Consider the following 72,089-nt stretch of genomic DNA (forward strand, 5'->3'; position numbering starts at 1 on the left):
GCTGTCATCGCTGAATTAAAGAAAGCAAGGAAGACATTCCAGCACTCCAAATGGGATAACCTCACTAAGGAACAGAGACATGCCCTAAAAATCTTAGAATCTGATTCCACAATTGTAATCAAGCCCTCTGACAAGGGGGGCAATGTTGTGGTAATGGATGCTAACAAGTATAAATCGGAAGCCATGCGACAACTCACGGATGAAACATGTTATGAACTCATTGACTGGGTCCAATACAAGAAAACCATTGTGGACTATCACAAACTCCTGACTGATTGGTACTTTCAGGGACTGATCGATACGGATGAGTATACTTTCTTAAGAACGGATAAACCATGTATACCATGTATATACTTTTTGCCCAAAATCCATAAAAACGCCACTTCTCCACCAGGGCGTCCGATAGTTTCGTCAAATGGAGGGCTACTTGAGAACACATCAATATTTCTGGACTTATTTTTGTCTAAATATGTTCTTAATCTAATGTCATACTGCAAGGACAGCTCTGATTTTTTACGTAGACTCCATGACATACAGTGGGAGGATGAATACCTAATGATCAGTCTAGATGTATGCTCGCTCTACACATGTATTGATCAACGTCAAGGAGTAGCGGCATGCATGTACTTTCTCAAAAGCAGACATGTAGGTTTGTGGGAACACAACAAAATGCTAGAGACTATGATGCTGTTTTGCCTTCAAAATAACATCTTTCTTTTCGAAAAGTCAGTGTACCGTCAGCGGTCAGGGACCGCGATGGGTACTTGTTTCGCCCCCAGCCTAGCGAACCTTTTCCTAGGTTGGTGGGAGGAACAAATAGTATGGACACATCAACTTCAGGAGTATACCGACCACGTATTGGTGTGGATTAGGTATATAGATGACCTATTCCTGATTTGGAATGGATCTCAAAACCTAGCCCAGGAATTCATCAATAAGCTAGGAACCAATAATCTAAATCTGCAATTCACCCACAAGATTAGTCCAGTTTATTGTGAATTCCTAGACATAGCGGTAGAAATACAAGAGGGAGAGATTACAACACGACTTTTTCGTAAACAAACCGCCGGTAACACTCTGTTACATGCGGCAAGTCATCATCCCGTCCCTTTGAAACAAAGCATACCCTATGGGGAATTGCTAGGAGCCCGCCGTGCGTGCAGCACGGACTGTAATTTCAAAAATGAACAACAGACCATGCTCACACGTTTCAGGACAAGGGGGTATAAAGAGGAAACTCTAACCGTGGCTTTGAACAAAGTCAAGGATTTACATCAACATGACATACTCTCTAAGCCCTCTATCAGTACCATCAAGAAAAGGAATGAAAACAATGACATGCCCACAGCACCAAGAATGATAACCCAGTACAGTAGGGGAGCATGGGCTTTAAATAAAATCATGAAGAAAAACTGGAATTTGTTAACAGCAGATCCTATCATTGGCCAATGTATAGGCACAAGACCACAAATAACATATCAAAAGGCAAGATCCTTGAAAGACAAATTGGTCCATAGCTACCGTGGGGACGATGCTAAACCGCAATGGTTACAAATGCCCAATGGCTTCACCACATGCGGAATGTGTAAAGCAGACCGCAATGGCAAGAACTGTAGGGAATACATCACAAGTACCCAACAAAAACGCCCAATAAAACATATAATCAACTGCAACAGTGATTTTACTGTCTACGTACTTGAGTGCCCTTGTGGCCTCAGGTATGTAGGCAGTACCAAACTACCATTGAAATTGAGAATTCTACAGCATATACGTGCTATCACTAACTGTGACCATAATTATCCGGTAGCACGTCATTACTCAGAGGCTCATCAAGGCAACAGCAGTAGTTTAAGGTTCTTTGGAGTTGAAAGAGTTCCCAGGCACATACGAGGAGGGGACAGGGAGAAACGTTTAAGAGTACTTGAGTCCAGATTCATTATAGATCTGGACAGCAAGACACCTAAAGGACTCAACAGTGGGGAGGAACTTGCAACTCATATAGGCATATAGCTCCCTATAATCCTTTCTACAGTACAAAAGTATTCATTCCTAACCTTGATTAGGATTTTAATGTTCTATATATATACTTTTTCAAAATCACTTTTAATAGGATAGGGACATAGGGCCATACTGGATGAAAGATTTTTCCCAATTGGGATATCATGGTAGGATTTTCCTCATTAACGGAAACACCCATTGGAATCATGGGTGCTTCCGTACATCATCCCATGTATTCTCCTATACCCTTCTTTTCTCAGTGAATGAATTAATTCTAGTCTTTATTCCTTCACACACAGCACTTTCCCCTCACTCCCATTTAAACCTAGCACTTGATAAGGAATACTACCTGCAAACACTATATTATTTGAGGGACACTGTATGAATAATCTTTTGAGATATATCCAGGTAGATGATTGTAATAGTCACCTAGTTGATTCATCAGTCATATATTAATACAATGATTTCTCATGAAATACATAATGTCGACCATTTAAGTTTATATTAATTGGAATTTATTCGTAATTCATGACTGTATAGAATGCTGTGTAATTATTTGGCTATTTCAGCCACAATAGAATCGAGAATTTTGCTATCGATGTTATTATTCAATGAAGCTGATCATGTTGTTGTATCATTTTTCTAATGAAGGTTAACTCTGATGCAGCCTAAACCTTGCAATGGTGCTGGGATTTGCAGTTATAATGGATATACCTACTGCGCAGGGTTCACTGGCTATTTTAGCCCTGATATATGACATACAAAGTTTATTATAATCCTGCGCGATTGTTATCTATGAGGACTATTAATGTTACCCCTCTATATATCGCTGCAGCACCGCATGCGTAGTATGGCTGTGAACACCAGTGAGATTGAATACTGACACATAGTGACATATCATGCAATCGCGATTACAACCAATGCTGCACTCATAACAGACACGGCATATTCTCAGTATGCAATTTATATTTTGCCGATTTATATATTTTTTTATCTGTTTATTTCAAACTTTATTGTTCCCTCTTGGAATTTGCCAACAAGGTCCGAGTGTTCGAGTAATGATATGCACCTGAATCCACCATTTCCTTTAATACAATTGCAAGTAATATTGTGCATTTAGATGCTTTCCACATGTAATATATATAAATTTTTCTATATTCACAGCAATTCATTGTAAGTGATTCGGGTCATATCTATGAAATTTATTGTCAAATGGTCAAAGTATTTTGTTTATGTCCATGAACCTCGGGAAGGTATTTCTATGTTTCGTAGGCTTGCAGGAAGTAACTTGACAAAGGCATAACGCCGAAACGCGTCGTCCTTTAACTGCTAGCGCACAATAAAGTCTTTGTGCCGTTTCCTGGTGTGCCGTCTCCTTATTGTGGAAGCTTCTACCCGGAATAAGAATTGTGAAATATATATATATATAAAACACTGCCAATAAAGCATATAAACCAATGTAATCGGTAAGGATAATAAAACCAGTCACATAAGCATATAGGTATAAAGTAAGAATATTTTTTATACAAAAAACTGGAGGGAGATAGAGAAATTACAGGAGGAAAGAGAAAAGGGAAAAGAAGGATATAAAAAAAAGTTAAAGGGAGGAGTAGAGGAGATCTAAGTTACAGGAGAGTGAGAGGATAAATGTATAGTAAAGGGTAACCAATATAAATCTTATTTGTTCTTCTGATGAACTGATAATGAAGACACATTGGCTATTCTATGCTCATCACAAACAAAAATCCACAATTTTATTACAGATAACGTAGAAGTATCCTTCCAACAGGAAAGTGTAACTTTAAAACTCAAGTGCAATAAAAAGATCAAATAGCATAGGTTTAGGTGAAAGATGTTTAAAGTCAAGTGCCATAGATCCACGGAAAACATTTTGAATTGATAATTGAATATTTCACTGAAAAATTCTTAAACATTTAGGAGATATGATTTTCCAGAAACTAAATACATGAGGGCAAGAATAAAGTAAATGAGTAGATCTGGAACACGACCAGCATAATGGAGAGGAAGTTGAGGCAAATTCAGAAACATATTCAGGGGTAATGCCAGCTCTTTTATAAACAAAAAATAAGGATTGTGTGATACATGCAGCCTATGAGGTCCTGAATATTTTAACCTAAATTTTGTCCCAAAGATGAACAGGGAATGATATAGAAAGATCAGTTTCCATTAGTAATTCAGTGGGGTTTTTCAATCATACAGTAGAAGGGGATAGTAAAATGTTATATATATAAGAAGCTTTGGGAATAGAATTAGTAGCAATACAATGTAATGGTGTCAAGGATGAGGCTGGTACAATGTCAGGAGGAAAATTATTGGTCAATAAAAAAGAGTGAAGAGCAGATGATAGTGGGTTGAATTCCTATAAAAAAAAAGAGCCTGGTAGATTATATTGTGTTTGAAGTTGTGGGAAAGGTATATCAGAGTTATGCTTTACAAGGTGATGAACAAACGTAATGCCCTTCTCCTTTCAACATTTGAAATAAAATGATTTACGTCGAAATTTGAAAAACATATTGTACCATATAGCGGGTTTTTGGAGATAAAAACTACATCAGTAAATGAAAAAATGAAGATATTTTCAATAATGAGCGTTCAAACACAATTCATCATGGCATGGTAGAATCCTTTAGGTAAAGCATAAAATTGTCAAATTAAAAAAGCAGAATGTTATAACTTGCAATCAGGAAAACGAACAGCTCCTTCATTCTTCAGACGTTTAAGTTTAGACAAGGCAATACGTGAGTGTTTATTATTCCAGAAGAATTTGGTATAAATAGAATTAATCTGAGAAAAATAATAAATGGGTATTTTAAAAGGTAACATAGAAAATATAAAAAGGACTGAGTTCCAATCATCATCTGGTTGGTATCTAATCTACCCCACAATAAAAGGTGAAGGGGAGACAATAATGAAACGAATGTCTGAGGTTTGAGTTTTAAAGTTAAAATTATGGCCAATAATGCAGGAAATAGTAGTGAAAAACCAAACACCTAATTATTTAATTTTGGATGGATACCACATAAAATTAGCATCAGCAAACATATATTGATTACATAAGGAATTTAGGTGCCGATTCGGATCCTGGAGAAACCGGGTACGAACCGTCGGACGGAGCGTTTTCTCCGTCCGACTCGTACCCGGGAAAAAAACATTACAAACATGCAAGTACGATTCGCACGGAAACACCATTTCCGTACGAATCGTAAAAAACACCGACCGACGAAAATATACATACAAATGTGATCCGGGAAAGCGCCGACGTGACGTCGGGACGCATGCAGGCTGCGTTTGACGAACCAGGAAGTACGATCCGCACCGACGTCACCCCGCACGGATAAAATTCTCCGCCTGCCAAAAACTGCCGGGAAATCAGGACGACGCACGCAAGGAGCACCTGTACGCGACGGACAGCCATGGACCCGAACCTACGTGCCATCCCAGCCCTCATAGCAGTCCACCTGCTCTACAGGAACCGATGCAGACGCCGCAGAAGGTCAGAACAACACCCAGGGGCAAAGGGGGGGGCAGGGGCAGGACACAAAACCCCCACACAAGTCACAAATCATACATGCCCTGGACATACCTGACCTTCAGGGCCTGGTCACTTCGAGGGGGTGGGGGCGTGTCCAGCAACGGAAGTGGATGTAGACGCGAACCGGCAACACAACAAGTCCGGTACATACCGTACCCACGCCTTAAGAGCGTGGGTACGAGTCGTACCACGCCCACCCCTACGTCACCCCAATAATGGCGGTACGGCCCGTACCCACGTTCCAAAGGCCTGGGCACGGGCCGTACCCCCACCCGTGTATGTACGGCGTGTACCAACACCCCACCCGTGGATGTACGGACCGTACCCACACCCGCGTACGTATGGAGCGTACCCCCACCCCAACAGTGTATGTATGGAGCGTACCCCCACCCCAACAGTGTATGTACGGAACGTACCCCCACCCCAACAGTGTATGTATGGAGCGTACCCCCACCCCACCCGTGGATGTATGGACCGTACCCACACCCGTGTACGTATGGAGCGTACCCCCACCCCAACAGTGTATGTATGGAGCGTACCCCCACCCCAACAGTGTATGTACGGACCGTACCCACACCCACGTACATATGGAGCGTACCCCCACCCCAACAGTGTATGTATGGAGCGTACCCCCACCCCAACAGTGTATGTACGAACCGTACCCCCACCCGTGCATGCATGAGCATACCCAGACCCGCGTATGTTCGGAGCGTACCCCCACCCGTGTATGTACGGACCGTACCCACACCCGCAGCATACGTATGGAGCGTACCCCCACCCCAACAGTGTATGTATGGAGCGTACCCCCACCCCAACAGTGTATGTATGGAGCGTACCCCCACCCCAACAGTGTATGTATAGAGCGTACCCCCACCCCAACAGTATATGTACGGACCGTACCCCCACCCGTATATGTATGGAGCGTACATGGCCAGACACAGGAGGGCTGGGTGCAGAGTCCCCCCAGCAGTGCCCAGACACAGGAGGGGTGGGTGCCTATCACTCCCAGCAGTGCCCAGACACAGGAGGGGTGGGTGTAGAGGGCCCCCAGCAGTGCCCAGACACAGGAGGGGTGGGTGCCTATCACTCCCAGCAGTGCCCAGACACAGGAGGGGTGGGTGCAGAGTCCTCCCAGCAGTGCCCAGACACAGGAGGGGTGTGTGCAGAGTCCCCCCAGCAGTGCCCAGACACAGGAGGGGTGGGTGCCTATCACTCCCAGCAGTGCCCAGACACAGGAGGGGTGGGTGCCTATCACTCCCAGCAGTGCCCAGACACAGGAGGGGTGGGTGCCTATCACTCCCAGCAGTGCCCAGATGCAGGAGGAGTGGGTGCAGAGTCCTCCCATCAGTGCCCAGACACAGGAGGGGTGTGTGCAGAGTCCTCCCAGCAGTGCCCAGACACAGGAGGGGTGTGTGCAGAGTCCTCCCAGCAGTGCCCAGACGCAGGAGGGGTGGGTGCAGAGTCCTCCCAGCAGTGCCCATACGCAGGAGGGGTGGGTGCAGAGTCCTCCCAGCAGTGCCCAGACGCAGGAGGGGTGGGTGCAGAGTCCTCCCAGCAGTGCCCAGACACAGGAGGGGTGTGTGCAGAGTCCTCCCAGCAGTGCCCAGACACAGGAGGGGTGGGTGTAGAGTCCCCCCAGCAGTGCCCAGACACAGGAGGGGTGGGTGCCTATCACTCCCAGCAGTGCCCAGACACAGGAGGGGTGGGTGCCTATCACTCCCAGCAGTGCCCAGACGCAGGAGGGGTGGGTGCAGAGTCCTCCCAGCAGTGCCCAGACACAGGAGGTGTGGGTGTAGAGTCCCCCCCAGCAGTGCCCAGACACAGGAGGGGTGGGTGCCTATCACTCCCAGCAGTGCCCAGACACAGGAGGGGTGGGTGCCTATCACTCCCAACAGTTCCCAGACACAGGAGGGGTGGGCGCCTATCACTCCCAGCAGTGCCCAGACGCAGGAGGGGTGTGTGCAGAGTCCTCCCAGCAGTGCCCAGACACAGGAGGGGTGGGTGTAGAGTCCCCCCAGCAGTGCCCAGACACAGGAGGGGTGGGTGCCTATCACTCCCAGCAGTGCCCAGACACAGGAGGGGTGGGTGCCTATCACTCCCAGCAGTGCCCAGACACAGGAGGGGTGGGTACCTATCACTCCCAGCAGTGCCCAGACGCAGGAGGGATGGGTGCAGAGTCCTCCCAGCAGTGCCCAGACACAGGAGGGGTGGGTGCAGAGTCGTCCTAGCAGTGCCCAGACACAGGAGGGGTGGGTGTAGAGTCCCCCCAGTAGTGCCCAGACACAGGAGGGGTGTGTGCAGAGTCCTCCCAGCAGTGCCCAGACACAGGAGGGGTGGGTGTAGAGTCCCCCCAGCAGTGCCCAGACACAGGAGGGGTGTGTGCAGAGTCTTCCCAGCAGTGCCCAGACACAGGAGGGGTGGGTGTAAAGTCCCCCCAGCAGTGCCCAGACACAGGAGGGGTGTGTGCAGAGTCCTCCCAGCAGTGCCAAGACACAGGAGGGGTGGGTGAAGAGTCCCCCCAGCAGTGCCCAGACACAGGAGGGGTGTGTGCAGAGTCCTCCCAGCAGTGCCCAGACACAGGAGGGGTGGGTGTAGAGTCCCCCCAGCAGTGCCCAGACACAGGAGGGGTGTGTGCAGAGTCCTCCCAGCAGTGCCCAGACACAGGAGGGGTGTGTGCAGAGTCCTCCCAGCAGTGCCCAGACGCAGGAGGGGTGGGTGCAGAGGCCCCCAGCAGTGCCCATGGAAAGAAAAAGGGTGGAGTACCCACAGATCCAATGGCCACAATTGTCAGTCAGGTGCACAAAGACCCTGCAGTACATGTAACACATGTGTGCGAGGCTGGGAGTACACACATGCATACTGCCTAAAAGGGAACATGTCCACATGAAGTCATGTCAACAGACTACATACACAAGTACAGTGATCACCAAGGATGCCACGAATGATGCCGGTGAAGACATCGCTCTGCATGCATGGCCAAAGTTGAAGGGGTCCGTCACACACCCAGCTAATGTAGACACAGCTCAGCACAACATATTGGAAACACCCTGCAGGGAAGATGTCAGGGAACACAGAGGAAGGAACACACCTTGGGACAATTTCACCATGCAGTAACTGCTTACATGAACAAAGAAACTTAGCTACCACCTTGTGATGGCACACAGATACCAGGGTCCCCCCTATGACCAGCACACTACTACATTTCCCACACACCCAACACATGATCACCACCCAAAATTATGTAGCAGCCCCACCAACAGCAATACCAGAAAAGCAGTAGTGTTCTAAGGAGAGAAAAAAATGGCTTTATTCAGCACGATCAAAAAATGTTTGTGTGGATAAAGTTCAATATTTACAAAGCCCATAGGGCAGTCCATAAGTCACAGCTGGATGGGGGACACAGTGGGACACGTGTCCCCTAGCTTGCCTGCACAGTTCAGACCACCCTGTCTTCCACAGGGGGGGGCATCATGTGGGGGGGAAGGACCAGGCACCGCAGGGACAGGAGGGACAAGGGCAGGCGTTGTGGGTGCAGGGACGGAGGACTCCAACACAGGGGGTGGGGCAGCGCCAAGGGAGGTGGTGAGGATGGCGCTACACACGTCAGCAAGGTCTCCCAGCGTATCCCCTGCACCTGAAGGAACCACAGGCCCCAAGGACGGGGGGGCGGAGGAATGGGTCGCAGCGCCACTCGGGGAGGGTGTGGACAGGGGGGGGCGCTCAACTACCCTGACCGGCGACTCCTTTGCCCGCTTGCGGGGTGGTGTCACTGTTGGGCTCAGGGACAGAGCGGCCATGAAGGAATCTTTGCTGGATTCGTGGCCAGGAGAGCTGAGGGGAGTGGATTTGGAGGGAGTGGATTTTGCGGAATGTGGACTCCCACTCTGGCTGCGTGACTTACGTTTGCCCCCCGACCCAGTGGGTGTGCCTACCTCACCCTGTGTGTGCGTGCCAGTAGGTGTGCGCTTGCCCTGCCCTGCTGGTGTGGTGCCTGTGTCTGGTGGGGTGCGTGCATGCTGACGTCTGGGTGTACGTGGGACAGGCATGGGAGTGGGAAGTGTGGATGGGGCAGGGGTAGGGGGTGGGACGTAGCGCTGCAGGAGACCCACTGCTGCAGTCAGTGTCGAGTCTATGGACCTCAGCAAGTTGCGTTGGTCAGACTGCGCGGCTGAAATGCCCTCCAAGTATGCCTCCATCTGGTTGAGCACTTGGCTGTGGCCATGGAGGACATTAAGCATCGCAGTCTGACCAACCCGCAACTGCTGCAGGATGTCCACAGACTCGGCATTGGTGGCAGCAGTGGAGACAGGGGCAGGGGGTGCGGTGCCTGGCAAGAAGGAGGCACGTGCTGACTGAGCACGGCGGGAAGGGACACGAGCAAGTGGGAGGCCGGTGATCGGAATGGAGGGGGCGGGTAGTGATGGAGTGCTGGTGTCAGCTGTGGGACCAGCCACCGCCCCCTCGGAGTGCTCAGCCTCGGACCCGTCATAGTCGGTGGTGGTTTGACTGGACAGGTCCTCCGCTGCACTCCCGTCGGCCTCCGTGCCACTCGATGTGCCAGACAACTCTGCACTGCTGGCACTGGTGCTCGCTCCCTCCTCACGGTCCATGCCAGTGTCTCCCTCGGTGTCCCCCGACGATGCTGTGGGCAAGGTGAAGAGACAGGAAATAATCAGACACCTGTATACATATGTCACATGAGTCAAATCCACATAGGTCACAGTGCATAGCCTGAAAAGCAACATGAGTAACATCTACAATACACGGTACATATGTAGGCCCTGCAACACACAGTTGGTTGACCCACCATGCCACTGACCAACTATGGAGAGCATGACACAAAAGCAAATAACATGATATGGATTTGGACAGAGGAGCCAGGCACTGGGGACAATCCAGCACAGCATCTGCAGCACACAGCGTTGGCGTAAAAAGGGATGAGCAGGAACCATTGTCTATTAACTATAGGCACATGCTGCAAAGGCAATACTTAAAAAAATGCCCAACATTAATGGGTCACTGCACCTTGAGTGTATGTCCAGACAAACATCACACACTGGCCAGACCTAGCAAGGAGACTTCAGGTTTAGACATGTAGGCCTTGCCCGCACCAACCACCCCCTACATGAGACAACTTTTTGAGACACAGGAAGCACTTACATCTCTTAGTCTGGAATAAAAACACATGGCCTGCAAGAAATCCTGATTGGACACAAAATACCCCTGGTGCGCCGGTACAAATACATCATCTACAAATGGCCATCATCAGATCATTTTACCAAGACACACAGGCACTGGCCCCCGTGAGTATGAACAAGGGACATTTGGTCAGCCTGTACAGTGGACACATGTAGCAGAGTTTACCTAAACACAAATGGTGCCAGGGTACAATGGCACAGAGCACAATCTATGCTGTAGACACAGAGATTGTCGACATTTTTGGATTACACACATGATACCTAGGAAAAGATGCCCCAGGGGACAGTAGTGGCCACACTACTCCATGGTCCTGAATGGTAATGACTGCAACACAAGCCACCATCCCTGCACTCTGCATATCTCACACTCATGCACATCATGTCACAGGCCACAAAATAGGACATGCATGCTGTACAGCAATACACTTTAGAGACACACTCCTATGTCTGGACTCAGCATCAGTGACAACCGACATGGACCCCACAAGTACTGAACTGGACAGGGCACAGGCAAGGTCCCAAAACCTGTTACACACCACCCCCACACATGAAGCTGCAAGCATTGGGCACATCGATCGACTGGCAGCCTAGATAACCTTGTGCAAGTGTGACTACACACAGACCAGGGAACACATGGCAAGGAGGGGAAGGGAGGAAGGACAGAACCGCTACACTTTGGGGACCAGGAACTGCACTGCACATGTAAACCCTGGCAGTGTATCCATGCAACTGTGCACTTACAAATGCTGGTGACACACAACAAACACACATGTACCTACCCCCTTCCTGCTGCTGCTTTTCCCGTAAGCGCCTGTCCATGTCAGGGAAGACGACCGCCAGCACACGCTTGTGGATGTGGGTCAGACGGCGGCGCCCATGGTTCTTTTGGCTCACAGGTGAGTCCCCCAGCAGGACCCGTGCGATCCTCCGCGTCCAGCACCGGATATCCTGCCAGCGTTTCCTCACCTGGGCTAGGCGCCGCTTCCGACCATCCGTCTTCCTCACGGCACTGACGGCGTCCTTCCAGATCTGCTCCTTGGCACAGGCGCCTACCTGTGAGGATGAAAAAGTGAGACAACATCAATACACCTGCGACATGTCACAGAGACACACCTTAGAACAATTTGGCTGGTTTTAACAGGGCATAGAATGCATCAAACGCATTACACCTGTGTCATAGGGACACTTTCCTCTGTGGAAGGCAAAATGCACTAGGTGGCATTGTAGAGTACACAGGTGGCATGAGGGGTACGACACAATCAATCATCCAGGCTCACACTGTGCATCACAAGCGACACCAGGATTATGTGCAGCACCTCAAAGCAGTCATATGCCACAGGCCACTGAGGCGCCCTCAGCAGAGTACACAGACACACACAGCCACAGGACAATCACCTGCCATTGCCAACTGCAGCTACACACCTCACTCTGCACATGTGCCACTAGACTGGGGGGTGTCACAGGTGTGGGGCTGGCCCATCACCGCAGACACACAGCACTGCTCCCTGCTCACATCAGATGGGCAGGGTATATCCATCCCTCATGCAGCTGGGGTGCTACACTCCACATATGCACTCACCCACATGACAGGGGACTTACACACACACACCAATGTCCAGGGGACAAACACATCATTTGTACACTCTCAGCACATGTACATTAAACAAACACACATCTGTGGGTACTGCCACCTGTCACACTGGGGGAACCACAGATTCACATAAGGACTGTAGTAACAACATTCCCAGGAGGATTAGACAGGCAGAATGTGTAATGCCACCTGCAGTGATTGTCACAGTACACACAATGCAAGTGAGGAGAGCAGACATGCACCACAGCATGCTCTGGCTGGGAGACATTAGGCATTCCCCCATCCGGGACCCACCCTACAGTACATTGCATGTATGTTACACCTGGACACAATGGCAGAAGTCACAGTCACAAAAAAGGGGCACAGTCTTTGCTAGTGGACTCAGCACTCACCTGAACCCCTGGTCGACCATACAGCATGGGGTACTGTGGGAGGATCACATCCAGCAGGGCTTGGTTCTCCTCCTGGGTGAAAGGCTGGGCCCTCTCCACAGACCTGGACATGGTGCCAGAGGATTCACGAGCAGCAGCAGTGTTGTTGAATCAAAGGATGTGCAGGCAAGTGCTCTCTCATGGGACCTGGCTGCCTTATATCTGCTTTGCTGCCCTGTTTCATTCACAGGAGTACAGAGTGATTGGTCACTCACATTTGCATCCTATGTTTCCTCCAATCCCTTTAAACCTACCACAGTCAGTGGCTTTGCTTTTTTTTTAATTGAGCATGATGTCAACTCAACAACCACTTTGCAACAAAGTAAATTCTGTCAAACCGACTTTAGCTGGGCACCTGATGAAAAAAATTCAAACTTTAAACTCGGTCTCCATGACAACCAGCATGCATGTAGGGATTTATACTTGTCCCTCATGTGTCCCCTATGTAATTTGGACATTCACATACAGGTACGGTGAGTTCCAGGGCCCTAGGGCACCCCAAATGCATAGAAACGGCCCGTACATGCGCGTGTACGGGGCGTATCACTATGGGTACGCATACGCGAGCAAAGCCATAGTGAAATGGCCCGTACACGCGTGTGTACGGGGCGTATCACTGTGGGTACGCATACGCGAGCAAACCCATAGTGAAACGGCCCGTACACGCGTGTGTACGGGGCGTATCACTGTGGGTATGCATAAGCGAGCAAAGCCATAGTGAAACGGCCCGTACACGCGTGTGTACGGGGCGTATCACTGTGAGTACGCATACGCGAGCAAACCCATAGTGAAACGGCCCATACACGCGCGTGTATGGGCCGTTTCACTATGGCTTTGCTCGCGTATCCGTACCCATAGTGATACGCCCCGTACACACGCGTGTACGCTCCTTATCACTATGGCTTTGCTCGTGTATGCGTACCCATAGTGATACGCCCCGTACACACGCGTGTACGCTCCGTATCACTATGGATAGGCCTACGGCAGCACTCCCATAGTGATGGGGAACGTACACACGCCCTCAGAGTGCATGTACGGTGCATTTCACACCTGACAGTGGTGATAGGCAGCACACAGAAAGTAATAGATCTGACATACTTGTCCAAGGCTGGACATCAAGGCATTGTCTGTGCAGTACTACATATGTGGGGCACAGGTGTGTCAGGCTGTAATGTGGCACATTACTCCTGAGTTGTGAAGGCAATAGATGTATGATGAGATGTGTACAGATGTCATGTGTGATGGTGGACTATGTGCCAGGCATCCCCTTCACTCCTTTGACATGTGTGCATGTAGTACAGAACACTTGTGTAAAGCGTCACTGCCATGGCACAGTCAACAACACATACAACTGTCCCCTGATGCCAGCTACAGGGGTTTTCAAACCTGACATGTGACTACCCGCGTTGCACGATGTGACTATGTCATGTATGTGGCATGTGTTCCCATTAGCTTGCTGTAGGTGTTTGGTCAAATGCATCTGCAGTTGCTGCAACCAACATGTGTCTGTGTGTAGATGGCCATGGCACAGTGTTACGCATACCAGGCCACATGTGGAATCCGACGGAAGGTGTGTATGTATGCATCGACACGGAGTTTCAAAACAAGGACATATCTGCATACTCTCAATGTATGTGTCATCATTCTTGAAATGTAATCCTTCATGGCAAGGTGTGTGGTCTGTCCTTTTTCTATTACATGTGACCTGTGCCTCTAGTGTTCCGCAACCTGTCTGTACAATGAACATCCTTCCTCTGCACATATTTGGTTGTCTGTAACTCCTGCAATGCGTCTGCCTGCTCACTTACACTGGCCCACAGCTAGTTTCATGGCATGGCATAATGAGGTTGAGAATAAACGTTTGGAGCTGTCTCTTGGTAGGAGTGTCACATGGCTGGCATACGTGTCCATGGCATATTGCACAGACCTGACTCTGTATGTAGCATATGTGTATTGCCTGTTGACCCTGTGCTCAGTACATTGACATTGGTGGTGTACTGTACTCACTCTTCGTTGTCCCTTCTAATTCACTGCAGGGCTCCGCCTCTCCCTCGAGCAATTCCGGACTTGGCTGACATGCGGGAAAATGACTGTATACGCCGCTACCGCTTCCCCAACGTTTGATTGTGGACTTGACGACACGGCTGGCAGCACACCTCCAACCGCTACACAGGTATCCTGGTGCACTGACACCCAAGATGAAGGTGATGGCAGCCCTACATTTCTTGGCCATGGGTACCTTTCAACATACCATTGCCCATGTGGGTGGGATGTTCCAAACCATGTTCAGCCGTGTACTGCATGATTTTCTAGAGGCCATGTTGGAGCACCTTGATGAGTTCATTAAATTCCCAACTCCTGAGCAGTTGACAGCTGTCAAGCGTGAGTTCTATGCCCTGGGAGGGATGCCCCATGTCATTGGGTCCATAGATGGAACACATGTGGCTTTGGTACCACCACAGGCACAGGAGGTAGCCTTCCGTAACCGCAAGCATTACCACTCCATTAATGCCCTTGCGGTGTGTCTTGCCAACATGGTGATTTCACATGTCTGTGCTCGTTTTCTAGGATCAACACACGATGCGTACATCATGAGGTGTAGCAGGGTGCCTGAAATGATGCTGCAGCTGTGCAACGAACGAGCATGTATTGTTGGTGGGTATACTCTGGCAGTCCTGTATTTAACGTCATCTTCCTGTCTTACTGCTTCTCCTGACCCACTCTTGTCCATGATGTTTCCATGTAGGGGACGCTGGCTATCCCAACATGCCATGGCTGATCACGCCTCTCCGCAACCCCAGCACGGCTGCCGATCACCGCTACAACAACGCCCATGGGCGGACCAGGCGAGTGATAGAGAGGACGTTTGGCCTCCTGAAGAGCCGATTCCGTTGCCTCCACAAGACCGGTGGCGCACTCCCATATGCACCTGTGAAGGTCTGCAAGATATTCCTCGTGTGCTGCATGCTGCACAACATGGCAGTGGAGAAAGCTGTGCCACTCATCCTGGATCCAGATGAGCAGGACCATCCACCCGTGGAGGATGAAGGGCTTGGGCACGAGGCAAGTGATGTGGAGGAGGAGGAGGAGGTGGTAGAGGACATGCGGAGTCGGCTCATACGCGACTTCTTTGCTTAGTGGTGAGTTCCAGTGTCTGAGTGTGCACGCATTTGGCTGTGTGTGGCATGTGTTGCAATGTGTGTGTCCATCTGCATGTCTTCCAAGTGAGTCTGAGGTGTTTGGATGTGTCACTCGAGTGATGGTGCAATAGAATAATGTTGTTCCAGAGTCATCATTGTCACCTCGCATGTTGACAACCTAATACGTGTCGAGTACATGCACATGCATGCGGATGTGCTTCTTTTGGCTGACTTCTGGTGTGTCTCCCATCCAAAGGTACTTGCGCATGCTGTCTGCTGGTGGCATTGTTGTGCTCCTGCTATTCCTCATGAACACAGCAACATGTGCTGAATCAGCGTGACATGCACGGACAAGTTCGAAAATCTCCTTCGGGTAAGGGATGCAGCACGGCTTTTTGGGAGTGGTATTTGTTTTGAATGTGTGTGCACTGCTCCTGTTCATGTTTGGATACTTCATATACATGTAGATTCACCATGGGGCACATGACCTGGAGCAGAATTCACCTGAATTGATGGTCAGACTTGGTGACAGTCATCTGTAATGGGATTGTGATGGAGCCATCAATGTGTGTAACACTGGCCTCGGAAACATACGGGTTGCACCGGGTTGACATGGTGTGTGAATTCCCCATTAGGGGCTCAATGGTGTATAGCAGGCTCTCCGTGGGCAGCAGGGGGTGTTTAGCTGTAACCCGTCACTTGTGTGCCAGTGCCATGGATTTCCAGCATCTGTGGTGGTAAGGGGGTGCCAGTGTTGGTCCCATGTGTTCATCCACATGACCTGTGTATGTGTTAACAGAGTTGCATTAGCATTCCGACACATGAGTAATAAAGGTGTCCCTCTGCCTCCAAGGTGCCTCATCTCTGTCAATGGTGGTCTGTTGCCACTGTGCATGCGGCATGTTTGGCATTGTTCTCAGAGATGGGGCATATGAGTCTATGTGTAGAGTAGCAAGATGCAAGCTGTTTGTCAGGGATTAGATTCTGTATTGTGCATGACGTCCATGGCTGTGTAGGTTTTGTGGCATGTCAGTCTCCACGACGGCCACTGTGCCGCATGTGAATCCATTGTGTGTGTGTGTGCCATGTTGAACCAGACATTCCTTCATTGACATACACCTTTTGCATGGTTCCTTCCTGAGATCCTTGTCTTTGTGTGCTACTTGTGGCATTGTTTCCTTGACATGGCGCATGCTGCTGCAGGCCCTGCTGCAAGGGCACCCAGTGTCCACGCAAACGAGCTGGTGTTCATCATGGATTGCTTGCTGACATGTGCTATGCTGAGCAGCAGCATCTGTGCCTCATGCGGCAGCACACTCTGCATTATGCACAAAATCCCCAGTTCCATCCACCTCAAGGCAAGAGGGAGACCATCCCCCAGGTCAACTATGACATCCGTGTCTACTCCTACCCTGCACTCTACGGACATGTGTGTAAGAAATCCCATGATACTTGTCCACATCCAGGGTGCATCTGCACAGCTCTGCTACTACATCCGGCGACCAGGCCACATCAACGTCCAACAGAGATGGGGGGAGTGGATCACTGCCAGCTGCAGGATGACCTTCTCAATCCACGCACACCCTCAGGATGCAGCCCACACCCACAACACAACCTTGTGGCACTGTGATCCAACACCCAATTGTGCCATCTCCATGCATCCAACCTTAGCTGGCCCACCATTCTCCACATCCACCTGACTCAAGCATGCAGGACATGGTTCTGCCACATGTCTACACATACCTGGGACTCCCACCCCAGGACACTCTACATGATCCCTGACCTCTGTGCATGACTGTTGCTCTTCTAAATAGGTCTGTGGGCACAGTTGTGCGGGCACCCCCTCAGCTGGTTGGGCCCATCACGGGTGAGTATGGTGCTCCATGTCTGTCTTGGATGGTACGTTGTGACCCATGTGTGTCCTGTGCCAGACTCAGACACCAGGGTATGGATGTTTGGAGTTAATTCAGTAATCAGGCATTGTTTGACTTTACAACACAGACATGTAGTGGAATAATGCAAAATGACGGCATCATCTTGTGATTGTGATGATTTTTATTACTGCTGGGGTACGTGTTTGGGGGGGTGACAAGAGGTGCTTGGCGGGAGTGTAGAATCCAAAGTTCACAGGGGGAGTTGGTGTCCTTGCCATTGACAGTCATCAGAGTCTGTGCCACAGTCTTTGTCAACATTGGTCAGACAGTGACCAGCAAGGCCATGTGGCAGAGAATGTCCTTTGCTGCTGTGCTGCTGTTGGGCCAGAGGGCCAGGTGCCAGGCCAGGTGACCTGGGAGATGGTGATGTTCCGCTGGCTCTCACGGTCTTTTTCGTGGACGACCCACCTTCCTGCGGGGACCCTCAGACGCCTGCCTTGACGATGCAAGGGACGCTCCATCAGATGTATCCTCCTCCTCCTCCCTCCCTGTGTCTGGTGGTGGTCTACGCCTGGTGGCACAGGGAGGGTTTGCCAGGCTCTGGGCGATCTGATGGAGGGATTGGCTCACGTCCCTGTGCACCGCCAAGAGCTCTGCAAGTCTTGCCTCCATCCTGGCATGAGGCTCAACCTGCAGGGCCTTCATCTCATTGAGGGTCCCCACTACCTGGGCGATGCTTCTGAAGTCACGCCGGTATGCGTCCAGGATGGTTCTGACGTGTGCCATAGCCGGGTCCTGAGCCAACTGGTCAGGTTCACGCCTCCGCCGTCCTCCACTCCCACCACCCCTGCCCACTTGCGCCTGGCCTGCCGTTGTGGGCACATCGGGTCTCCGGGACCCCTGAGGGATGGCATTTGCGGTGTCGCCTGCCTCCTCCTGGGTGCCCGGAGAACCTTGTCCCTCCTGGACAGACTGGCTGCGTTGTTGTGTGCGGGCAGGGCTCCTGGGTGTCTCCTGGGATGTGGCAGGAATGGGGGTGGTGGTTGGCACAGTTGTACCTGACGCAGGTGCTGCAGGTAGATGGACACCAGAGGGGCCAGGTTGGTCTGGGTCATCCACGGAGTGGTGAGAGTCGTCGCTGCCGGTGGGGTCCTCTTCACGCAGAGCCTGGTCCTGTGAGTCTTCCCCCCCAGTGTTGGGGGGAGATCGATGACGTTGACCTGTGTGTGAGAGAGACAGTGTTAATTGTGTTACATGCGACATCCATGTTTCATTCTTTTTTGATTTGGCACAGTTCCTCTGGGTGGTTGGATTTGGCAAGCATTCCTCACACAGTGCACGGGTATGTCCCTTGGCCACAGCTTTCGACACTTTACCTATGTGTGACACAATCTTAGTTGATGCATCTTTTGGGAACGCAGTCAGCAGTGTAGTGAGCGGGCGTAGCAAGCCATGCAGAGCCGCCTTACGTGTTGCACTGTACGTGGCCAAATGGTGTTTATTCCATGCTATTTGAGAATGCAGGTAGGTAACTTAACTATTTGTGACTGGGTTCTGATGAACACAGTGGGTAGGTATACTGGGTGTAAGGTTCTGTTTGTGCCTGCAGCACGGATGTACTTGTGCAGAGATTGACACATGGCCTAGTGTTTATCATAGGTTGAAGGGGGGGTTAAGGCACTGCCAAACCTTGTCTACATGCACACAGTCCACCTGCTGACGAGCGGACATGGCCACACCACCCAAGGGTGAGTTGGTCTCCCTCTGTCTCCCTTTCTCCCTCTCTCTGTCAGCCTCCTCCCTCTGTCCGTCTCCCTTTCTCCCTCCCTCTATCAGCCTCCTCCCTCTGTCCGCCTCCCTCTGTCTCCCTTGCTCCCTCCCTCTATCAGCCTCCTCCCTCTGTCCGTCTCCCTTTCTCCCTCCCTCTATCAGCCTCCTCCCTCTGTCCGTCTCCCTCTGTCTCCCTTTCTCCCTCCCTCTATCAGCCTCCTCCCTCTGTGCGTCTCCCTTTCTCCCTCCCTCTATCAGCCTCCTCCCTCTGTCCGTCTCCCTTTCTCCCTCCCTCTGTCAGCCTCCTCCCTCTGTCCATCTCCCTTTCTCCCTCCCTCTATCAGCCTCTTCCCTCTGTCTGTCTCCCTCTGTCTCCCTTTCTCCCTCCCTCTGTCAGCCTCCTCCCTCTGTCCGTCTCCCTTTCTCTCTCCCTCTATCAGCCTCCTCCCTCTGTCCGTCTCCCTCTGTCTCCCTTGCTCCCTTCCTCTATCAGCCTCCTCCCTCTGTCCGTCTCCCTTTCTCCCTCCCTCTATCAGCCCCCTCCCTCTGTCCGTCTCCCTCTGTCTCCCTTTCTCCCTCCCTCTATCAGCCTCCTCCCTCTGTCTGTCTCCCTTTCTCCCTCCCTCTATCAGCCTCCTCCCTCTGTCTGTCTCCCTTTCTCCCTCCCTCTATCAGCCTCCTCCCTCTGTCCGTCTCCCTCTGTCTCCCTTTCTCCCTCCCTCTATCAGCCCCCTCCCTCTGTCCGTCTCCCTCTGTTGTCCCTTTCTCCCTCCCTCTATCAGCCTCCTCCCTCTGTCCGTCTCCCTTTCTCCCTCCCTCTCAGCCTCCTCCCTCTGCCCGTCTCCCTTTCTCCCTCCCTCTATCATCCTCCTCCCTCTGTCCGTCTCCCTCTGTCTCCCTTTCTCCCTCCCTCTATCAGCCTCCTCCCTCTGTCCGTCTCCCTTTCTCCCTCCCTCTATCAGCCTCCTCCCTCTGTCCGTCTCCCTCTGTCTCCCTTTCTCCCTCCCTCTATCAGCCTCCTCCCTCTGTCTGTCTCCCTTTCTCCCTCCCTCTATCAGCCTCCTCCCTCTGTCCATCTCCCTTTCTCCCTCCCTCTATCAGCCTCCTCCCTCTGTCCGTCTCCCTCTGTCTCCCTTTCTCCCTCCCTCTATCAGCCTCCTCCCTCTGTCCGTCTCCTTTCTCCCTCCCTCTATCAGCCTCCTCCCTCTGTCCGTCTCCCTCTGTCTCCCTTTCTCCCTCCCTCTATCAGCCTCCTCCCTCTGTGCGTCTCCCTCTGTCTCCCCTTCTCCCTCCCTCTGTCAGCCTCCTCCCTCCCTCTGTCTGTGTCCCTCTCTCTGCCCCTCTCCCTCCCTCTGTGTGTCACCCTCTGTCACCTCAGCCCAGCTTCCTGGGCACACACAGTTTGCAGGTCTTGCAAAGGCCATTGGCTTGTTCATGTGGGTTTGTTTCTTCTCTGCGGGCACCCATTGGGCGGAGTGTCTGAGTCTGCGCTGCTGCTGTGGCGGTGTGTGCTGACACTCTTTCAGTGTGCTGCGTCTTCATTGGCTGCTGTTATGTGCAAATTGTGCCTTCATACCCATGTCGTCCTGCAACGCGGCCACCATTAGTAGGCAAAACAGTACTGCGTGGGGACACACTGTTTGTATGGCTGTGCCCTTAGCCATATGGGCTGAGGGCATTGTTGTGTGCTTCAGAGTTGCTCTATGTTGGTTTTGAGGCCCACCCTCCCGGCATCAGGGACATCCTGTCTTGTGTTGGTGTTTTGTGTGGCCTGTGACTTGGCATGGCCTTGCTTGGGGCATGGGGCATGGAGGCGCTAGTGGCATGTGTGTGTTTTTGGAGTGTAGTTGTGTCTGGTGCTGGATTTGGGGGGGTTGCGTGCATGATTGGTATTTGGGTTGTATATGGCGTTCCCCCCATGTGAGTTGAGTTGTTTGTGTACTCACCAGGCTCTCGGACTCCTTCTACTCCGTCTACTCCCACCGGCGGCAGCGTGGCCATCACCTTCTCCTCCCAGGGATGGTAGTGTACCGGTCTGCGGGCCGGACCTCCTCCAGTGATGTTGGCCTGGTTGTGGTCGTCTGTCATTTTTCTCTTGACCGTCCTCCGCAGATCGTACCACCTGGCTTGGCACTCATGCCTGGTCCTTCTGGTGGCCCCAACAGCATTCACGGAATTGACTATCCTCTCCCACATGGCAGTTTTTTCTGATATGCTGGTCCGTCTGACCAATGTTCCGAAGAGCTGTGGCTCGACTCTGATGATTTCGTCGACAAGGGACTCCAGCTCGTCCTTTGTGAACTTTGTATTCTTGTTGGTGGGCATGGTGTGGGGTGTGGGTGTGGATGGTTGTGGGGGTGGGGGTGTGGATAGGTGTGGGTGTGGATGGTTGTGGGTGTGCAGGTGTGTGTGTGTGAATGTGATGAGGGTGTGTTTGTGATGGTGGTTGTGTGAAGGAGTGCAAGTGTAAGGTGTATTGATGGTTGAAGTATGGTGCAGTGTGTTGTCTCTGGGGTCTGGCAGCAGGGGATCTGTTGCAAAGGATCATGGTTTGTGTGTGTTGGGCCTTTTTATTGGTCCATTTGTGGGTGTGTCTGTGTTTGAACTTTCGGTGGGTGTGTTATAAGGAGTGGTAGTGGTTTGGGCCTCTGTTTCTCTGTTTGTCAGTTGCAGGTCAGTGTATAGGATGTATTTGGCCTTGTTGGATATGTTTTGTGGTGTTGTGTGCCTCGGATTGACTGTCCTTGTGTTTTTTTGTTTAGTTCTGGTTCAGTAGGAGTGTTTTTAGCCTCTGTACGGTGCGTACATGGGCCATGTTGTTGTACAGTGCTGTCCTTTGCTATGGCTTAGTACGACTCGTACATGCCCGATGTTGGGTGAGGTGCTGGTGTGTGGGCCTGGGGTAGGGTGCGTACGAACACGGGCAGGGTGTTGGTCCGCACCGTCCATCGGTGGTGGTGTTTCGCACGGTACATACAAGGAGGGCTGGGTGTAGGGTCCGTACATACACGGGTGGGGGTACGGTCCGTACATACACTGGTGGGGTGGGGGTACGGTCCGTACATACACGGGTGGGGTGTTGGTATGCTCCATTCATACACGGGTGTTGGTACGCTCCATTCATACACGGGTGGGGGTACGGTCCGTACATACACTGGTGGGGTGTTGGTACACTCCATTCATACACGGGTGGGGGTACGGTCCGTACATACACTGGTGGGGTGGGGGTACAGTCTGTACATACACGGGTGGGGTGTTGGTACGCTCCATTCATACACGGGTGGGGGTACGGTCCATACATACACGGGTGGGGTGGGGGTACGGTCCGTACATACACGGGTGGGGTGTTGGTACGCTACATTCATACACGGGTGTTGGTATGCTCCATTCATACACGGGTGGGGTGGGGGTACGGTCCGTACATACACGGGTGGGGTGTTGGTACGCTCCATTCATATACGGGTGTTGGTACGCTCCATTCATACACGGGTGGGGGTACGGTCCGTACATACACTGGTGGGGTGTTGGTACGCTCCATTCATACACGGGTGGGGGTACGGTCCGTACATACACTGGTGGGGTGGGGGTATGGTCCGTACATACACGGGTGGGGTGTTGGTACGCTCCATTCATACACGGGTGAGGGTACGGTCCGTACATACACTGGTGGGGTGTTGGTACGCTCCATTCATACACGGGTGGGGGTACGGTCTGTACATACATGGGTGGGGTGGGGGTATGGTCCGTACATACACTGGTGGGGTGGGGGTACGGTCCGTACATACACGGGTGGGGTGTTGGTACGCTCCATTCATACACGAGTGGGGGTATGGTCCGTACATACACTGGTGGGGTGTTGGTACGCTCCATTCATACACGGGTGGGGGTACGGTCCGTACATACATGGGTGGGGTGGGGGTACGGTCCGTACATACACGGGTGGGGTGTTGGTACGCTCCATTCATACACGGGTGGGGGTACGGTCCGTACATACACTGGTGGGGTGGGGGTATGGTCTGTACATACACGGGTGGGGTGTTGGTACGCTCCATTCATACACGGGTGAGGGTACGGTCCGTACATACACTGGTGGGGTGTTGGTACGCTCCATTCATACACGGGTGGGGGTACGGTCCGTACATACATGGGTGGGGGTATGGTCCGTACATACACTGGTGGGGTGGGGGTACGGTCCGTACATACACTGGTGGGGTGTTGGTACGCTCCATTCATACACGGGTGGGGGTACGGTCCGTACATACACGGGTGGGGTGGGGGTACGGTCCGTACATACACGGGTGGGGTGTTGGTACGCTCCATTCATACACGGGTGGGGGTACGGTCCGTACATACACGGGTGGGGTGTTGGTACGCTCCATTCATACACGGGTGGGGGTACGGTCCGTACATACACGGGTGGGGTGGGGGTACGGTCCGTACATACACTGGTGGGGTGGGGGTACAGTCCGTACATACACGGGTGGGGTGTTGGTACGCTCCATTCATACACGGGTGGGGGTACGGTCCGTACATACACGGGTGGGGTGGGGGTGCGGTCCGTACATACACGGGTGGGGTGGGGGTATGGTCCGTACATACACTGGTGGGGTGGGGGTACGGTCCGTACATACACAGGTGGGGTGTTGGTACGCTCCATTCATACATGGGTGGGGGTACGGTCCGTACATACACGGGTGGGGTGTTGCTACGCTCCATTCATACACGGGTGGGGGTACGGTCCGTACATACACTGGTGGGGTGTTGGTACGCTCCATTCATACACGGGTGGGGGTACGGTCCGTACATACACGGGTGGGGTGGGGGTACGGTCCGTACATACACGGGTGGGGTGGGGGTACGGTCCGTACATACACGGGTGGGGGTTCGGCGCGTACATCCGCGGCCGGGGGCATTTTGCACGTACATGCGGGGTCTGTGGTGGGGTGTTCGGCGCGTATGCGGGCACGTGTCTCCATGCTTACTATGGGAGTTCGGTCCGTACGGTGTTTTTTGCATACAGTTGTGAAATCGAAAGGACGGGAGTGATCGTACTTGCGCGGTCGGACTTCATTTTTCCGATTCGTACGGTAAATCGTCCGGGGATGTGTCGGACACAATTTCCGACCCGAGGATGTGTGGGGACATTTTCCCGATGTGATTCGTATGGAGTTTTTCCCATGCGAATCGTACTTGGCAGTTTGTACGCTACTTGTACGATTCGGACGGTAAAAAGTCCAGATTCAATTCGGACGGGGGAAATTTTTCCAGGATCCGAATCGGCACCTTAATGGTAGAACTTCAGTTTTAGAGTGGTTTAGTATATAACCAGAGACATTAGAATATAAGTTGATCTCTTGTAAAAAAGGATTGGAAGAGGGGTTAGACATATATATTAAATTATCATCAGCATACGTCGATAACTTGGTTTTAAGGGAGTGGTGTTTAAAACTAGATATAAGTGTATTACAACAAATACATTCAAGGAAGGGTTATAAACAAAAAGTAAAAAGAAAAGGGGAAAGGGGACAACCTTGTCTGGTACCTCTGTGTAGTTTAAAATATGGGGAAAAGCGTCCACTAACAAATGCACTGGCATGGGGGAAAGAGAATAATAATTTTATAAAAGAAATACAATTTGGAACAAACCCACACCATTGTAGAGTGAGAAACATATATTGCCAATTAATGCATTAATGCGGTGAAATGCTTTTTCAGCATCAAGAGATAGGGTTGCTAGGAGAGAGTGATATTTCTTGCCCAATTGAAGAATATTGAGGAGCATTTTGGCATTGTCCGCAGCTAGTCTACCCTTAATAAAACCAGATTGATCAGATATAACAAGTAAGGGGACAACGTTTTCAATGCGCAATGCTAACATTTTGGCAAATATTTTACAAGCATAGTTAATTCATGAAATTTTTACAACGGGTGTGATCTTTGTCGGCTTTAGGGAGAATAACTATTAATGCCTCCAAAAAGGATCCAGTGGCGTTTGAATCTAAAAGAAAGGAATTGAAAAGTTCAAGTAGTTTGGTAGTAAAAATTGAAAAAAAAGCAGAAAATAACTCAATACAAAATCAATCTGGGCCTGGGGCTTTAGCTTTTGTTTTAGGAATTTAATATCATCTATAATCTCCTGAAGAGTTATGTCAGCTTCCAATGATTTAAATTTATCAGGAATGGAAGGAGGATGAGGAAGACCATTAAAAAGTATGAATATCATTCTCTGAAAGATCGGTATCTTCTAAATATAGTGATTCATATTAATCTTGGAAAGATTTAGCGATGTCGGCATCCGAGGAAGAAATGTTGTTAGAGTTAATTATGAGTCCAATATTATTACTTTTAGATTACATTTTTAAATAATTGGCCAGCACTTTGCCCACTTTCTTTTGGTCTCTGTAATACTTTGATTTGACTTTATGCAGAATATTACATGCATCAGTGGTAGCAAGTTTATTAAGGACCTTAATCAAGTCATGTAAAACAGAGGAAGATTAAGAGGTATAGTAAAGGCTCGAAAGAAAGCCTTAAAAGCATCCCAGTTGCTAGGAACTGAGGTGTCAATAGGATTTTTACATTAAAAAAACTCATTAATAAAAGCAGTGGCTTCTGTAATAAAATTATTATCCGACAAAACAAAATTATAAAATTTCCAACGATTAGTTTTAGAATTAGTGAAAGATGCTTGAAAAGAAGATAAAATGGGATTATGAACTGAGATAAAAATGGAGCCAATTTCTGAGTATTTAATGGAGGGAAGCAAAGACTAGTGACTAATATATAATCAATTCTAGACAATTCGTGAAAAATGTAAATTCAGAAACATCAGGATTACAAGTTTCCAAACATCAAATAATAGACTACAGGTAATAGCAGATTTAAATGCCTTATGAGATCTATTAGGGTTAAAATTACACCTGAATTTCCTATCAATAAAGGGCTCTACCCACTGATTAAAACATTAATAGTAGGATTGTCATATGAGACCAAGATTATTTTAAAATTATTCCAAAAATCACGATACAGAGAAAATAGATATGAAATAGAGAGATCTGTTTGTTCTGAAAAAAAACGGAAGCCAGTTTGCATCGTCCATCAGTATCACATTGAGTTGAAATAATCTGTGCATGCACCATTTTATGAAACAGAATTGCTACACCACATTTACAGGTAATAGCTTGGGAATAAACAATCTGACACAACCCATTGTCTTTTTAACTTAAGTGATTTAACATCACTGCAGTGAGTTTCTGCAGAAAAGTAACATGTGAATTTAACTTTGACAGATGAGAAAGTACCTTTTTCTCTTTATCCCAATCCACTCTCACATCTTAAAATTGCTGTGATGTTCCTCCTTTGTGCTTCTAGATTTAATTGGTGGTATTATAAATATTTTAACTATTTTATATTCTATATGTTATGCTCCCTCTACATGCTGCTAGCCTTAACTGTAGTTTTTTAAATAAATATTTTAACCATATTTTATCTTATATGCTACGTTCTTAAGTGTTCTTATGCATGATTTTACAGTTTTAAGTTATTGTGTTTGCTTTTATGGCAATTGCCGAAATAAAGCTTATCATGGCATGGCAAACCATGGATGTTCCACAAGACAACATTAGACATATTGGGAATTAGGAGTAAAGGAACAAGAACATGGCTGACATGCTGCAAAAAACATGAAGGAAAACAAAAAGACACCAAATATTAACATCCATATAACATAAAAGGAATTCAAGCATGATAACAATAGAAAACGTAAAATCACTCATAGAAAAAGAGCAAGAGAGAAAGGAAGAGGATAGAAAAGAAGGAAAGAGAATAGACTGTAAAGTAAAGAGACAGATAAAGTAGAGATATCCAGAGCCGAATCGAAGAGTATGGAAAATGAGAATGAGACATGCCAGCACCTAGAACAAGAGAAGCAGCAGAGGGATACAAATAAGAATCATAAAAAACAGCCATAAAGACTCACACATAAAGAAAGAGAGGAGATGAGAAAGAGAAGCTCATAAGAAAGTTGTTAAGGAGACTCGAAAGACATCCATCTATCGAGGATTGAAGAAACAATTTTGTTTAACAGTATCATCAAAGAATCATGTGATGCCTTCATTGGTGATTTTACATAGGCAGGGATGCAAAAGGCCATAGCGAATGCTCAACCGTCTCATTTGAGGTCGAAGAGCAAGGAATCCTTTTTGTCTGACATTTGAGTCATTGAAAAGGTCTTGAGAGATAAAAATATAGTGGCCGGACCATTCGAGACAGCATTTTTTTTTAGCTGCCTTCAAAACACGCATCAAGTCAGTGAATTTGAAAAATAGCATTATGATACCCCTAGGCCTGTTGGAATGGGGCTGAAATCGACCTAAAGTATGTGCTCTTTAAAGATTCAAAGGTAGAGTGTTGGGAAGATCCAAAAGTTCAGGCAAGAATGTTTTCAAGAAAGTGAGAAATCTAGACCCTCAAGATTGTCTGGTAGTCTGTAAAAACGGAGGTTATATATATGTTTTCAAGATCTTCGGTGTGTAACTTAAGTTTATGGATTTACTGATCCATCAAAGGAATCCCAGTCGTGGCATCGTAGAGAATACTCATACATTGTTTCATGTCTAACATTTTACCCTCCATTGCAATCCACCGATCTTCAATTTGTTGAAGTTTGTCGTTCGTACCACTCATTAAAGGTTTCAGATCCCTCACCTCATCAAGTATTGTGTCCAAAACAGGATTATGAGAAGACATAATGGGATCATTCTTAGCCCTTTTAGGTTTCGCACCAGAGGAAGAGGGTTTATGTTATGTTATTTTTTATTTATAGCGTGCACGGATACTCTGGCCATTTTAAAGTAGTGCATAGAATGATGAGGAATCTTCTGAAGCTATCTAATCTTGCCCATACACTATAATGACAGAGTGTACAGATAAATTCGGAACATGAAGCGACAAACAGGAACTTCCAAGATGCAAATATTTGATAATAGCAACTGACCAAAGGAGACGCCTACTTTTGTGTAATCCAGGGCAGAAATATAGGCCAGAGGCAAATAAATGAAACAATTGTAAAAAAAAATAAAAGGAAAAAAGAAGATTTATTTAGCTGAAGAAAGTCACTCCATTATTCAGCTATAACAGGAAGGTTGCCACAAAAGATGTTAAAATACAGGCAGAATGTCCAAAAAGGGGCAAGATGAAGATAAAAATGATGAAGATTTAGCAGCTTGCAGACAAAATGATGCCATTAAACTGAAAATAATTATTTACAGGTGCAGATGAAAAAGAAAATAGAGCAACCTTCATAAAAGAAATGGGTGAGGGTAGTTGCTGTAGTAGCTCACATGACATAGAAAAGCATGTACAGGGCTTTGCTGGGGGGAGTGTGATAAAAGGTATCAGGAAGACGACATTGCAAGTGGCACACTAATTAAAATGCGGTAGCTCACGTCTGACTGAAACACACCACCGCAGCACAGGGATGAAAGATAAGCACCTGTCAGAGGTTCAAAATACTGCAACAATGGCAAGCAGCATTTGTTGAGGTCCTGAATTAAAAATAGAGCAAAAAGTCGCAGTTTAAGCACTGATGAGCTCCGCGGTGCGACGGAGCTCAGTAATCTGCGGCCATCTTGCTCAGCATGTAAACCAAGCCCCCTGGTAATGAGTCCTGGCCAGTTATAATCTTTTAATGTGTAAACTAGAATATGGCACCAGATGTCTTGTTATACAGGTAGCAAAAAGATGTCACAAGTTGCACACCGACCTTTTGCAACCAGTTTTTGATTTTGCAAAGTGATCTATTTGTTGTCGGGTCGCTTTATAAAATTGTCAGTCGTAGATGACTAAATATTAATGAGGCGCATTGTAGTTTGCAATAAAGGATGGTGACCTGCTAGGGACAGGAGACCACCCTCTGTGTATTTACAGTCCCAAAATGAAAACTTTTTTTTTTAACTCAGACGTATTCCTTAAAGAAGCTGGTGCTGTTGTAAAAAAAAATATTTGTTTCCTTTTGAGAAAACATTAGATGAGCTGCCCACTCCCCTTGAGTCTGCCCGCAGTTGTGGGGGAGTCTCTGCACTCTGGGTGGAATTTCCCCAATGAGAATTCTCATTGTGGAGCTTCCAACCCGAGTGCGGAGACGCCCCCATGACTGCGGGGCCTCTATCACGAATGCGAAGGCACTTTGTGAATCAGGCCCTCAATTTACTAGCCTGGTATTTTGTTTTAGGTTTCACACAATTTCATTCCACTCTACACAATTCCACTCAATGCCGTCCATTCCCTGCCACACAATTTCACACCACTCAACGCAACACAATTCCACTCCATGCCAAACAATTCCACTTCACTCCACACCACACAATGGTACTTCATGCTACACAACTCCACTCCACACCACTCAATTCCACTCCATGTAATTCCATGCCACCATATTCCACACAACTACAAGCCACACAATTCCACTGCACTCCCCGCCAAACAATTTCACTCCACTCTACACCACAAAACTGTTCTTCATGCTACACAATTCCATTCCACTCAATTCCACTCCACTACACACAATTCCACTCCACTCCACACAACTGCATGCTCAATGCACACAATTCTACTCCTGGCTTCTCCACTCAATTCCACTACATGCCACACAATGCCACTCCACACCAAGCAATGACACATAATTGCACTCCATGCCACACAGTTCCAAGCCACACAATTGCACTCCACTATACACCACACAATTCCATTCCACTCCACACAATTTCACTCTATGCCACACAATTCCACTCCATGCTACACAACTCCACTCCACACAATTTCACTCCAGATCACACAATACCACTTCACTTTATGCCACACAATTCCACTCCACTCTACTCCACAGCACACAATTCCACAAAACACAATTCTACTCCACTCCACTCAATTCCATTCCACTCTATGTCACACAATTCCACTCCACTCAATCTCATGCCACACAATAACACTTCACTACAAATAATGGCCCTGCACTCCAATCAATGCAATTTCCCTCTACTCTCCACAATGCCACTCCACACCACACAATACTACTACTCTCCAAACAATGCCACTCCACTCCACAACACTCAATGCCACTCCACTCCACACCACGTAATGGCACTCTACGTCACACAATCCTACTCCACTCACCGCCACACAATGCTACTCAATTTAATGCCACTCCATTTCACACAATGCCACTCCACACCACACAATGCTACATCACTTCACTCCACACCACACAATACCAGTACACTCCACACAGTGCCACTGAACTCCAAACAATGCCACTCCACTCCACACAATGCTAGTGCACTCCACTGAAAGCCACTCCACCCAATGCCTTTCCACTCAATGCCACTGCAGTCCACATGCCACTCCACTCCATGCCAAACAATGGCATGCCACTCTATTGTATCCACAACACACGACACGCCACTCCAACCATCCTTCACAACGGCACGCAACTCCATACCATGAAATGCCATTCCACTTCACGCCACACAATGCCACTCTACTCCATTCAATTCCACTTCACTCAATTGTAATTGTACATATATAGCGCTTACAACTCCTGATGAGGTGATGAAGCGCTTTGAGCCAAGCCACTCTACTCCACCTCAGGCATTGCCACTCCACTCAATGATACTCCACTTCACTTCACGCCACACAGTTCCACTCCACTGCACTCTATGCTACACAATGCCACTCTATTCCACTTAATTTCATTCCACTCCACACAGTGCCACTGCCACTCCACTCCATGCCACACAATGCCATTATACTCTATTCAATGCCTGTCTATTCTACTCCACTCCACACAATGCCACTCTACTGCACACCACACAATGCCACTCCACGTCGTGCCACGCCATTCCACTCCACTCTGTTCCACTCTACTAAAACCAATAAATCTCACATTGGCTTTGCAAGTGAGTGTTTCTGATCCTTGCCTGTTAAGAGTTTAACCTACTATAGATACATTGTTTGAACTAAAACATGTGCAATTTAGGTCATCCCCAAGAACTTCAGTTTATAAACTAGTTGAAAAAATAGGACTATTTGTATCAGTAAATGTCCATAAGTTGGTCAAGCTGCTGTTCAAAAACTGGATATATGTTTTAATGTAAACGTGATTTTATCCACATGGAACCAACATAACGTTTTGTAAATATATGTTTTAGATTTGCTGGACATGGCAGTTAGTTTCACTATGAAATGTAATGTGTGTGTTCACAGGTGTAAGTATGACAGAATAGCATGTCACATGCATAAACAGCAGTATTCCATCAACTTATAAAGACTGTATTATTCACTAGAAAAAATTGTCATGAGTGTTTGAATCAAAAGGGAACACATACCACAGGTATTATCTCTCATATAGTTTGCATCATTCTGAAAAAAACATGTACTGGGCCAACAACTGATAGCATCCATATCCCACTGCCATTACCTAAACAAACATCTCCTAGCCATGCTGTAGCCAGCTGTGCTCTGAGCACCATATGCCACAGACCACAGCACCCAACCCTCACATACACAAACTACTTCCAGTGGAGGCTGCTCGCATTGCTTGGTGAGGGGGTGGGGGTGGAGGGAACTAAAAAAAACTGGAATACAAAAAAATATTTAAATTGCACTTAACTGCTGCTCTGACGGCTACCACTTGGCTCCTCTCGCCTGATCCTCGACTCCGGCTGTACACTGTGCAGGCTCACAGATGCCAATCCAGGTGCTTCTCTCATGCTGCAAATATCATTCTCAGCATAAGGTAAGTGCTGGGATTGGTCTGAGTGGCCTGGTTTGCTGCTCTGACTGAGCCTGTGGCATTTCTCCAACCTGGCTGTGCAACACAGCTGGGTTGGAGAAGCGTAAGTGCGCATGATGGTTTGGCCAGCCTAAGGAGGCCTGCCAAACTGACATGGGCACGAAAAAGTGCCCACCACTTCTCCCCCTGCCATTCATGTCACGATAGGATTGCCTGGCGCCCTCCAACTGAAGACTCACGCTGACAGCAAACGACGCATGGCAAACATAAAATGATAATAAAATTACTTTATTATTATTTCATTTTCATATTTTGGCAGGGTGGCTGGAGCCCCAGGAGGGCGCTATGAAGGAGCCGCCCCTGACTCCTTTACCTGCTGCATTAACTGTATCGCCTCTTCCTCCACTGCATCTTTTGCTGGGAAGACAAATGCCGGTCTCTAGGTAAACGGATCCTATTAACGCTTCTCCTCTTTAGCACCTGAAATTCTAAACACTTATTTGAAACATTTAAAAGTTGTTAGATCAGGAGCATGTTTTTCACTGTAAGAGTCTGGGGTACATGTTATTGTTCCTCTAGAGCTGTAAAAGTAATAGCTTGCCATTGTAGACAACTTAATTTGCATCTACATGAACATTTCTAAAACAGGAAACAACCTAACAACCTGGTTATTACATCGCGTTACCTTTACAACACGGTCGTTACAAGGACCGCGTTGTTACATCGCAGTACATTACAATGCAAGTCGTTACAACGACTTGCTCTAGATGGCGCTCCAAACTAAGGAAGAGTGTAATTTACTATTCCAACACCTTCCCTACTGTTGCACACACTGGAGTTGAAAAAGTAAACTATACTATTCCTAAGTCCAGCGCACCATCTGGAGCAAGTCGTTGTAACAACTTGCGTTGTAATGTACTGCGATGTTACAATGCGGTCGCATTGTAAACGCATGCGTTGTAAACACATGCGATGTTATGGTATATATTCTTCTAAAACAGTTCCCTTACAAAGCACATATTTTCCACCCTTTCCTACCCTAGCTATATTGCTTTCAAGGAAAGACTGAGACATAGACAATGATGACCACGGAAATATAATCAGGATCGTTAAGTAACACGCTAACATCACAGTAGTATTTTTACAAATGTTCGCTATGTTAATATGTATTGCATATTTCTGTAATGCATTTGCATTCTCGCAGATATATAGGCTTGTACAGCTCCTGCACTGGTGGATTGTCTGTATTTTGTTAAAGAGGAACTACGTTACGTGGGCTGATCCAACTTTTGAATAAAGATTCCAGCATGGAAGCATTTAGATATCATGCCCAACATGTTGAGATTAGTGGGGGAAGCTCTCTGTTCAAGATGTCTTCTACATTCTGCAAATACTCACTGTCAGCCACTGAAAACAATGCACCATATGTTTTGCGATGGGAGCACTACCTAGGAGGTGGATCAAAACATCTTATCGCTAATAGCATGATGTGGATAGAGAAATACTCATCTGGGCTGATCTAATGTGTGTTTGGCACTGTCTAAAAATAATGGTGGAACGGTACTTGCCCAAACAAGCCAATGGTTAAAGTGGGCTGACCTTAAACTCACACTCTTTATATTGTTTAAAGGACATCTAGATGCTAATGCTGTCAAGCCAAACCAAAAAATGGTAAGTCTACATTTGCACAATAGGTGCCTTTCAAGCCACTACGCGTGCTACCTACCCTTCACTGATATCTCTAAATGGAGTTGTCTGCAAACACCAATCGCACAGTATAAACTTTGATACCATCACAATTTTTAGATCTGTTAGTGTAAGGAAAAATTCAAAAGCAAAATCCTGGTTAAATACTTATAATTTTATAGCTGACTTCAGCATCAATTAGATGGCCGTCAAAACTGCCTCTACCTGGTGGCAAGCAAAAAAGCATCATAAAGTGCATTACCTCTTCGTCCGTCTTCCTCTCAAATCTTTGCTTATGAGTTTATCTCCATTCATACAGAACCTAATTACCAAGCTTGACTTTTCCTTCCCAATCCAATATGGCCCCCATCCAAACGAGTAAAAATACTTGGATTGTGAAGGAAAAGTCAAGTTTGGTAATTAGGTTCTGCTTGAATGGAGATAAACTCATACGTAAGGGCTGTGACAAGGCAGACATGAATTCGAAGTAAAGAAAACTACCGGTAAATAACCGGGCATTCACCACTTTCTTCAAAACACCCTCCTTCCATAATCCAGCAAATGGTCTTTACTTAGCAGTGACTCCTGTTGCATTAATATCACAATTAACATATTCTGTAAAGAATCATTAATAATATAGGCTAATAAAAAATTTCTAAGTATCCAAACACAAATTTCACACCACAAAAATGAATTTGAAAATGTCAGCCAATGGAAAAGTACCAAAAAAGAGCAACTTCATGGTATATTCAGAACAAGATTTAAAAGTGTGACAGGAAACAAGGATCCCATCGAGCAATGATTTAGGTCCACACCACGACTAACCACTCCCTCAACCCACCAACAAAAATTTAGCTGCATTCTCAGACGAAAAGAGAGAGAGGCATGGCGTTAGGTGTTATATATTGCAAGACAATCAAACTACAAATGATAATCCCCACTCAATAAAACAAAATCACGTTTTCAATACGCCTAATATACATACCTCTTCACTACATCCTATAGAAGAACTATGAAGATTACTTCCTTTCTCTAATCTTTGATTAGCAACAGACTTTAGCTCATTGACCTAGGCAAATGAACACTGTGGAAAAAAGACAAAACTCACCCAGATAGATCCAGCCTCATCTCAAAGCATTGAATCTTAGCCAGATGTTCTAAAATGCAATCCTTTCTATAGGCCATACCTTTGACTGAGTTCTCTCTCAGAGACTGATATTTAAGAAACTCACTGTTGAAATGAAGAATTGAATTGGCCACTGTCTAATTTCACTCCACATTATCCTACCCTCCTAAAGCAAACATATATCTCTTCTTTTGACAAGAATGAGCAGAAAGCATAAGACAATGAAAAGGGAATGTGTACCTACGTGTTACCAATGTTCGTACCCCTTGAAACCGAACTCCTGGACATAAAAGCCTACACCAACACAATGTGAACAATAACCTGCACTTTGGCATTCATCAAAAATTACTTAGAAAAAGAGATACAGAGAACAGCAGCAATAGTTCACCTGTAGATTAAAGGCAATAAAAACAAAGACCGGAAATCTAGTCAGATAAAGATAAACATATTCTAAGGTCATAGTACAATACATCAATCAATCAATCAGGATTCACTTGAGGGTCTCGAGGTGCTGTATATGATATGGCACTTCTTGATGCCTAAAGGTAATTCAAAACAATACAAGATGCTTAAAGAAGTAGAAGCCTCGTCTTCCTTCATGAATACCCCTATCAGCTGTGCGCACGGGTGTACTCTAACTCACAACTATCTTATTAAAAAATAACGAACATTAGATTAAGTATCAGGAGCACTAAAAGAAATTCATCAGGCCCACAAAGCTATGCCAACATTCAAACAAGCTTTTCTAGGCATCTTCACATAAGAATACCAGCCACAACAAACCAATGACAGCATCAGAGCCATCAATCATGGGTTTGTATAGCGCAGCTACTCACCCGTGAGGGTCTCAAGGTGCTAGGGGGTCTTGAGGTTCTTCTTGAACTGAAGCAGTATAGGGCTTTGCCGGAGGGGTAGGTCATTCTAGGTCTTGGATGCGAGGTAGAAGAAGGACTTTCTACCCATTCCGGTCTTGTAAATCCGTGGCATTGTGGATAGAGAGAGGTCAGCTGATTGGAGGTTTCTATTGGGTGTGTGGAAGGAGAGAAGGTTGTTTAGGTATACTGGTCCGATGTTGTGGAGAGCCTTGTATGCATGCGTGAGGAACTTGAAAGGTAATCTTCTTTCCATGGGGAGCCAGTGGAGGTCGCAGAAGTGTTGGGTTATGTGGTTGTGGCGGGGGATGTCTAGGATCTGTCTGGCTATCATCATAATCAGCTGCGTAGACCCTGCATGTAGACTATGCTACCAGCATACAGTAGTCAAAGAATGCATCTACTAATTACCACCAGCAATACCATTTATAATTAACACATCTGTGGATGTTAGTACCATTCCATGCTTGTTAAAGTCCTTACTACTATAACAAGGACCACACCTTAGCGCTTGTTTTTAAACCATTGCCCATTTGATTGGCTGTTTGCTTTGATTTGTGTGCTTTTCACTTGTTTTTCTTCTAAACCCACCTAAGCATGTATATTGACCAGCTACTCAACTGTGTACAATAGCACTGTTCCAGTGTACTACATTCAGCTTGTGTCTCAATACTGCCATTTGAGATTCTTCTGTGGATTTTAGTTAGGTGAGTTTCTTAAAGGTGAATTGGAATGGGAAAGTTCAGGCACCATTTGACCACTCTAGATGCAGCATTTTAATTACTGTATAATTGGTTAATTTTTTTGTAGAGCGGGCAAGTTACAGATTTGCTCTGTAGTTGTGTTGTGTCAGCTTCCTAGCAAGGGCAACTTGACAGTCTCAAGTTCAATACGCATAATGTTATTGTAGGAAATCTACCCTGCTGGTTGGATCTTGCAGTGAGTAGATTTATCCGGGGGTCGCTCAATAAAGGAGCACAACTGCTTCATCAATCTCCCTTGTACATGCATTACATTCTACAAATTTGACAAATACCGTCAAGTACTGTGCAACAACTCAAAGAAAGCGAACCCACAGGCTGTTTAATCTATTACCCCAAGCCTCATTGTTGTAAACTGAGGGCCTCATTCACAATATTTTGACGCACGGCAGTGCTGCAAGCCTTCTTGCTGTGCTGCAGTGGGTCACTAAAAAAGGGCAGGAATGTGCCGTATCTACAAGATATACAAAGCGGTACAAAAGGGGGTGGTGATGGACGGAGCATCAGAACCAATCAAACACTCACACCCAGTCAACACATCTGGGTTTGATCCATCACCGTTCTTTAGCCCACTCTGCAACCCCAGTTCAGAGATACAAGATATACAGCATACCTGTCCTTCTCCCCAGCGCCAGCACACAAACAGCAGCCATGCACCAGCGCAGACATCCTTGCATCATTTTGCAAGGGTGTGTGCGTTGCGGGTAGGATTTTGTTTTGTGCAGGAAGGGACACCTTCTTGCACAAAAAACAATCATTAAAGGCATTTTCCTATTTCTATGTTTGCTACAGAATGTGTGCTGCAGAATGCAGAACGCACAGAAAGAGGAAAAAATGAGGAGAAAAAAGGTATTTCTCCATATTGCCCCACTCCTGGGGAGGCGTTGGATTCTGACGCATTCCCAGCTTTACAAAACCTTGTAAATCTTGGAATGTGTCAGGTTACATGGATGTTGCATCGGAACACCCATAGCAATACCCATGAAACGCCTCTTTCACGTAGAGTTATACGTGAGAGGAAAACAAATTTACAAGGCCATGAAAAGTCACGCAGGGTGGCTTTACGTGGCCTTGTGTAAATATGGGCAAGCCCATTGCACCACCAGTGCGTCTAAAAAATGTGACACACCAGTGGCGCAATGGGCTTGCAAATAATCCCCATAGATCAATAAATGTGTGCCTATACATACCAGAGGATATTACTCTGGTGTTTTTTTGGGACAACTACTGTGCTGTTGACGCTCCCAACTATATTCAGCAAACCACCAGAAAACAATCTCCTACTAGCTACCTAGCCAAGGCGCATTACTGCCTGGTCTTCCTTCTTCTCAACGGTAACAGCAGAAACACTTGTGTGTTCAATTTCAACGAAGCCCAAGTTCTAACCACCTTCTTTGCCTCCTCATCCTCAGAATGTAAGTCTGCACTCCTCACCTCAGGGATTCTTTCGTCAAAATACCACCATGTAGTCACACATGTCTCGATTCATAACCTAAACGCAGTGGCCATCTTGTGTGTATACAATTTAGATTACCCATTGGAGAATGATTCACTGGGAAGTTGTTTTGGGAAATAATCACTTATGTGAAATTCTGAATTTGGAATGGAGCCTTCTCCAAACTCTTTTATATTTTCCTTTCCATAGCATGACTATCAAACAGAATAATTACAGGTGATAGGCACGTCTGTTTGTATATTTACGGCATATTGTTATTCAGTGCCGTTCTCTACCATTTATGGAGCTCAGTTTGATTCTTTGCAGCTAAAGCCATAATGGGGCATATTATCAAGCATGGCGTTAAAATTATCGCCACTTTAGCGGCAGAAAACTGCCGCTAAAGCGGCGATAATGGGCTTGATAATATGCCGCAGAGAATTCCCATGGAAGCCCATGTTGACACCAGAACATGGGCTTCTATGGGAATTCTCTGCGGCATATTATCAAGCCCATTATCGCGCTTTAGCGGCACTTTTCTGATGCTAAAGCGGCGATAATTTTAACGCCGTTTCTTGATAATATGCCCCAATATGTTCTGCCCAAACGTATATACTTACACTTCCGAAAGCCTTCCATTCCACTCCTGGTGAATGAGTAATGAAGTGGCCAGAGTGGAAGGAGTATTTCATGTATTACATCTTTATAATTGAAGAAGTAGAAGATTTCTTCTCCACTGAGAAAAAGAAAATTAGTTTCAAACTTTAGGTCTGAAATTGTTTAACCAAATGGGAAAAAAGCGAAGAAAGCAGAAGAAACAAGCAATATTTAAAATTCCATTCATGTCTTACTTTGGGGCATATTTATTAATTTTTCATGCAACGCAACACAGAAAGCCACCGTGCAGTGATGCACTGATTGAAAAGGAGAGGGCAGGAGTGCACTGTATTTAACATTTTATAGCTTATTTCTGCTCTCTGTCTGTGCTGCCGCATAATGTGCTGCCTAGCATCATGCAGGCACCCTTGCACCATGGAGCTATGGTGCCTGCATTGTAGGGATAACTGCCTGTACAAAAAACAATCCTCAGAGTCATATTTTTTTTCTATGTGTGCTGCAGAATGCCTCGGGTGGCACTGTCAGTGAATGGAACTGGAAATCTTGCCCAAGCCTTTAGTAAAAACAATTCTAAGAGTTTTCTGGTGTAGTGAGTAAATTGGAGGTTTCTACACACAGCATAGTGCTATGAGAAAACACCACACCTATGATTCAGAAAGTCAGGGTCATTCCTCTAGGGATTACTAATGAAGCAGAATAAGAATTAGAGAGGTTACTAAGGATACGAATCATAGAAGCCATTGAACCTAATGAATGGTAGGTGTTGGACATGACCATCCTTTGTGTGGTATTCCCCCAGAGTTTTGCCTTGACTGTAAGTGGTAAAATGCCTGTGCTCCCCTTTAAACATAGTAAATTTGGCATACACCTTGTTGGTTTATTTAATTTGCCTGTAAATCCATAGTTTATGGTACCAAGTTTACCAAGGGCCCGTAAATGGACTGCAGCACTCATTGTGTCATCCACCGCAGGTGCACTGTAAGTCATGTCTCCAGGCCTATAATTGTAGCCTGAATATGCAGTTTCAAACCAGTCAAAATAACCCTTTTTTGACAGTACTAAACGTACCTTTTAAATATTTATAAGTCACCCCTACGTAGGCTGTATTGGCCATAAGGTAGGGTGCTTTATGGTATTTAAAAGTAGGACAAGTAAGCATTTAATGTTAAATATGTCCTTACAATTACTAACACCTCAAAGCTATTTTCATTGTAGCAGACTTCTTGAAATATTTACCACAAGCCCAATTCTCGGATTGAAGTCAGATTTGTGATAAATAGTTTAGAAAGAGGACTTTAAGAAAGTCAACTTTGCCCTGCCTGATTTCCCTGGAAGTTAAATCTGCATTTTGCTCTTTCACTTCTGCCAGCCAGTAATTAGCATAGGAAAACATGTGAATGAAATGTGAACTTGCTCCCAGGAAAGGGAAAAAAGGCCTGGGGTGTGGGGAGGTGGTGTTGTGCACTTGACATGATGGCCAGTGGGCTGGGATTAGCTTCAAAGAGGCCTGCCCTGTCGCAAACAGATGTAGCTTTCACCCAGGTCTGCACCTGTCCTTGGTCCCCCAAGCCAGACCGACACCAGTCACATGGGGCCTATTGTTGACATCATCATGTCAGATCCTGCTGGATTGACAAGACCTGATTGGCAGGTCTGCTGGGGTTTTACATATCACACTTGGGGCGCAATTCAAAGGATGAAAGCTAGTTGCCAAAACAGTTCTTCTTTATCCACTGGCTGGTTGATGATGGGCTCAGCTTTTTCTCAACCAGACTTCTGTCTCTAAGTTTGTTGGGGGTACAGGGACTGCCTAAAACTGGATCTTATTAATAGATGTAGAAGACATTAGGATTATCTTAGTATACTCCGCACATACACACTCCAAGGGCTCAAAGACCAAGTTTAGTTAGGCAGAAGACATCAACCACCTAGTAACTGCCCAAAGTGGGTGTGGTGACTGAAGGGTGAAGAAACCGTAGGAATTCTCCACAAGTAAGTTTCATTGAATGAGTAAGCGTACAACAAACTGCCGCTGGCACACAATACGCAGTAATAGACAAGATGTTCGAATATGCATTTTTTAAGGGTACTTGGAACTCACAACCATGGCAACGTTCCAGTTCTTAACATTCTACAACCAGATGCTACATGAGTTTCCCCTTTACAGAAATTAAATGAAATTACATACTTTAATCCTTACTAGTACGATATCTCCAATATTATAATGAACAACTATGTAAACATGTAGAAATGCCAGGATGGGCAGACAACAAACATCAGACATACTATTTTATGAAGACACACTAAAATGACTACGATCACACTCTAAAACACAGGGGTCCATTCTTTACTCTACCGCTTCGTCTTATAGCCCCACCAACATGCATTCCTCCTTAACTTCCTCAACATCCAATTCACATTCTGCATCCATGCCACTACTTTCTTCCACTTGTTCCACCATGCCCACACAGTAGAAATTCCACCATTGTCCATCCTCAACCCCGCCACTGTTTCCTTTTACCTCCAAAACTCTAACAGGTGGGCTAAACTTGGACGCACCTTTCCTCACAAGCAAAGGTTCCCTCTCACACACTGCATCACCAATCCTAAATTTGAGAACCATCTACGTATCCCTCTCATCTAAATACATTTTCTATTTGTCTTGTACCCCCTACTATTCATGCCACTTCCACTTGTCTTCTTACACTTTCATCTGTCCGCTTACCATACCTAATCCATTTGTTTCTCCATGGTGAACAGAAGCACATGGTAGCTCTTCGTCCATGCAACAATTCAAATGGTGAAACACCAGTAGATGCGTGTGGAGTCATACAATAAAACCACAACATGGTTTTGACAGCATTCACTACCACACACATGTTGACCACAGCCCACTGGATGCACTCACCCACCCTATTCATTCTCTCGACAAGTCCATTGGTCTGAGGGTGATACGGTGAGCTCTTGAGATGTTCAAAAAACACTCCACTTCACAAGACATTAATTGAGTTCCATTGTCTGATACCAATGTGTCAGGGAAGCCTTCCTTCAAGAACACATCCTTTAGAAATTCAACCACCACTCCTGATGTAACCTCATTTACAAATTTGACTTCTAGCCAGTTAGTATAATAATCCATCATGACCAAAGCAAACCTAGATGAACTGGCCAATTAATTAAATGACCCCACAATAGCAATCCTCACGTTTTCCCACGTGACAGATTGTAGTCTATGGGACACATTAGAGGAGTATGCAATTTCTTTATTTTGTCACAGGTAGAGCATATGACACACTCCTTCACTACCTGGTCTATTTCTCTGTCCATGGAGGCCACTAAAATGACAACCTCACACGCCTTTTTCTCATAGTGGCTCCTACATTACCCTCATGAGCTCCGATTATAATGGCATTCCTCAAGGGAACAGGTGGCACCAACTTGTCTGCTCTCACTAACCAGCCATCTTCTACTGACAGCTCCTCTGCAACCTTTATATAGGTCTTTAAATCAAAGTCAAGATTCCTCTCCCTCGGCCAACCTGACAGCACAGACTTTATGACTAGAGTCATTGAGAAATCACCCTTGACAGCCTTATGCCACTCCTATTCTGAGAAAGCACACAGCTGTGGTAAGTCTACAGCTGCAACTATGCAATCTCCCTTATCCTCCCACACCCATCATCACAGTTTATCTTAACACATGCAGAGGAACTCAACATGTAGTCCACACAACCATTCTTACTGCCAGCAATGTATTCTGGGGAAAAATCAAATTGTAGCAATCTTGATGATAATCGAGCAATGCGCGGCGTAAAACCTCTAAAAGTTTTAACCACTCAGAATATATAGTAAAAGCTTGTGGGCAGTTTGAATTATGAATTTTCTTCCCCAGACAAAATTCCAAAACTTCATGTCTGCCCACCACTAACTAAATAGTGCCTTTTTGCGTCTGTTAAGACAAGTGAAGAATAACCAATTGTCCTAACATCCCCACTCTCTCTTTGGCTAAGAACTGTCCTAACCCCATATTGCTGGTGTCAACAGTTAAAACACACTGCAACTTAGGATCATAATATTTCAATATCTATGGAGATATCAATTGCTCTTTCACCCATTTAAACACTTCTTGGCATTCAGCATTCCACTCAAAAGTGCACCCTTAATTAACAGTCAGAATAAAGGTCTCAACCTGGTTGCACAATTCTGAATGAAATGTGAATAAAAACCATACAAACCTAGAAATAATTTAAATCCCACTTTGTCTACAGGAGGATTAGTCTGAATTATACTAGTAACTATACTTGATTTAGGTGCAATACCTCGGCTGGCTACCAAATGGCTCAAGAACTCAACTTCGTCAGTATGGTAAACACATTTATTTCTCCTTAGGACAACCCCATTGGTCTGAAATCTTTTCAAGACCTCTTCGAGAATAGCATCATGTGTTTGCCTGTTGGGTGCAAATTTTAACATATCATCTTGGAAAATTGATAACCCCGGAATTGCTTTCAGCATGTTAGTCATTATTCTCTGGAAAACTAAGGCTGCAGAGGCTTCAGAGCCAACCCAAATAGCATGCAGCAGTATTAGTATGTGACAGATGGAGAGACAAAAGCTGTTAAATGTCTTGATTCTGGTTCCAACTCCAACTCAATTTGATGGAGCTTATTGATGTTGGGTAAAGGGTGAGAGTCCATCCAGATTTTTTGTTGAGGCAACAGTGGTCCACACAGACCCTCAGTTCCCCATTCTGTATGTGAGCCACCAGTAGGGGATACAACTAGGGGTGGGCGGAATTTGCGAAATTAACTTTCGCAAACTATCGCGAAAATGCTAAAAATCTCCGCAAACACGCCGGAAATATCGCGAAGACGCGGAAGTTTTTTCCCGCTTGTTCGCGGTATTTTTTGCGTGATCGCGGGTCGCCAACTTACCCATGCGGTTGCTCACGGGCGCGGCCATCTTGTTTTCACTTGTCCCGCCCTCTCGCGATGCTTACTTCCTGTTCCGGGTCGCACAATGCATGTTCGCGCCCGTTCGCGGTCGATATTTCCTGTTCGCGACCGCTTTTACTTGATTGCATTGCTTTTTGCTTGCTCGGGAGAAAATATCGCGCGAACTTGCGCACGTGGTCGCAATGGGCGCGGCCATCGGGTGGGCGGAATTTGCGAAATTAACTTTCGCAAACTATCGCGAAAATGCTAAAAATCTCCGCAAACACGCCGGAAATATCACAAAGACGCGGAAGTTTTTTCCCGCTTGTTCGCGGTATTTTTTGCGTGATCGCGGGTCGCCAACTTACCCATGCGGTTGCTCACGGGCGTGGCATTCTTGTTTTCACTTGTCCCGCCCTCTCGCGATGCTTACTTCCTGTTCCGGGTCGCGCAATGCATGATCGCGCCCGTTCGCGGTCGATATTTCCTGTTCGCGACCGCTTTTACTTGATTGCATTGCTTTTTGCTTGCTCGGGAGAAAATATCGCGCGAACTTGCGCACGTGGTCGCAATGGGCGCGGCCATCTTGTTTTTCACTCTATTGCATGGTTCTGGGGCCTGATTTTGAATCCTCCCAAAATCTTTTCAATCCTTTGTTTATAGCCACTTTTTTTGGATCTTTATTACTTATTATTTCTCTAACTCTTTTCCTGCCTCTATATTTTTGTTTTTTAGCTACTTTTTCTCTTTCTATTGCCTGCTATTTATTTCCTTTACTCATTTATTTATTTTACCTTTTCTTTCCCGCCCCGTCCCCAGAACCATGTCCAAGGGTAGGGCTGTTCGCCGGCGCAGCCAGAGCCGCGACCGCCTACCTTGCGGAAGGCGGCGCCCACAAGGGGTGCAGGCACGGGCCTTATTTGGGGAGGTGGAGTTGGCTGCACTAATTTTCTTTGTGCAGCGCCACCTCCCCTCAACCCTGGCAGCAGGTGGCAGGCCTGGGTCCGGGTACGGCCTCCGGGAGCGTCGGCAGCGGTGGGGGAAGGTGCGCCGGGCAGTGTCACGCTTCTCTGGTGTTCGGCGCACCCAGGCGCAGCTGACGCACCGGTGGTCCGACATCTTGGACCGTGAGCAGGACCTGCTGGACCTGCTGGGAGTGGAGATCCCGGGGCTTGGTGAGTACCTATTTAATTATTACTACTTTGTGTCTGTTCTTCTGCTCTGTGTTATATATTGCGAATATCTTTTTTTTCTTCCAACCAGCTAGAATGTTGCTGCTTACATTCCAGGTTAATTACGTTTAAAAGTCTGTGATTTTTTTGACACAGGTGCTCTTCTGCGCTACTACTAATCTTACTTGTTTGCAGCTTTGCGTTTGCGCTTGCTTAGCGTGATTCTTTACGAGTTTATTTTAGAGAAATTAAGTTACGTAATGCTACAGTGACTCTGGTCCACTCCTTACTTTGTCCTGTCACTAATAGATAGGGGCGGATTGATACTTTGGTTTAGGTACTTTGTATGAGCTTCTAATTTGTTAGTGGTATGTGTGATGCCCCCTCACTCAGTTACGTGACGTGCTGGTAGTACGGCTGTCTTTATTAGAACTTTTTCTAGTTTGTTCAATGAGTGGTGGTAGGCTTAGCAGTTACTTAGCACTAGCAGATCAGCATCAATCAATCAAACCCAAATTTGTTGTATACAAAACATGTAGTCATGTTCATGTGTCCTCCATGATTTGACCATATGCATTGTTGAGGAATACAGTGGAAATGCATACTTAATGTACAATTGGCATGCCTGGAATAGGTGGGCTAGGTTGGGTGGTACGCTGTACTTAGGCTTAGTTGTAACTTGGTATTCTGGAATCAGAATGGAAGACTGGATTACTGTTGATAAATAGTAACTTCAGTAGTCGAACTGCGAATCCCCCGATATTACTTGTTGACCAGATGAGATCGGTCAATTTAGTTATTGCAATTGTTGTTTACATAAGTGTTTTTTGACCGTTGTTGAAAAATATTGTATTTGTTTGACACCATCCATCAATGTTTGTCTCTTTCTTATATCTTTCCTGTTCATCAGCACCCAGGGGCAGACCGACAGGGACTGGGCAGTCGGCGGGACATACAGAACACCACCAGGAGGACACCGCTGAGGGCTCCTCTGCTGGCCCCAGTAAGTCTTCTTGTTTTTAATAATATTTCTTATTCCATAACTTGTACTGCCCCATATTTTTCCCGAACTATTGTTTGTTTCCAAATGCTATTTTTTTACCGCCAATTATCCTTCGATCTATACGGTTTCAAAAATCTTATCCCTGCCTCCGCTATGATGACTCTGAGTACTACTACTACTACTACATACTATCAGTCTGTCTGTACTGTAGTAGCTAGTCTTGCCCAGTTGGCCAGTGCCACTCTTTGTGAAAGGTTGTAATATAAAACTCATATTCACCAGTAGCTCGAGCCATTGAGTCCAATCCGTTGGGTCGTTGTCTTGTACTACTTTTACTCTTATAGATCTTGAGGCTTTGAAAATTCACAGCAACAGCCCTACCAGATTTATTACTATTTTGATATGATACCCTATAGGACATACTACTGTTGTAGGGATCTTGCACATACACAGACATTTGCACCAGAAAATAGGATGTTGGTGATGGTATGTTGGACCTTCCTTGCACACCTCAATCAGAAATTCCGCACCCACCACAATTCTACTTCTTGACTATAGTACTTGTCATAACTATTAGGTCTCGGAACCCTCCCCCTAAGATACCCAACAAGTAGACAACCCAGAACATAATACACCCAACTTCTCAGTCGTGAAAGCAATTCACATGCACACCCTTACTTTAATTTGCTCACTCGTGTAAGTTAGTCCATACCAAATACCACTAAGTCTATGTAAGTTCAAAATGTTTATTTCAATTTGAGAAGGTCTGTACACTGTTTTCTTATAAATGCAGCACCAACCGGAAAATCAATAACATTAAAACAATATACATTGTTACACTTATACAGTTGGGAATTAAATCATGATAACTGAACAGTGGTGGAAGGCAGCACCACCATCCCATAGCAATTTAGTTTATATAAATTCATAAATGAAGATGTGAGTGAAGGGACCCCTCACCTTAGAAGAACCTAGTACTGGTAGTTGTTGCATCATTCAGAAGCTCTGGTTCGTAGAATTGAATCTTGCGTCTGTAATGCAAAAAATGAAATTGTGTGCGTTAGTATATTGCAACTTGCAAGCATTTCTCAGCCGTGCCAAAAAGTGTAGCATTTATGGATAAGCAAAATGGACTAACAGTAACAGTAGTACACCAGTACTTCCTAAAAAAGTGACTTGTTAATGTTTGTTGACCGCTTGTACGCAGCGCGTAGACTAGACAGTAGCAGTGTGAGGCAGGTCATGTGGGCTCAAAGGTGTCTTAAGCTGCAAGGTAAAGGTAACGTCACATGTGCAAAAATAAAAAACACAAAGGTAAAATGGTAGCATGGCTAGGGCTAATTAAGCAAAGGCTACAATGATCATATATAACTATTAGTGTCTACTCTACTACTACCTGATTTGTACTAGTGATGTATGTTAGTATTAACTCATTTTTCAACCTTGCTACTGATCAATAGGGGGGAGGAGTATATGACGCCTAATAAATGTGTAATGTTTTCTAGGTGCACTACCGATCACCATTGCCGGGGCCAGCGAAGGCGACGCTGATGGCGAGGATGCGACAGTTGCTGCAGATAGCAACGGAGCGGTAGGGGGAGTGGCAGCACCAGTGGCAGGCGGTGGTAAATTAGATTCATAATCCTTAACCATTGTTGAACTTGACAGTACACTCACTGCAAGGGTGTACTGTATGTATATGTATACTGTACTGTTGAGACTTAGGGCCCCATTAGGATGGCGGGCGTATTGCCCCCGCTGGGCCAGCGGTATTCACCACCGACACCACAGGGGCAAACCTCCCGCCATCCCTGTAGAAAAGAGTTAGACCCCCCATATGTCGACCAGGCGGAAATGGGTTCAATATGGCGGTGGTGTCTCTCTGAACACACCGCCAGCCATATAATCTGCATTTTGGAATGCCTTTGCATGGCGGCATTGCCGTCCACCACGGAAAGGCATGCAGACATTGCAGAGTATGCTTGGGGGCCCCCATGGAGGGTACCGACCTATGCTATGGTACACCCCTGCCTTTCAAAGCAAAACGTGACAGGCTCCGTGCGGGGCCCATCATGTTGTGCTTGGAAAAGCAGCACAACATGTATTTTTAGCATTGCTTTTGGCACCGCCAACCAGAATGTAAAAAAAACAGGATGCGGCCGCCACTGTGCCGGGCGCATCATCCTAATTAATTGTCCCCACGGGACCCCCACCCTTTTTAGCCTGAGGGTGGCGGGCAGATAAAGTCCGCCCGCCATCCGATGTCGTAAGTAAGTATGAGTTGTTGGGGACGTTTGAAGAGTTAACTAGAAGACTAGAATCCCTTTAATTTGCATAGGAGCAGGAGTATTGAGTAACCAATGGCCTCATCTATCTGATTTCAACTCCGCTTTGAAAGTTTTATGGAGAAGTGCACCTGGTGCACTGTTCAACTAAAAAGTGAAAGATGGGTGGAAGTAAGAAGGACGGGCGAGATTTAAAATGTTATGTACTACTGTGCTTTATAGTGCTACTCTACCATGCCACTATGTGTATAAATAATTAACTTGTCTTGCTGTTTTTCTAAGAGTATATTTTACAATTGTCTTGTTTTTTTCTTTTTGATACACAGCTACTCCTAACCTAAACCGCAAGGAGTTGGCCGCCAAGGCACGGCGCCGGAAGCTGGAGGCAATTCAGCGAGAATACCGGCGGCTGGTGGTCTTAGCCGAGGAGGAGGAGGAGACTGCGGCTGCAATTGTTGAAGCCTCCTCAGCCACCGCCCTCCAGCGGTACGGCTCTGCCGTCTGGCGGCTGCCCGCCGCCACTGTTTCATCTCCGGTGCCCCCCCCACTGTGGCTGCAACTGCCGCACCCTTAGACGCCGCGTCGCCCATTTAGAGGGCGAGATGCGCCAGATGCGTGTCCTCCTGGAGTCCCGCCCCACCACTTAGTCCCTGTCATCCTGTTCTGCCCCTTTTTTAATTCTTGTTTGGGTGGGAACTTGTTTGGGCGTTACGGACTTCTATGGACATTGGTTGGGGTTAGGGAGGGGGGTGGGTCAGCTTTTGTGGGTTTAGTTTATTTGTTAGGGTAAATTAAATATATTTTTCTATGTTACATGCAATGTTGTTAATGTTTTGTAGGTGGGGTAACTGTTTTACATCACACTGTTTCCTTGCTGGTTCATGGCCGCCCATAGCCTGTGTTTGATTTCAATAATTGGCTGACTGTATAAGACACAGATAGATGCGACACACCTCACTCATTGACTGGTCCTTCTAGTACTTTCAGTCTGTCCTCTAGTCTATGCATTCTTTGTGCTGGTGTGTGAAAATGAAATCATTGACAACATGTCCATTATTAATTCTGCCTCCCCCAAACTTGTCTCTTACCGGTGCTTGATGTTTATGTCCAACTGTGGCACAGCACTGGCTGCATGGTGAAGATGGTTTCCTTTTTCATACATGCCATGATTGGGGTGGTGGTGGTGGTAGCAGCATAGTAGTAGACACTGGCAGGGCGGCAGCATTTGCAAAAAAAGAGAAGGAGACAGTCAATCGCCTTTGAGAGACTGTTAGGAGTAGTTGAATGAAGTACAGTACAGAACTTATCGAGCAACAATAATATGCTCAAATATTTGACAAAAAACAGAATGGTGGTTAGGAGGATAGCCTACTAGACAGAGTTACAAACTATAGTTGTGTCGAGTCACTTGACTAGGCCTACAGCCTAACAGTTAGTGCTGTATATGAGGAATGACAAGAAACAAATCCAATCAATGCCGGCAATTCATGCTGAGGTATATGTTCCTTTGTTAAAAAAAATAACCTCTGAAATATCCTACTCATGGGTGGCCAAGCAGAAGAAGATCATCGCTCTGCCTTGAAATTGAAGTAGTGTTGCTTTCACCACATCCGCCCCAGAAAGTGTGTGATTAAGTATTGGTGTACATTTAACCCCTTCAGTGCCCATGACGAGATAGTCTCGTCATGGAGCGCGGTTGCGCTGTGCCCATGACGAGACTATCTCGTCATGAACCCCGCCGCTAATGCAATGCCCGGCACAGGGCGGGGAAAGGGCGGGGCACTGCAGAGGTTAATTTAGTTACACCTCGACAATAAGTCACACAGCCCGGGGGAAGAGGGTTAGGGTTTGTTGAATGGATGGGAAGGGGGTTTTTGGGAAAGGTTTGACATAGAAAAACAGTATGCATACATAGACAAACAAACGACAATCATTGAAGACTACCATATCCATATGTTAAGGGAGAAAAAGGCAATGCATGCATGATGATGAGAGACCCGTATTACATACACTTCTAGTTCTTGTTCTGTTGTTCCGGCCTTAATACTTTAACAGATAGCAAATAGAAATTTTAAATATTGGTAGGGAAGAATCGTAAACACAGAGCAAACCTAATGATGATTGATAATAACAACTCCAAGAACACACTGTTGTAAAGATTGTATACAAGATATTAATCAAATTATTTAAAAGAAGATAAAAGTGGATACTGTTACTGTCTTATCCTGGTCAAAAATGTGGACTGGATTTTTGCATCTCGGCATTCCTCTTGCTCCTCTCGTCCATCAATCTTGGGTGTGTCGCCTCGCCACTCGCCACTGCCCGGCTGGAAAAAAAAAGGTGATTGATTGGTAAGGTAATTAATATGCATTGTAATGTTTTACAAAGTTTCAGGCAAGGCCCGGCCTGTAATTGTAGAATGAAAACCAAAGGGGATATTGAGAAAGAAAGTTAAAACAAATGCACAAGTGATGGTGTAGTGCAACAAGAACACTTTCCGAGGTGGCATCTATGCATCATCTCTACTCTAGTCTGTTTCCAGCATTGACCTTCAACAGTAACAGGAGAGAGCAGGCCCACAGTGCTGAGCATTAGCACATCCTACGTTAACACTTAAAATTCTTTTTTTTTCTCTCAGAGTTGGACAAACGCAAAGCACATTATCCATTCCAAACATAGCATTTTACAGTTTAAGTTAGTAAAATCAATGCACTGCAGTCATCCCACCGCTAGACTCTATTCAACTTCTACACAGACATTTGGGTCTGCTGTGGTTGTTGTTGTTGAAGTGTTTACCTTTTGGCTTTTCCGTTTTATGACACTCATGATGAAACGTCCTCCTGAGTCCTGACTTAATCATCATCATCTCTGATACTTTTACTTACTGACTGTGAAGATCGGCCTGCAGTATAAGTAACATTTTTATGACACAACAAGAGTAGAAATATAAATATTACTGACTTGAGTCATTCTTTATTGTGTACAGAACGATAGATTACTAGTACACTTTGATATCACTTTGTGCACAACAAACAAACAACGCAAACACAAACACCAATAGCTTAGAGTCAGGTGTCCAATGCATGCCATTAATTGTCATCATTACCTGTTCCTTCTCATCTTAAGTTAACGGGCCGTCTATTTCGCCATCATCATGATGGACGGTGCTGTTGTGTCAATCATACTCATTGCGCAGATTGAGTGAGTCCCCTTCCTGTATTGAATTAAAAGCAATGGGTCACCAATCTGCAGGAGAAGTACCAATTTCTTATTTGCAAGAAGGGGGAAATCAGTGTGTTCTGTAGAAAGTTGATTAGTGGCAGTGCACAATTACATAAATTCAGGAACAACAAACACAACAAAATCTAAATCATTCAGTCTGCGACTCTGCGTCCAATGCATGGCATCAATCATTACCTGTTCCTCCTCATCTTAAGTTAACGGGCCGTCTATTTCGCCATCATCATGATGGACGGTGCTGTTGTGTCAATCATACTCATTGCGCAGATTGAGTGAGTCCCCTTCCTGTACTGAATTAAAAGCAATGGGTCACCAAGCTGCAGGAGAAGTACCAATTTCTTATTTGCAAGAAGGGGGAAATTAGTGTGTTCTGTAGAAAGTTGATTAGTGGCAGTGCACAATTAAATAAATTCAGGAACAACAAACACAACAAAATCTAAATCATTCAGTCTGCGACTCTGCGTCCAATGCATGGCATCAATCATTACCTGTTCCTTCTCATCTTAAGTTAACGGGCCGTCTATTTCGCCATCATCATGATGGACGGTGCTGTTGTGTCAATCATACTCATTGCGCAGATTGAGTGAGTCCCCTTCCTGTATTGAATTAAAAGCAATGGGTCACCAAGCTGCAGGAGAAGTACCAATTTCTTATTTGCAAGAAGGGGGAAATTAGTGTGTTCTGTATAAAGTTGATTAGTGGCAGTGCACAATTACATAAATTCAGGAACAACAAACACAACAAAATCTAAATCATTCAGTCTGCGACTCTGCGTCCAATGCATGGCATCAATCATTACCTGTTCCATCTTATTTTCAGTTAATGGCCAGTCTCTCTCGGCTCTGAAAGGAGGATAGCTATAGTAGTCATCTGATTCATGGTCCACTTCTTTTGGAAGTACTAGGAAAGTTTGAATTTGTTGTTACCATCATCCAATCATCATTCATGAGGGAAATGGAATTGAGCAGGAGATTCAGTATGATGGAGCGGAGGAGATGGATTCGGAGGACTGTACTGTCAAATAGCAACACCTGAAACTTGTATATTAAATTAGAAGAGTAGAAGACGGTGGTAATGGATTTGTTGTGATTCACAAGTTTATAACCGGAACGACAGGCAAATAAACAAAGGGGGAAAAAAGGGAGGAAGACATTAAGTGCGAGCCTAATTGTCAGGGAAGTATAGCTCGTCCTCAAACTCTGGGGGTTCAGCCAGTAGTAGGTAATCATCTGACACAATACTTCCGTCACCTGAGCCGCTGTCCTCATCTTCCTCCGTTGATTCATGATTGTGTAATTCGGTGGTATGAAGTGCTGATTCATTTTGATCATTGTTAACCTCTCCACGTTTTTTGGAGATAGACTGGTCCTTCTCAATGTTACAATGGAACCAGCAGCACTAAAAACACGTTCGGAAGAGACACTTGCGACAGGGCAAGCCAGCTAGCTTATCGCCAGCCTGCTGAGCTGTGGCCATTCAGACCTTTTCCTATACCAATACTGCAATGGGTTTTGATCAACGTACACCTCTGTTGGGTCGTCCAGATAGGCCTGGACCATCCGCTCAATGTTCAGGGTTGCTGCTGGTAAGCTTTTGTGCTGTTTTTTCTGTGCATCAGCACTGTGCTTACAATAGCCCATCTTTACATACCAATCCTGTAATGATAATGATTGTACTCGGCCTAATGATCCAGTTATTGTTTCTGTAGTCGATAGTGATGGTGAGTGTTGTGATTGTGAGGCAACCGCACTGCCCTCAGCCGACGAAGTTGCACTTGATTCTGCATGGCCTGCTTCAGTATCAGTACTTGTTGTGGGTTGATCTTGAGGGCTTTTAATTAGCAGCCATTCGTTTTCCAACTTACTGGCTGCTTCAGCTATACAACTTTTGTAGCGGGCAACATCATTGTCGGCAAAAGCAAGGAATGTCTTCAGTAGTCCCAATTTTGCACGTGGATCCAGAATTGTGGCACAAATGTAATGTTCTTGTGACAAAATTTTATTTTGTAACCTTACCTTTTCAGTTAAGCGCCGGGATAAGCTCTCCACCAAGTCATGGGCTTGCCTTCTGTCCTCTACACCTTTGTATGATTCAGACACATTATTCAGCTCATACTCTAGCATTTGCAATAATTGGATAGCTTGGCCCATTGTACAGTCCTCCTTGCTGACTTCACGTGTGAAGACCTCAAAAGGAGAAAGCATCTCAGTCAGGCATTTAATTAGGCTCCATTGCTCCATGTCAAGGATCATGCCTTTAACAGTAGCACTAGCATCCCCTCTTCTTTTCCAGACATATTCATGGAGTGACATGTGCTGTTCGTACAGACTATCAAGCATGTAAGACGTTGAGTTCCAACGTGTTGCCACCTCCTGGATATGTGCCTTGACTGGCATCCTAAATTCACGTTGGATGATCCTCAGCTGCTTCCGAGCTTTAAAAGAATGGCTGAAATGAGTGCATATTCTTCGGCAGATGGCCAGTAAATTGCTGACTATGGGTTCTTTTTTCAGAAAGTCTTGAACTATAATGTTTATGCAGTGCGCCAAACACGGAACCCTGAAATAGGAACCAAGTTCCATGACCTTAAGTACATTACTGCCATTGTCTGTGGCAACAAAACCAATACGAAGCCCTCTGGGCCGCAGCCATTCCAAAACCTTGGTGCGAAACTCGTGTAAAATGTTTTCAGCCGTATAAGATTTCTCCATGGTGAACATGGCTACAGTTGCATGTTTCCGAGTACCTTCAAAAATCGCAGCTGTGTCAACAACACCTCGTGCAGATAGTTTATCTTTAACCCCCACAAAAGAGATCCAGTGTGCAGTGATGCACATGTAATCTGTGGCTTGGCAACTGCTCCACATTTCTGTTGTCAGGTGGATATTGTGCACAGCACTCTTCTGCAAAGCTTGTCCAACCAATTCCAGCACATCATGATGTAGTGCCGGAACAGCAATTCTTGCGAAATAGGACCGGCTGGGAACTTTCCATTTCGGGCAGATGGCAGACACAAATTCAAGGAAACCCACCCCTTCCACAAATGAAAAAGGAAGAAGGTCCAGCGCTAACATTTTAGCCAGCTTCACATTGTACAATCGTGCCGTTGGGTGGTTGCGTTGGAACTGCCCCTCCAACCTAAACATGCTCTCAATGGTAGGCTGGCTTACTTTCCTTAGTGGTGCTGTTTTCATTAACCCACTACGGCTCAACGACACAGATTGTCTCATTGAGGTACTCGCCGGTCGCCTTGGTGTCTCACACAGACTCTGAGTATGGCTCTTACTGCGGTGCCACTCTGATGTTACTGAGGAGGATGTGGGCGTTACCACCACTGCACTACTGGGGACAGGGCTAGAAATGCCTCCCTCTTCTTCACCTGCCACCGCAATAATATCGCTCTCTGATTCATTCTGACCAACTTCAATGGGTTGAATTTTTCTACTTTCTTTTAACTTAAGTAGGTGATCCTCCCACACGATAGTGTGGTGTATTCTGAGATGACTTGCTTGTCCTCCGGTACCATAATTTGTACCAAGCTTACCACGCCGAACACCTTGCCGACAAATTGAGCATATAGCAACGTTCTCCTCCTTGGCGCTAACAGAAAAGAAGTCCCAAACTGGGGAGGAGAACTTTCTGGCACTGCTGGATGTGCCACTTTCAACACCAGATGAACTTGAGGGGGTGTTTGAAAATGTGTGACCCTGTGCACCTACACTGTGACTTTTACTACCACTACCTACTGAGATGGTTGAGCTGGATGTAGGTCCCTGCAGGGCCTTGGAAAATATGGTACCTGGAGGTAGTGGTGGTGTAACCTGTGTTGGTGAGATCCGTGCTACATCCCGCTCAGTAGCAGCCTTTCTGGATAGGGTGAGAATGTTGGTCTCCAATCCCTTTGGGGCGGGAGTAATGTGCGTGATGACTGGCTCGTCTTCATCAACATCATCACCCCCCTCTTCTACATCTACCTCCATAACTCTAAGTTTTTCTGGGACCTTCCTTTTCAGAAGCATTGTCTTGTATATATCACTCTCAGACCGAGCTGGTGGGACCCAAGTGTCATCACGATCATCAGAAGCGGGGCTTGAAGAAGAAGATGATGGACTAAGCCTCCTTTTCCTTGCTGGTGGTCTGGAAGACAATAGATCTTCTGAAACAGTGGTTTGACTTTGCTCCACTTTGTCTGCAGGAAGCTCGATTTCCTGAAATGCCCCTACGTCAGGAGCAACAACTACTATGGTGGGCTGTTGCGGCAGCTGCTGCTGTTCTTGTTGCGGCGGCTGCTGCTGTTCTTGTTGCGGCGGCTGCACACTGATCTGCTGAGTTTGCGCCTGCGTTGAAGTTGATTGTGTACTACTTTGCGGTAATGACATTTCTTCAACATCGCTGCTCGTTAGTAGACTGGCTACCTCTGCGACACTAAAGCCCTTGGGCCTAGGTTGGTGTGGTTGGACCGCTGTGCTGCTCCCAGCTTGGTTCCCGGACAACGCTGCTGCAGGCGTAACTTTTTTGGTGCCAAAAAAAACATTGGCCGGCACACCACCAGTCGTGGTTAATGGCACTTCCTTTTTTTGTTCCTTCTTCTCACCGGCAACTTTCTTGGTACTGGACCTGGTACCTTTCTTTGGGGCCATCTTCTTCAGATGTCAGGCAGGATGCAGATGCACAACAAGTTCTGGTCACACGTGGACGTGATGCGCAGCAGGACTTCTGTCTGGCTGGCAGTACAACGGGTAGCCAGGTGATGCTGATGACACCTCCTACTCTGTCTTTTGTGCACCTAAAAGCAAATAAGACAGGAGAAGAACATCAGTGAAATGTTGCATTTGTTGTTGTGGTTCAGTTACTTAGTACTGTACTAGTGCAAACAAAAGATAGTATAGCCATTTATGACTTATTTTTAACTAGAGCTATGTTATACTACTGTGTACAGCCACACACTACACTCTCAGGAAGGATAGGAAAGTTAATAATAACCACCAAAATAAAAATGTAATGAAAGTGGGGTGGACCATTAAATTATTTGAGCATCTCAGCATCCATGGAGCTGCTGCTGGCAAAGGGGGTGGATGGATGGAAGCAGTAAGCCAAATAGCCAATAGGAAAACCATGCAGGCCTATGGCAAAAGCAGGACACTAATAACTCACAGTCCAAACACCAAAAAAGGCCACCACCCACATGGACACTCACAAATCACAAACAAGCCGGGGGCCTGGGAAACACCAGGAGATGACAAAAGGCCTATAAAAGCCAGGTAAAGGATGCATGCTAAAGCACACTGCTCTGCCTTTTTAATGCAACAAAATGGAAATACGAACATTCACAGGCCCCAAAAAGGTCTGCAGGGTGCATGCATTGCACACCAACACACCAGACACATACAACAAAAGCATGTCTTTAAGACAACCAACATCAGAAAGGCCAACCCAAAAAACACACTTCCCCAACTCAATCCAATGCCATCCATGCCCTAAATGATGTCTAAAAATTCAACAGACCACACAGAAAACACTTGATTAATAAAGCTGTGGCTACCTGCTCTGATCCTAGTGGATGAAAAAGCAGGCCTGTTGGCAGACAAGGCCAGGCAAGCTTTCAGGCCTAGGCTTCAAAATGGCCACCAGCCACATGGCCAGGCCCAACAACATCACAAAGGCCACCCCAAAAAAAACACACTTCCCCAACTCAATCCAATGCCATACATGCCCTAAATGATGTCTAAATTCAACAGATCACATAGAAAACACTTGATCAATAAAGCTGTGGCTACCTGCTCTGATCCTAGTGGATGAAAAAGCAGGCCTGTTGGCAGACAAGGCCAGGCAAGCTTGCAGGCCTAGGCTTCAAAATGGCCACCAGCCACATGGCCAGGCCCAACAACATCACAAAGGCCACCCCCAAAAAACACACTTCCCCAACTCAATCCAATGCCATCCATGCCCTAAATGATGGCTAAATTCAACAGATCACACAGAAAACACTTGATTAATAAAGCTGTGGCTACCTGCTCTGATCCTAGTGGATGAAAAAGCAGGCCTGTTGGCAGACAAGGCGAGGCAAGCTTGCAGGCCTACGCTTCAAAATGGCCACCAGCCACATGGCCAGGCCCAACAACATCACAAAGGCCACCCCCAAAAAACACACTTCCCCAACTCAATCCAATGCCATCCATGCCCTAAATGATGTCTAAATTCAACAGATCACATAGAAAACACTTGATCAATAAAGCTGTGGCTACCTGCTCTGATCCTAGTGGATGAAAAAGCAGGCCTGTTGGCAGACAAGGCCAGGCAAGCTTGCAGGCCTAGGCTTCAAAATGGCCACCAGCCACATGGCCAGGCCCAACAACATCACAAAGGCCACCCCCAAAAAACACACTTCCCCAACTCAATCCAATGCCATCCATGCCCTAAATGATGTCTAAATGCAACAGATCACACAGAAAACACTTGATTAATAAAGCTGTGGCTACCTGCTCTGATCCTAGTGGATGAAAAAGCAGGCCTGTTGGCAGACAAGGCCAGGCAAGCTTGCAGGCCTAGGCTTCAAAATGGCCACCAGCCACATGGCCAGGCCCAACAACATAACAAAGGCCACCCCCAAAAAACACACTTCCCCAACTCAATCCAATGCCATCCATGCCCTAAATGATGTCTAAATTCAACAGATCACATAGAAAACACTTGATCAATAAAGCTGTGGCTACCTGCTCTGTTCCTAGTGGATGAAAAAGCAGGCCTGTTGGCAGACAAGGCCAGGCAAGCTTGCAGGCCTAGGCTTCAAAATGGCCACCAGCCACATGGCCAGGCCCAACAACATCACAAAGGCCACCCCCAAAATATACACTTCCCCAACTCAATCCAATGCCATCCATGCCCTAAATGATGTCTAAATTCAACAGATCACACAGAAAACACTTGATCAATAAAGCTGTGGCTACCTGCTCTGATCCTAGTGGATGAAAAAGCAGGCCTGTTGGCAGACAAGGCCAGGCAAGCTTGCAGGCCTAGGCTTCAAAATGGCCACCAGCCACATGGCCAGGCACAACAACATCACAAAGGCCACCCCCAAAAAGCACACTTCCCCAACTCAATCCAATGCCATCCATGCCCTAAATGTGCTTGAAAATGAAATACATTCAAAAAACAACAAAAGGAACAGTTGCTTCATCATGCACACACCCATGAGGCCATGCCCATGGCTAGCTCGGGCCTACAACTACTACCCACAAAATGTAAAAACAAAAAAAAAGGAATGATGATAAATAATTATCAAAAATAAATTGTAGTTACTTACAACAACTGCAATGCCCACAATCAAACAGACACAACAACCACTTACTTGTAAAATATCCTATTCCAAAAATCCTCAAATCCAATTGCAATGATGCAGCAGACAAAAAGAGTGATCTTTCCAGCTCCAAATCCAAAGGCAGAATGAGCAGGAGATGGACAAAGCACTGGGAGGAGCCTGCTGGACAGGAACAGGAAGTTGGAGATTCTGTGTCACTTCCTCCCTCTCTCCACCTTTTAAAAAAAGGACTCCTTGCACAAAAAAGGACAGCCAAATGTCAATGTAAGGAGTTGTTTTCATCCAAAATCAGCATTTGCAGAAGGTTTCATGCTGCAAGAGCTGATATTCCTCTCCAAATTGAAAATTTTACATGTTCGAGTTATCGAGCTTCACATTACTTCTGCCGGCGTGTCGAAAATGACATGATCGCGTTCTCTTTGTCCCTGTCGCGTTGGATATGACGTGTTCGGGGTCTCTTTCTCCTGTTCGCGTTCGATTACACGTGCCCGCGTCCTCACCCTCTCGCTCGCGATGTAGAATGACGTGTTCGAGATCTCAATCTTCTCAGACTCGCGCAGTGCATGATCGCGATAAGAAGGAAGACGTGATCGCGCGACAAATCACGTGATCGCGCGACAAATGACGTTAATGCGGCCGCGAACTGTCGCGAGACAGCGCAAAATGGCTACCAACATCCAACATCTCGTGGAGAACGCGACCGGGTCGGGAAAACTTGTCGGTGAACGCGGGGATTCAGGTAAGGCGTTCGCGCCCACGCGAGAATGTATTTTTTTACAGCGCGAGCAAGAAACAAATTATCGCTAAGCTGCGGAATGCGGAAATTTTGAAATTTTCGCGCTTTCCGCGGCACGCGAAAGTGCCAAAATATCGCAATTTCCGCGAACGGAACGGAATTTTGGCCCAGGCCTAGATACAACCCCACTGATGAATCAATGGGTTCAATTATACCACACATGCACAAAGAGTTTGCTTCACAGGTCCTGCCCCCTCTTTCACTAATATTGTGTGTTTATAATTCTCTTTCCTAACTCTCCAGAGAAAACATGTGGATACTTATTCATAATTTTTCTCCAAATCCACATTGTCCCTGACAGCTAACACCTACTCCTTTTCACCTGGTCTGAGAACCATGCCAAAAAGCCCTTGGTGGAAATACTCTAAGATGTGGGCTACATAAATCTTACCAGCGTTTCTCTGTCCTTTGAATTCCAATATGTCCTCATTATACCCACACAAATTAATATTATGTCCCTCATAAACCCCGCTTTATGATCAGGTGGTGTTAGAACCAGCAGTGTTTGGTTGGCTGAAGAGATGCCCGGAGCCAGGAGAAACTACTGCTCCCATCAAGGGCAAGTGATTACACTCACTGTACAACCCGTGCTCACCATTGGGTAGCTTGGCAGTGAGCAGTCAGGCTTATATCAGAGGCAATGTGTAAAGTAAAGGCACAGCAGTCATTTGTGTTAAACACACCGAATGTAACAAAAGAGGCTTCACACAGGATGTATGTAAGAAAGTTTATATTCAACGCAATTTTTCAATCACTATAACATGAACATCATATACTCTTTGGGCATAAAACACATTTGGAAAAATTGTTAGCAGTACTAGGTCCACTCGTATTGTGATAATATCAATAGTATGCACACTGTGGACAACTCCCAATTGAGAGAGAGTACCCTATGCAGTGCACGATATCAGCAATATGTACATACACAAAAGCAGAACACTTTTTAGCAGCAACGTGGGCCGGAGCCACATGGGTAATCCCAATGACATATGTACTAGGCTTTTGACATACAATCAAAGTATAAAGTGGCACCGCCGGCCAGTGTCGTGAATCACAGGTGGTCCGCGCATGATCACTCCCACTCATGCATACTCATTCCTCACCGCTATGTGGTGCGGCAGGTATCAGCCAGTCTGTAAGGAATGCTCTTACACACATACACACTCAGCACCCTAATGCAGTGCCACTGGTACCCAGCAGGTCAGTGGTTACCCTCTGCAGACTCCGTGGCCAAAGCCTCCCTCTACCCTCTAGTTCACCCCAATTGCCCTATACTTCTGGATGGAAAATAACCATCCCCACCTCCTGGACACTGGGCCGCACGCGGCCAATGTCACACTTAGTCTGGGTCCTTGGAAAGCAGGTGGGAATATGTAGCAGTTTTAATTACGAGGTAGATGTAAACAAGGGACGGTTAGCAGCTACTTGCAAAGTTCACTCACAGGTCTCAAAACACAGAAGAGTCACTCAGTCTCTTGGCCTACCTCTGAACTGTCTCTGAAGCGTTCCTTCAACCCAGTAAATCTGTCTCTCGCTGCTAACTGGTGCCAAGATGTCTTTAGAAGAGGCAAGGTCTGGAGAGGGCAGATGGTCCCTTGCGATGAACATTTAAAGGGAACAGCCAATGAATGGGGAGTAACACAGGAGAGCCTATCGATAGGAATACAGTGATTTGGGTCGTGCCAAGGCTATCCTGGCACAGCATCTGATGCACATTGGTATGAGTTGCACCAGGTGCTTCAGATGTCAAACATAATGAGTTGCAAGTTGCACACCTCCCTGAAGTTGAGGCATAATGGCCGGTGCACATTGAAATGGGTTGCACCAGGCAATTCTGGTCACACACAGTGAAGAATTGCAATTCCGTACCTCCCTGGAAATGAGATACAACGTCCAGTGCATGATGATACAGGTTGCTACAGTCCAATCGCACACACACAGGCGTAAGCTCAGCAGAGCCACAAGAGGTAGAATGAGGCACCACAATGGGTACATCCCCACCTTCGAAAGTCGCACCCTGTAAATGGGACACCGCATGCAATGAGCATGCAGTCGGCGTGTCGCATGAGAGAGATGCAGCACGATCAATGAAAAAGGGGCCCCATTGTGTCCTGCGACCAGTGAATCCGCTCACCACCAGCTTATGAGTGTCAGGGTCCCTGCAGTACAGGAACCACATGCCTTAGATGCGGGCAAGATTTCTTGGGCTCCGCACCTGACAATCTGGTCTCCAGACACAAGTATTAGTTCTGCAATACCAGTTAGGATTCAGTAAGTGATGTGGGCACTTGAGAGGGCACAGCTCTCCAGATGCCATATGAAGATGGTGTAGGTCCCTCATGGGAGATCTTTGATGTCCCTGAGATCTCCAGGACACCAGGAGGCCCACAGACGAACCCTTGGAGAGCATACTTCAGGGCACCACACTTCAGCAGGTCCTCGGTCTAGGCCAGCCACTATTCAGACAGTTATCTTCAAAGAGAACAACAGAGTCCTCTGGCAATGTGCACCACGCAGTCTGGGTTCTCTGGTCCCACGCCCCCACAAGCGTATCTCACACTTTTCTGAAAGATGGCACCCATAGTTATACTATTGTGTGTCTTTGAAGTTAGGGACAGTTTAAGGGGTTTCCCTTTGAACCACAAGTGTCTCCCCTAAATTCCTGTCTACCATGGGGGCAAAGAATGCAGATCTTAATCTTTAGTGGGGCCATGATATGGCCCCTAGAGGCTAAGTATCACAACCTCTATCTCCAATATATCCCATTGGTCCTCAAATGGCAGCGGTCTACCATTCTCGTGGGATTCCCATGCTTTATGGCTGCCACCTGAGGAATGCACAGATGTGCTCCCCCAACCCTGGTGTCTACTGGAGTCAGGGACCATGGCACATGAGACTCTTAGAGCATAGAAATGTCTATATTCTATAAATTATTTAAATTTGAGGCATCTTGTGCCCCCAACCAAACGCACAGCTGAAAGTCGCCGTCCTAGCGGTCACAAAATCATTCAAAATTATCTGTTGAACGGGAAATGAGGACGGGTGTATTTTAAACATCGCGCAGTGATGAAGGGCACCTATGGCCCGAAATGCATTGGGTTTTAATAAACAAAACACTGCCTCGGACTAATTTGCGTCATTCATGTTTCAGCTAGAGGTTCGGATGGCCCGGCGTTGACACAAGAAAACAGGAAAATTGGCATACCACTCCGCGTGTGGATGAAAAACTATTGAATAGGAATTGAAGACAAATGGTGTTATAATATGGATTATAAGGAATACAAGGAGTAATTTTTAATGATTTCATGACTGCTAGGACGGCGACTTTCAGCTGTGCAAGATGCACCAAATCTAAATAGGATTCTTATCTAGGAGCCTTTTAGGCAAGGCACTAATCCAAACTGCACGCATTTAATAATAACATTGGAAAAGTTTGGCATAAAAGTTAAAATAGGTGTGCATCCCTACCCCCACTGTGAATTATATTCTATAAGTGACATTTCTAAGAGAGTTCTGCCAAAGCCCCCTTTACCAATGGAAAGGGTTTGGCATGGTGAATCTATTGATAAGAAACATCATGAGGCTGCTCCACTGCAATCCACTATTGCAGCCCAAAGTGATGTCAACCACTTCCCCATGTTAACCTATTGGAAGAGCAGACCTCATAGGTAGTGAAAACACACATAGGTATTCTTCACTACCTGGATGCATGTGCGTTACTGTGCACACAGACCTGAGTTGGCAGGTTGGCTCCCACCCAAGTCCTCACAGCAGACTGGACACGGGATCAACTAATATGTGTGTCTGTACGAACTCACAAGCCTGCAATAGCAGGCAGCACACGCACTTTTAATTTTTTTTTATTTATTGACTTTTATATAGCGCTGGCTAGACCCGGATGTAGCAGAGCACTTTACATGAGGAGAGTTACATAGGTTCCACGTTACACATTGTTACAGAAGGTACATTAATTACAAGTTACATCCGAAAGGTACGTCAATTACAGGTTACATCCATTAGTTCATGGCATGTAGAAGGGTAGGGGGTAATATCAAAGGGCGACGGGGAGGGAGATTAAGCGGAGAATAGGCACAAGGAAAAGCAAAGCAGGCAGGGAGAGAGAGAGAGATTCAGGGGAGAGAGGAAAGGAAAAGGGGAGGCAAGCCAAGAGTGAAAGGAGGAAGAGGTGGGGGAGGGGGTAGGAGGCATGGTGAGGAGACAAGGAGGTAACTGTGTCCGATGTCCGGCTGGGTGGGAGACGGCTCCCTGCGGTAAAGGGGTCATCCCAGACTTCCATTTTGTGTGATTCCCTTGTCACGGTGGACTCTCTCAGCGGGGTCGCTGAGACTCCAGGGCATAAATGCTGGATCCCTCCCCAACAATGGGAAAGGAGTGCTTTGGTCACGGGCACACTTAGAAGAATGAAGGAGGGAAAAGGAGGGGGGAGAAAACCCAGCGTGAACACAGTGTCTGACTTCCGGCAGGTAGGAGACAGTTCCCAGAGTTAAGGGGACCAATCCCAGTCCTCTACTATGTGACTCCCTTGTCACTGTGGACTTTCTCAGAAGGGTCTCTGAGACTTCAGGGCAAGAATGCTGGATCCATCCCCAACAAGGGGAGTAGGAGTGCTTTGGACAAGGGCATGCTTAAGGGGGCGGTTTTAGGGAGTCAGGCTGGTAGGGTTACATAGGTTATAAGTTACCCATTGTTACAGAAGGTGCGTCAATTACGGGTTGCATCCATTGGTTCGTGGCGTGTAGAGGGTAAGAGGATAATGTAAAAAGGGCGACAGGGAGGGAGATTGAGCAGGGCATGGGCACAGGATAAACAAAGCATGGAGGGGGAAAGAGTTTCAGGGAAAAGAGGAAAGGAATAGAGAAGGCAAGCAAAGAATGACGGAGGGGAGAGGTGGGGGAGGGGGTAGGAGACATGGCGATGAGAAGAGGAAGTCCAGGCTGGGCCTGGAGGTATCAGAGCGCTTTACATGAGGATTAAGATGAGTTACAGGGTTACATCAGTTACAGTTACATTACAGTTAAATTTGTTGCTAGAGCATAAACATGGAAAAATAAGATCGATCGAGGGAGGAAAAGGAACATAACGGGTAGATGAGGAAGAAAACAATGTTTGATATCCAAGGGAGGTGACCCAGAGTCAAGCTCCTCTATAGCTACATGTGATAGCTCCACCGGGCATCAACCAAACGTTACTCTAGCTCCGCAAAAGGTCCAAACAATTCTGGATTCTGCCCAGGAAGCAGCGTTGTTTCGTCCTCCAGCTTGCCCTCAGTGAATGTGAAAACAATAGTGAGTGTTTGGGCATTTGCGCAGGCACCTAGTGGGAAAGCTTCATGTTTTCACTAAGTGTCGACACGTATCCTGAATATTGATGGTGTTAATTGGGGATCAGTATAAATCAGAAATAATGATGGGAAAAAGTAGTTTTATGAACCGAGTCCATGTTCAGGCTAGGGCAACATTATCCTGTGTCTCAAGCGCGGCTGCCATTTTAAAGTCAGGCCGAGCGTAGGGAGGATTTACATGAGACACTATTTCAAATTGAACATATAACAGATAGAATTTTTTGGAGCAGCCCAGCGTGCGCACCAATCTGCATTTTGATGCCTGCCGGTCCTCTGAGCCCACATTAGGATTGCATGTGGATGTTCGCCGCTCCGCAATGCTCCCAGCGATTTTGAACAAATTGGCTAGGCTCCTGCAGCGAGGAGATCAGCTCCGCCACTGCCAGCGGGGATATCCTTACATTGGTATCGCACCCACTGACTTCTGTAAATCCGGGCCGTTTGTGCAGGAGGATCGGTCGCGTCTCACTCACCGTATCACGGAGCCAGTAACGCTGCGGCATCCGTACACTCTAATTACAGCAGGGCACGCATCTTCCTTGTTGCGGTGCCCGGAGACAGCTCCTCTACATGTTCTGGCATGGGACACCTCCGTCCTCCGCCGCCGCGTTGTAATTCAGCTGCAGCCCCCACCACGGTGCTCCAATATCTCATGCCTTCTGTGATTGCGGGGGGCCAACTCACACATTAGCCCTCCGTTAGGTTTCCGCTGTTCAGGGCTCAGACAGCCTCATTCGCGGAGTGCGCTCCTTCTTCCTCAGCTCAGAGGTGTGTTGCAGCTCGGTCCAGCCACCATTTTGCGCGCCCTTGAGGCCGCAAGGAGGAAAAACGAATGTAGTGTTTCTGGCCGGTCGATTACGGAACCCAGTACTGCAGCATACGGGGCGGATCCAGGGGAACGTCAGCTATAATGCGCTGGCATTCGTGGGGCGCGATCTTCGGTAGATCTGCAGATTTTTAACAGGACATGAACCAGGCCGGCAGAGCTTCCCTACGGTGCGACCATCTTGCCGCAGGCTCCACCCCACCCATTGTTTATCCTTCAGTAAACGTTTTTCTGGGCAGCTTACCCCGTATATCGCAAAGGGTGTTTGGATACCAGTACTACCGCCTACTCTGAGGTTAGTAGGCTTAGCAGACTCTACCTGGGGAATTACAGTGATCGAATGATTTACTAGTAGTGAATGTTCTTAAAGACTCAATAGTTTTCTCACACCTGTGAGCTTTACTTCCCCAAGTACCTCTGGTGTGAGCTAGTATGGGCCTGGTGTCTTGAGCTGCTGTCAGCATTTTTTATGGGGGAGAGATCAGCGAAGAGGAGCATAATTATTTTGAGGAAAAATATGATCTGATGTCATTAATGCCTCAGTTCAGGGCTCTGTCCAAAAAGATATTTTGGTGGTGCTGAAACCTATTGGTGACCATCTCAATGCGCTACACACTGTACTTCACCAGACTGCATGGGCAACAGCTCACTAATCTTGGACTCCAGCCTCCGCCATAGGATGCTGGAATACAGAGGAGCTCCTGCCTTAACATCATGCTATGGCTTGACCCATCATTAAGCATATAGCACATGCTATTTAAAAAATGTAAGCCCACTTTCCTAGGCAAGTTGGGAAGCGCTGTATATATGCCTAAGCCTATGTGCACAGATCTGGAGCACAAAACGATTTTGACTCAGAGCCATTAGGTGCTCAGGTGAAAGAATATTTTCAAAAAGGGGAGTTGGAAAAAACACCTCTTGTGACTCTGTGTCAGAGATTCACGGGCACTTGGGTCGATCCCCCTTATGGATGCCATTGAGCACATCCGGCCTACGACGGCAGCCAGAGAACCTTGCCGCTAACAGCAAAGGTGCAAGCGTGCGGACACAGGCCTGCATCAACAGGTGTGACCATGGTGTTAGAACACCGGGGATCCAGGTAAGCACTCTCCTGGCCCGCAATGGCATACAGGGTACCTATCCACATTACCAAAGCTGCCAGGGTACATCTTTCACCCTTCCACAGCAGGCTGGACATGTATTCGAAACAGCATAAGGGCCAGTGAGCACCCAGCCGCATAGCTGACACAGCTAAGGTACAAGTACACACATAGCCTGGTCCACGTTGGCAGACCGGCCCATCTTTCTGAACACCAGGTCTTGTAGGAAGGCATGCGCACTTTCCCACTGCCTTAACAGTGAGGACGTGCTCTGGGCTCTGGGCCACACAGGAGAATCAGCAACAACCTAGGGGTATCTCATGGGAAGCCCCAAGCTCTAAAGTAGGGGAAGCCCCTAGTCAGGGGGTTCCTTCCTTCCAGGCCAGGGAACAACCATATCTACATGCCCGGCCTTCAGCCTATCAACCCCATGTGCCCGTCAGGGCTTGCCTGGGGGGTGCCTTCATGGTATAGGATGACCCACTTAGGGTTGGCTAAGGCATAAGTGATGCCAAACTATACAGGGGCACATTGGTGTCCCACAGGCATGCAATGACAGGCCCAATACAGTGTTGTAAGGCCATCCGGTGGGTGGCACACTCAGTGCTGCATCCCACTACTAGCCAGTGCCAAACATGCACTGGGTATGTGGTGTACCTGTTTCCAGGACACACAGAGGTATGGCACCTCAACCCACCGCATATGCACCCTCTGCCCAATGCGGGTGAGGCAGGTGTGCGCACCTTCCCTCTGCAGTACAGCGGGAAGGTGCCCAGATTCCCTCAGTCATTCGTAGAGAGTCGGCAAAGAGTATGAGGAAAAAGCTAAAAGAATAGGGTAAATTCCCCAAAGAAGGCCATACTCAAAATGCAGTAGCAGTGGTCTAGTGTGCCAAACACTGTCATATAGGTCCTGAGTGAACATTGTGAACCATGCCCCTGAATCCACCAACAATCTCAACATTTTGTCACCCACCATAATCTCAATGTAAGGATCTACATACATGTCTAGTTTGCCAATTTTGACCTCATATTTTTTTACGACTAAAACCATGTCTCTCAGCTCTTTGCCAATGTTTACATCCTCCTTTCCTTGAATGTAGGCATCAGTGACACATTTGACTGATGACCGTTAGTTAGAAATGGGATTTTTGGTAGGCTAGGGTATGTGCCAAAGCCAGGCAGAAACCACCACTCTAGTCAGGATAAGGGAGTTACACTCCTAAAATAACCCCTGCTCAACCCCTTGGTAGCTTTGCACGAGCAGTCCGTCTTATCTTAGAGGCAGTGTGTAAAGCATTTGCACAAAATCAACAGTAATACAGTGTAAGCACTACAAAAGGACATCACAGCAGTTTAGAAAAATATCCAATATTTTTATATATTTAAGACAAGGCCAAAAACGATAAAAATCCACGATACAGTACTTAGAGGTCTTCAGTTATCAAAATAACTTTGAAAAACAGTTCCTTGAAGTCGATAGCTCCGTCTGGGGATATCACGGCGTCGTGAACAAACAAATCCAAACAGTTCTGGCTGACCGCGGCATCGCGGGCCAGCTACGGTGTCGGGAAGACCCGCAAACAGTACCTTTTAGAAATGCAGGGCTTCAGCGACCTCTTCTTGAGCTTCCAAAAGCACGGCGTCCTTAGGCGTCGGTTCCAGAGGTCAGTGCAGGAGTCGTTGGGGCCCTCGAAGTCACACGTGTTGCAGATCGAACTCCTCTCTGTTGAAGTCAGGAGCTCTGGCATCGGTTGCGGTGCAAGCAGCTGCTCGGTGGTGGCATCAGATGGCGCCGTTGGTAAGACAAGGGTCGCGGTGCGAAGTGAATGCGGTGCTCGTAGCGGTGCTTGCAGGTCGCGGTGCAAGCAGCGGCGTTGTCGTTGCTGGAGAGCTTTCGTCTGGAGTCGATGGCACCGGCATCGGTAGGCCAAGGTTGCGGTGCGGGATGAGGGCTGTGCGTTGTGTAACTTTACGAGTGGTCCCCTCGAACGACGGTGCAAGCAGCGGCATCAATTTCAGTGTGGAGCGTCATCGTCTGGGAGGCCAAGGCGTCGTCGTGAAGCGAGGCGGTGCGAAGTGCGGTGCCCACAGGTCGCGGTCCGAGCAGCGGCTCGGTGGCAGCATCAGCAGGCATAGTCGGTGAGACCAGGGTCACGGTGCAGCGTTGTGGTGGTGCCCTCTGCGGTGCCTTCAGGACACGGAGTTGGCAGCGACGTCGTGGACACAACGAGGCTGCTTGTTCCTCTGTTGCAGCACAAAACACACAGTCCCCAGTGCTGAGGGCAGAAGAGCTTGAAGTCTTTGCTGTTCCTGAGACTTCTTGAACAGGGGGCAAGCTTGTCTTCAAGCCCTTGGAGAAACTCACAAAAGAACATTGCAGATAGTTCAGTCCAGTCCTTTCACTGCCCAAGACAGAAGCAGCCACTGCAGGCCAACACAGCAAAGCACACAGCAAAGTGGTAGTTCCTCCTCACAGCTTCTCCAGCTCTTCTTCTTGGCAGTCTTCTTGATACAAAAGAGTTCTAACTTTTAGGGGTCTGGACCCCAATATTTATATCCCAAAACCCTTTGATCTCTTAGGCAGAGAGTGTCTGTGCCCAGCCAGAACCAGTTCTGCCTTTTCTGGTGGGACTTCCTAGCAGGAGGTGGAGACGGCATGGTCAGAGGCAGACCGGGCCCTTTGAGGTGCAAAGAAATCTCCTCCCCCTCCCCAATTGCAGCTCAGGTCTATTCAGCCCTTTCCTGACCCACCTAGACTATCTGGAACCACTCCTGCTCCTCAGCCTTCAGTCATCCAAAACCCAGACAGGCAATCCACATTCCAGCAGAGGCACACAGGATGACTGAGCATGAAAATACCTACTTTCTAAAAGTGGTATTTTCAAAACAGAATCTAAAAATCACCTTCACTAAAAGATGTATCTTTAGATTCTGAGTTCAGGCATACTAAACTTTATATTCCTACCTAATTCCCCGAACCAGTTATGTTTATAAGATGTTATAAACAACCTCCCCATTCTGTCCTATGGGAAACAGGTAGCCTTGCAATAGAGAAAAACTAAATTGGCCGTAATTTGCTATCAGGACATGCCACACACACCAGGGTATGTCCTACCTTTCACATACTCTGCACCCGGCCCACAGGGGTACCTTGGGCCTACCTTAGGGGTGGCTGACATGTAAGATAAGGGAAGGTGAGGGACTGTCAAGTGTGTGCACTGGCCAAGTCGACATGGCAGTTACAAACTGCGTTCAGACTCCGCAATGGCGGATCTGAGTTACCTTTTCAAGGCTACTCACATGGGTGGCACAATCAGTGCTGCAGGCCCAATAGTAGCATTTGATTCACAGGCCCTGGCACACTCAGTGCACTTTACTAGGGACAAACAAGTAAATCAAATATCCAATCATGGAAACACCAATCCATAACACAATTTACCACAGGAGCACTTGCACTTTACCACTGATCAGCAGTGAGAAAGTGCGCAGAAACACCACGCCAGCAAAAACCAAGTCAAAACCGAGAGGTCAGAAATCAAAAACTCAGGGGAAACACGCCAAAAGATGCCAAGTCTAACACCATTGTTTAGATTTGGAAGACTGACACACTTTTGCAAAATGCATAAACTGCAAGTTGCATATCTAACAGGGTATTGCTTTACCCCTTTTACACATGTGTGATTTCCACACCGGAAACAAATGTTTTACTGGGGACAAATTTGTTGGATTTGTCAGCCTGCTTGTTGTCTTTAACACCTTTACTGTCACTCGTTTTGACAAGAGCAACTGGTTCTGGGCTTTTACCTGCTAATTCTTTGTCTGACAACTGCGAGGTCTCAATACTTTTAGCCATTTTGATTGTATCTTCCAATGAAGGATTGCCCATAGATAATAAATTCTGTTTGATCATCTTATCATTACAATGGCATATATATTGATCTCTTACGAACTGATCAGCAAAGGTATCAAATAGGGATTCTGCAACAAGCCTTCTAAGCGCAGTAATGTACATGTCTACATCCTCACGATGGTATTGAATCCTTGAAATAAAAATGGCAAATTGCCACCAAGCTTTGTTGCACATCAAATCTAATCTGCAATTTTTTTTCAAATGCCTTCTGCCGCTTTATGTGCCAAAGCGTGTGATTTCTGTCTCCTGACCGCGCACTCTGGGTTTTGCTTTTGGTTATTCCCAGGGCCGTTTCTACCATTAGGCAAGACTAGGCGGCTGCTTAGCTTTACTTTCGTAAGTTCAAATTAAAAAAAAAATCATACTTTAATCCTTACTAGTTCATACACTAAAACAAATAACTAAACCTTATGATATCTCCAATTTTACAATGAACAACCATGTAAACATGTAGAATTGCCAGGATATGCAGACTAGAAACATCAGACATAATACTACAAAGACACACTAACTAAGATAACACTCTAAAACACAGGGGTCCATTCTTTACTCCACTGCTTCATCTTATAGCCCTCACAACACGCATTCTTTCCTTAAACTTCCACAACATCTGCCTCACAATCTGCATCCATGCCACTTCTTTCTTCCACTTGTTCCACCATGATCACACAATAGAAATTCTACCATTGACCATCCTCATCCCGTACACTGTTGCCTTTTATCTCCAAAACTCTGACAGGTAGACCAAACTTGGACACACCTTTCCTCACATGCACAGGTTTAGACCTGGGTTGTCCCTTTTGAAAATGCCTCCTGAACAGTAAGGAACACGGATGGATCCATGTCAGAAGCTGCCCCACTCATCGCCAAAAAGGATGTGGAGACTGAAAGATGAAGGCCCTGGATGAATTCTCCACAAGTATGTTTAATTGTAGGAGTAAACTTACAATGAGCTGCAGGTGGCATGCAATAAGCAGCAACTGACAAGATGTTCAAATAAACATTCTTTAAGGGAACCGTGGGTAGGGTTACCACTTGGAAACTTTACCTATTAGCTAGTGTCAGGCATAAATGTGGCATCTTCAGGACAATATTGTGGACCAGAGGAAGATAAGAAGAGGACTGAACCTAATGCCTAAGACCTGAGAAGCAAAAGAAACAAATGATAGGTGGGATGCTGAACAATGCAAACATTCACCTCCAGTCACAAGAATCTGGGTTTAATCCATTGTTCCTTTCCTCACCACACCACCCCAGTTTAGACCCAGCCATATGCAAATCAATCTTGACCCTGCTCCT

Source organism: Triturus cristatus, chromosome 7 (genome assembly GCF_964204655.1).
Source record: "Triturus cristatus chromosome 7, aTriCri1.1, whole genome shotgun sequence".
NCBI classification, from domain to species: Eukaryota; Metazoa; Chordata; class Amphibia; order Caudata; family Salamandridae; genus Triturus; species Triturus cristatus.